Below are 68,185 nucleotides of genomic sequence, written 5' to 3' on the forward strand. Positions count from 1 at the left end.
CCTCCCATTGCGCACCGTCCCATTTTCACCCCGTCGGTAATTCCCGTAAGGGACGGTGTCATATATACGTTGGTAATTATCGACGATTATACGAGCGATTAATCCGTGTTCCTCTCATGTCCGTTACAACGCCCAAAAGTGGATAGTTTTTCTGCCTAGTTAGTGTCTCATCGTCGCGTTTCCATAAAGTTGTTGGCTTGCTTTCGAGTTTCCGGTGCCTGCGGGTATGCAATACGTACGTACGTCTATGCTTACAGCTATAAGTAATTCCCAAATTACAGCAACTCTTTTACGCTTCGTTACCCTGGTCCGCGCGTTCGATCGCGTCGTGGACCATTTGCCTTTGTTCCAGCTCCACGTTCGTTCTCAGATCACCTCAGATTGTTAGGTTCGTGTGTATAAAAATAATATGCAACGTTACACTCTCAGACGACTCACAGTTCTCTAGTTCAAACTTGCAGTTGAGCCATCCAATCACGTTTGTTCATTAATTTTGTTATGCTTTTCTTATTGGACACCGATAGTGGAGAGCCATTTACGTCCGGTTACTTCTTATTTCATACGCAAAGTCATCACTTTTTTGGTTAGTGTGTTTAGATTATTTGATTCTGTTAACTTATACGTTTTAAGAATTACATTTTTTTTGTCGCATTTCTCCCCCTAAGAACTAGTTATTGTGTTTTGTTTGTGTGTTGCTGTTGCTTCCTTCTTTCTCCGAACGCACCCGCTCGCTTTCTTATTCGGCTCAGCGTTTTCGCGTCACTCTTAAATTTTTATTTAAATTCAAAATTTTACATGCCATCATTTCGCCACCAGGACAGGTTGTTATCGAATTAAGCGATCTTATCAGTGCAGTGATGTGGTAATAATATTCGTACATATTTACACGTAAATTTTTACGAAAAATAAAGTAAATAACAATTGGTGAGTAATTGAGGACAAGGAAGAGTGCGCAAACAAATAATAAATTATGGAAATCGCTTCATGAGTTCCGTAACAAAATTCGTATATATTTATATTACAAGCAAATAGTTAATGGGAAAAGCATAAAATGCTAACAAGGTAGAAAGAATCTGATAAATAAAAAAAAGTAAAGGCAAGATAAAGTTTTAAATTAAAACTTCAAAAATTGATAGTCGTTCAACTGAGTCATAGAACAATACAAAATAATTAAAGGAAATATCAAAACAAAAATAAGATACTAACGATGAACAGAAAAAAATAAATATTGAAAACTACCGACAGTTTTCCATAACTTTAGCCTCTGTCTTACGTTTGGTTTATGGTGTAATTCTTCACTTTCCACTTTTTTCCCGCGTATGGTAGCTCTCCTCTCTCTTATTTTTCGCTGGTCGTCTTTGGTGGAAGACTGAACGATCTCTTCTAATGTTTTTTTATTTTGTTATTATGTATGTTGATGTTTTGCTGCGCTTAACCCAATAAGGTTGGCTTTAATTGATGATACGCCTAGTGGATGTGGTAAAATTTTAACACAAACACACGCTTCCTACTGATACCGACCGGAAAGATATACATACGCTTTATACGAGAGAGGGCTCATGGTTTGTTTCATGTTTTGTTTTCCAGACTTGTTCAGTCTTTCAGTGTTTGTGGCGTGTAACACAATGCCACGATGTGTTTATAAATCCCCGCATGGGGTACCAATTTATTCCTGACTTTGTATAAGAAGCTTGTACCAACTGTAGGATTCCCTCTTTATTGAACCATTAACTTGATACATCGATAAAAGTGGTAAATGGTATGTTTTGGGGGGGTATTGAATGGAAAAAATGGTGATTAAAACGGCTCGAACATCACATTCGGTCACTTCCGTACGTAGATTTAGCGGAAGCTACAAGCTAGGTGTAACATTAAAATGATGGTTGTCCTTTTCATACTATTTTTTGTTTAGTTTTTCTTGGACGTAATGTTTTATTGATTTTCCTCTCCAACAATATTCCACAAATCGGTTTAAATCCATTGTTTTGCGAACCGAGCAGCTTGTTTAGGGGTAGTTAAGTTTGTCTACTTTCTTAATATGTTTCCAGTTGCTTGTTTGAGATTTTAGTCTTTTATAAGTGTTTTATACTTCTTCCTACCGAAAACTTGTATACATGAATTACTCATCCAAAAAAATACTAGAGTGTAATATGTTGATTATAAGGCGTTTCGCAATACAACAGAAGGAGAGTAGCTGCGGTTAGTCTTTTTTTATCTGAGTGCCGTTTATGTTTGTGTGTGTGTGTATATTTGTATGTATTGTGTCTTCTGGTTATTTGTACAGACGCTGATATTGACGCCCATACTCGATAGGAGATTCATTCCTTAAACATCGACGATTAAGGTTAATAATTGATATACGTTTTTATTTCCACTTTTGACAAACATTGTGTTTACGTTTAAGCAGCTTCTCACAGCACGTATTTCTTAAATCCATTTCTAGATACGGTTCTGATCTGGAGTTCTGATTTCTTGTTTGTTTCATTTCATTGCGTTAACACTGAGTTTCCTTACCACTGGTGCAATTTCATTGTTACTGTTTAACGTTTCCTTTCTCACTGGCCAGTATATATATTTCGAAGCCAACATACATTTTCGATCGGAGAGCAGAAATGGGACTTTTATAAGGCTTTTTTTACGATAAGATGATGCCTTTCGATAACGTGACGAGAGGTTGACAGACGAAACGTGTAACATTACATTTAATCAATACTCCAATACCGCTCTACGAGAACGAGGAACAAACATGAAGTGTGGCTAAACGATTTTAGGATTTTAACTACACAGCAACTTATCGGGGGGGAGGGTATGCATTTTGCATACAATAATTGTTACTTTCTGTGTCGAAAACGTGTTTGTTCTAGTTCAAGCGGCTCCTTCGGGTAATATTTTAAGAGTAGAGCATGATAACCCAAAACAACTGATACCTTCGTTTTGAAAATCGTACACCTTGTAGCTGCTGAAAATCTAGAGAATATTCTTTCCAACACCCTTCCTCTTATCTTTTCCATGACAATATTGGGACGTAAGGTTTGGCAATCCAATAAATCACCGGGAGATATGCATCTTCTTCAGCCTATCAGGTTTACTACCCTTCAGTAGTGTCTGTCTTATTATGTTCGCGGAAGTTAACTAGGGTAGGGCCCAGCGATCTCATCACGGCCGCTACTGACCCGCTATAACCTCCATCCGCTCCCCTGGGCCATGTGAGCGGTGGCTAAGTGAAGAGGGGATTTAATGGTTCTTCTCCAGCCGGTGGGTGTGTTCATAATTCGGTGCGTACTAACACTAACGTAATTGGCGAATGATCACTTCAGTGCTTCAGTGGATTTTCGGTGCGCTGCGGTCATTGATTGTGCGGTTCCGTTTGAGAGTGGCACCCCGTTTGATCTGATCCATCAGCGACTCGTGGCAGACACGTGGGTCCGGCTGCAATGAGCAGGGATTTGAAAAAAAAACACACACACAAAAGAAAGGAAATTAGTACATAATATCGAGTGTATTAACGCGGGACAGCATTCCGATAAAGCACATAACGAGCGCGCGCGGCAGCATGTGGAAGCATTATAGCCAAATATATGTGATAAAGAGGGTACTGAACGGATGTGATAAAAACATTAGCACAGATTCATCGTCGGCAATTTAAATGGGGAGGTAAGTTCAACAAAACACGAAGTAAAACGATAAACAACGCTGCGTATGTTGTATTTGCTGCTTGCTTCAAGCGAGTCGAAAGTGAGTGAAATCTTAATACGTGGTGAAGTAATTCCTATCTTTGGTGAAATGTACATCTCTTGCTTATTTGAATTAAAAGGATTTACAGCATTTACTAGTATTTACCACTAAAGCCTCGCTGGTAACAAAACATTGTTTATTGCATTCCATATTTCAGAAATGAAACGCTATATTCAATTATGAAATTTCAAAGAAAATAAACGATTGTGATCTCACCATTTACTGCTTGTGCCTAAAGGTATGCAATAAGCATGGCAAGTTTATGGCATCCATATGCCATAACTGTGCATTGTCTATTGCATATTTTTCGGCACAAACGAAACATGTCTACGATTGTAGGTAGCGTTCCGATTTGGTAATGTGGTGCGTTATGATAAATAAAAGGTGTGTTTTATTCACAACTAAGTGTGAAAAATTGATAAAATATCTCAACATGTTCACAGCGAAGTTCGCCTTTAGAATTAAACAATGGGAAATGCTGTAACACAAATTAAAGATTGAACTAGAGCCAGGTATGTAGACTTAAACTAAAATCAATAGGAGAACATTTAAGAAACGTGAGAAAATATATGCTAACAAAACTATGGAAAGGCATAAACATGTCGCAAAAGGAATGAAAACTGTGAACATTTATTTGTTATCTTTCAAGCAACATTACAGTGCGGGTCTAGTATGTTTTCATTCTTAGGCAAACGTTTGCAGTTTCAAGTGAAGAAGGAAAATATATCTATTTTATTTACGCCTGTTGGTTCAGTAAATCATAGTTGGGAAGGTAACACATTCAAGAAGTTTTTCTGTGCATATTTCCAAACTAGAATTGAATTTGAAACATTTATGTACCCGTCCGCGCACGAAGATGATATAATTTAGTCGATGAGAGAAAAGAAAGAAAGAAAGAACAAGTTGGAACCGTAAGGTCCAATGAAAAGGAATTAGAAAATTAGAACGAGCGAAAAAACAATCGGAGCGTTAAATATGTTTAAATATGTTCGAAACAACAACCCGAATTGAGCATCGTTTTTAGAGCAGCGTGTTAGTTCGGTAATAAAAACAGAAACAAACCACACGTATTCAGTCGAAAATGAGCGTTCGTTTCGCCACCGGATTGTATCCAAACTTGCGAAAGGCCAGTGGAATATGTCTCCACCAAAGGGAAACTTTATTGGGTGAATTGTTGTGTAGTAGTAGAAAAAATAAATTCAAACAATGTTTGTGTAACTCGGTTAGGTGAATCAACAAAACAGAGCAAAGGTAAGAAAAAAAACACGAACGTGTGGTTTACGAACGTATATATGATTAGATGGGAAGCTTTTAAACGAGGGGGAGCTATAACTGCAGCCACGCTATCTCACCTCTCAGAACAACATCACTTCTTTGACTAATTACCCACCCAAAGCGGGTTTAAAAATGAAACTGCTGGCTATAGTAACGGTCACCGTTGTCTTGCTACCGGTTTGCACAATCGGCCGATCCAAAGAAATAAAAGAAAAGAGAAACCAATAAGAATGTGTAACGACAAAAGTTTGTTGTTTCCTCGTACAGAAAAAGAAACTCATGTTGCAACAATGTGGAAAAATAAAACTGAGACACAAAAACCGAAGGCAAGTTGCGTTCCGTATCTCCACCCAAAGTCAACACTACCCTCGGTAAGTCCCCATCATCAGACGAAGAGTTGCAACGCTATTGTTCAAAATTAAACATGCTTACCAGTGCCTTGCTGTTGATCAAATTTCTGACCGCGAATGCTTTGCCGGAGAGCCGCTGTTCCGCCAGCCGTGCGTTGAGATTCTCTAGAAAACCGGCACTCGTTTTGGCCAGCACGTTGTGCGTTGAACCGGAACCGCCTTGTGCTCCTCCGCCGACAGCGCTATTGCTGCTGCCAGCCGAACCGTTATTGTTGCGAAGGTGATGATCTGAAATGGATAGTTGAAGAAATGGAATATTGATTATGAAAAAGTACTGGAGAAACAAACGGGTGGAAAAATAGTTAATTGAGTAAAAAGCACATGCTGCGTAAAATAGTAAATCTTTTCAAGGCGTCAAAACACAACACGGCTTGTCACGAACTACAAAAAAATCGAAGCGTCACATCTGAAACAGTTTTCTCATTGTAACAGTTAAGAGAAAGTTCATGATGTGTCGTACATAAATTTGATACCACACAATGCTTCTTATGAGTTTGGATTTTGGTGAACACACGGTATAACACAAAATAAATCACTTTGCATAACTGTAGGGTCACAAGTATTCCGATATTTAAAAATACGAAAGCCTAATCCTCGGTATCGAAGTCTTAGCCTGTAAACATCATTAAACCTATTATCGTTTCGCCACTTTTTTACCTGATGATTTTAAGCTTAAGCTTGCGCCATAATGTCTAATAAATCTTTGGTATACGCACAGTGAAAAAACAAATTTTAAATTTTAAACATGCCCCAAACTGATTCCCTCTATTGTTTCGAAAGCAAGTGGAAACAAAAATAAGAACACCCGGTTGACAGAAATTGACATTGTTGCTGGTACTATGTAGTTCCAGCAAGAGTCCCAGCAATCTGCCATGGAAAAACTTGCTGGTACTACATGACAGCTGCAAAAAATTTGAATTTTTGCCAACCCGGCATACTTCTACAACATTGTACGTTTGCATTTTCTAAAAACGGAAAAATTAATACGAAACAGACCACAAAAAAAAAACAAACAGCAACATGTAAGAAACAAAAACGAAAAAATTCACACTTGAACGAAGCGCACACAAGCGTCGCAACGGAGAGGAAAATAAAACCAAACAAAACGCCAAAGGACAAGGATGGGAAATAAGTTATTACTTGTCCGATTGGGGGTACTAGTGCCACTGCTGGCGCTACCGCTACCAGCGTCATCAACACCGTGACGAGTGCCTTTGCCGAAGGACGAGGGCGAATAGCTGCTGGCACCACTAGCCGAGGCACCGGCAGTCTGGCTTGCCTGGACGGAGCTGGCGAAGGGATTCGTCGAGACGTAAATGTTTTGCGTCGGGTAGCCACTACCACTACTACTATTGCTGGCTCCACCACTCGGTGGGAGTACGTGACCGTACGACGGGAGCTGCTGCGAATGCTGTTGTTTCTGCTGCGCTTGCTGCTGTTGTTGTTGGTAATAATATTGTGAAGATTGCTGCTGAGGCTGCTGTTGATACTGTTGTTGCTGCTGCTGATACTGACTCTGATAGTACTGCTGGTGGTGTTGCTGCTGCTGCTGCTGCTGATAGTGTGCTGAATGCTGCGAAAGGGACTGATTGGACGCGGAATACATAAGATTTTTACCCTCTCGAGGCGGATGCTGGGGCGGTTGTTGTTGCTGCTGCTGCTGCGAGTGATAGTATTGTTGCTGCTGCTGTTGCTGCTGATTATTGTTGTACGCTCGCGGATCGTGCACCGGAGTGGATCGCTGGTAGATCAGCTCGTTGCCCGATGGTGCCGTGGTGTAGACGTAATTATTCGCCGCCTGTTGCTGATGCAGCTGATTGGGATGTTGTTGATAGGCCGCTGCTGATGACTGCTGAGCCGGAGGGGGTGGTTTATTCGGAGCAATTTTAGCGTTCAGCTGGGCCAGAAAACTACTGTTCGGTTTCTGGGGTCCTAAAAGGAGTAGAATGTGGTATGGTGATTAGGTGTGAGCAATTCCCTGACGGCCGATTCGATAAAAGATTCCATTACCTGGACTTGAGGTACGGAAGCTGGACATACTTGCGAGTTGTTTCGGTTGTGCGTAGATGCCTCCAGGTTGTTGGAGGTTCGTTTTCGGAGATCGATTTGACAGCTGTTCCCCGCGGACCGGTTAGAATAATCCCATGCAGAAGAAAGAAGTTAAAAACAACAAATATTTAGAACCCGAAATAGTGCAATTGTCTATAATTAAAGTATGGCAGCAGTGAGGATGATAATGATGCGAAACGAAAATAAAAGTATAAAGAAAGGTACCGATTTGTTATTATCAGTCGCGTGGAATGAATTTGGGGTGCTTGGATGATGATGATGATGTTGTTGTTGCGATGGAGGGCAATGTGCCTGCTGCGTGGCAGCGGCTGATGACGATGCTGTGCTACTATGATCGGAATGATGCTTCGAGGGCAACGTGCCGTACAGATTAGTGTATTGCTGGTGAGAGATGAGTGACAGGAGAAAGGAAAATTACATTAAATGGAAGTGATAACGGTAGCAAGAGATCAATGAAAGAAAAAAAATGGCACAACTGCTTGCGCCATTCGATTCGTGATTGAAGGTTAAATTATTCCCCTACCGTAGGTGATCCTTGGGTAGAGGGTGGATTGCTTTGCTGCTGAGCCCGCCTTAGCACACCAGGGCTGGCTGGAGTGTGCCTTATTTCGTTCAGTGCCTTCACCGTACCCGCAACATTTCCTGAAACTACGAAGATGACACAACATGGAAAGAGAGAAACATGGCCCAGTGGCCAAGAGCCCAATGTTAGAAAAGGCGGTTATTTATCGATTTTCGCTTGGGGTCAGCATTTACATGCGAGTGAGTGCTCTACGACTGCAGTGATGTACCAGGGATGAGGGTTCAATCAACTAGTTATGTTTTTAAACCTTTGCGGGAATTTTCCGAGCAAATTGATGTTTTTTTGTTGTAAATCAACGAATAATCTAACTTGATTTAACAAGTTAACTGCCATGGCTATCATTCTTGATAGCCAGGTGAGTTTTAAAATATTGTTTCATCAAAAATAAATATATAATGACACATAAAAGCTGAAGCGATTCCAAAGCTTCATTCTGAAGTCAGCCGTTTATGAATTTTCTTTATAAAAACATTTGAATAAAAAATGCACTAATAATAGAGTGGCAGTCACAGTGCATCATTTTAGTACAACAGGTCGACTACCTGTATCCATGGTTTGGCATTGTGGCATAGTTCACTACTATAAAAGCAATGAATGAATTATACAATAGATTGAAACTGTGATGCCAAGAAACAATTTTCAAAACGTTTAGAAAAGGTCTAATTATAGTCTGAACCATTTTGTTTTTTGTTTGGCAAGGTACATCACTGATGCGACCCAAACGAACTAATACCAGATCTTTAATTGATCGTTTTTTACTAGTGCATCAACGAGCCTCATGCAATGCTAATGAATGTATGGTTGACCGATGATGCAACAGAAAATTGTTATATGTTCTAAATCCAAACCAACAAAACAAGCGAAACTGCTAGACAACGTCCGCTATTGGGATTGACATGAAGGAATAGGAGATGTACAATTAATGTAAATCCAAGTGCAGAATGCACGGTGATAGCAAAATTCATAATGAATAAACATTTCTGAACGGGTGAGTTGTAGTATACTGCCCCCTAGGATTCGCTTGTTTCGTTCGTACGATTTAGTAAACTTAGGTATGTATAGTGAAGTAAACGTGAAACGCACTACTAGGTGAACTTCCAGCGGCAGAATCTAATAGATAAGCAGGTGGTGGAGGTAAACTTTCTGATGAGGTGTAAGCTAGGCTTTGCTGGGCAAGATTTGTGATGGTTGTGGTGGAGTTCTGTGGAAAAGAAAAGAAGAAAAAAAAACACAAAAAAGGACGGGACAGAACGGAACGCGGGAACCGGAAACCAAGGAACGGAACGGCATATCCAAAAAAAAAAGAAAAAAAAAGAAAGAGAAAAAAAGAACAACGGTGAGTCGCTTCTGAGACGTTCGCTTGGTCGCACTGTACCTACAGTTCCTACGCTAGGACTAGGCGTTACGCTTGAGCTGCGCCGCACCGGCGGAGGCGGCTTGACGGTGTTGATCGAGGCGCGCCGCGTAACCCGTGTCGGTCCTGTAAGGAGTGATACAAGTAGTAAATTAGTATATTCATTACATTCCGCATCGTGGACAACAAAAAAGTGAAAGATTGAAAGAGAACGTATAGAAAGAAGAACACATCCAAAAGGGGAAAAATTTTGGCTTATGTTCATGAAAACCGTAAAATTGTGGAGGTTTATATAGCTACTCTTCAATTCTATTTTGCTAAATAATTAAGAAAATATCAATTTCTCCCCATTTGGATATGAGATTTATAAAGTTCAAGCTCACTTGTGAACGTTTATAGTTTCATGAAGTAAATAAATCTTCTAAAGCAATATAACAATTCCGGCGTATGATGGACATGAATGATGTATGATTGTAATATTTAGTTTTCTATTTAGCGATATTTTTTATGATACACACACAGACGCACACACACATGAAAAATCAGAACGTATTTGAACAAACGGAAATGTGTTCTGTGGTGATTTGGTGATTCGTTTCGAGGGTGAAAAAAGCAAACAACGAACAAGTGATGACAACATGGTGATGGGTAAACACATACACAGCACATAACGATGGTACAACACATAGACAATGCTATTTAAAAATAAGTAGATAGATCTGTTTTTGGCATTTAATTTCGATTGCAACAGAGCGGCGATGGCTAGAATGCGTACCAAACTAAGGAGGGATGAAGAAGAGCAAACTTGTAAAAGATGGCAACAGCATCGACTAAACACCGTAGCTGCAAAATAATACCGCACGGATCAAGTAGATCGCGCTGTTTCGCGATGGGACGAAAATCAGGTTAATGAAGATGAGATAACATGGGAAAGGTTGAATATGCATCAGTGGGAGGAGTGGGAAAATGAGGTGAAAAGGTAAAATGAACAAACAAACAAACAAACAAACAAACAAACAAACCAGATAACGATGCAGGTCTCGGGGTGATGGCGGGTTTATTGCGATTGATACGATCGTCGTACGGTGCCGCCGGGTGGTTGCCGACGGCGGAACTGGCGTGGACATTGGACGGCAAATCGTTCGTTTCGCCACCATTCGGGACATAATGGTGGTGGTTGTGGTGCTGGTGGGCAGGCGATGAGTTGGCAGTGGCAGGCAGCGAAAGGGACGGTGTGGGCGAGCGGGATGTGGCGGCGTTGGTAATGCCAAAAAAGGACGTCATCGAGGCGGGTGATGCGGGCCTTGATGTGGTCGAGCGGAACGAGCTGAGGCGCTGGTTCGAGCCACCGTGCTCTCCACCGTTGTTGATCGCCGATCCGTTCAGCTGCATCAATCCACTACCGGTCAGCAAATCATCCGGGGCGGTATTGAGACTGTTGCGGCTCGTGTCCTTGCACCGCAGAACGACCACCTCGCTTCGGTTCTGACTGTAGTAGTTCTCCATCATAAAGGATGGATTCTCAAAACCAGTCGTCGCAATCCCATCCAGACCTTGGGTGGATCCAGCGGATGTGCCGACGGATCCCAGCATCCCGAACGCATGCTGATGCTGATGGTACGGATTGTACTGGCCCGTACCGACACCGTACTCGCCATCGAGTGCACTGTGGTTGCTGTACTTTGCCGCCAGGTTTGTCATCGACCCGTTCGTTTCTTCAACCGAGCCGGACTGGTTGTTGCTCAGATACTCGTCCAGATTGCTGTTGCTGGACGAGATCGACGAGGGTAGTCTATTCTGCTGTGGCGGCGGCTGCTGCTGTAGGCCATCTTCCGCGTCCAAGATGCCGGCCGATCCGGATCCGTGGCGCAATGGCGCACTGTGATTATTATTCACTCCGTTTGCTACGATCATTTCCGGATCGGAGGAGCCGAGTCCGTTCGCGCACCGTTGGTGCGGGTGCTGATGACGGTGGCCGAGCAGGGCACTTTCATGCTCTCTTTGAAAGAGATCTAGTTCACCAATCAGATTGTTTAGTTCTTCGATCGTTTGCTTGTCGATGCAGTCTAGGAATTTTGATATTCGATTTTTTTTTTCGTTTTCATGTGCGATAATGAACGCAAAGTACAACAATGTTGGGCGCAGGCAGCAAACAATCAAATATTTGAGGCATTTTGCGTTTTGCCATTATTTATTTTTTTTTAAGTTTGTTTTTGCAACAGCAATAATTAGCAGCATTAGAGTGGCAGCAGCACGCAATCAATGGTGATATGGTGAGACGGTGGTGGGTGCAACCAAACGTGTTCGATTGATTCATTTTTTTTCACATAAATTATAGCATTTATGTGCAGTAGTATATTTTTTTTCATAAGTTGCAAACAAGACATATTTTTGGTACATTTGTTGGTGCAGTTTGCATTCGGCGGCGCGCGTGTATATTATGCAACGTACAGTGAGAGCAGGAGCAGGAGCACATTAACATAGCAGAGAGTGTAGTGTACATATTTTGGAAAAGGATTTTACAAAATAAAAGAAACGAAAAATACAATAGAACACATAAAAAACAAAATACAACGGAAACACGTGGAAAACAGTGAGAGAGGTGAGAGGAAGCAAGTGAGAGTGTGATGAAGAGGTAAAGTGAAGAAAAACAGAATATTGAAGCAGGCACACGAGTGCACAAAACGACATCTAGCGAAAATCACATATTCAGGCAAAGACGATAAAAGTCTAACGTTGCAGTACAAGAAGTTATAAAATGAAGCGAATTTTTTGCAAATAAATCAATGTAATAAACATGCTGTTCACATTAAATGATCTTGTTCTTTTGCATCTGTAACAGAATTTTAATATGCATTTTAAATGTGTGTATATTGCTAATTATTTGACTTTACCATTATTTGATGATGTTTTGCTATCTTTTGCTTGAGGTGGTTAAGAGTAAACTACATGCAAACGAACATTCATTACTTTTAAATTATTCATTATCTAAAATGCAAATCAAATGTCCTATGAAATGCTTCAATCTTTTCAAACTGGATCAGGATTAGAAAATGTGTTGGCTGGCTCCCGACATAATGGCAAAGAGTTCTTTTCATCACCATGCCAAGGAGTTTGCTTGAGAGGTTAGGGATCACTAAGTAGAAAGATAGAGAAATAGAGAGCGGCGGAAAGAGGAAAAGACAGAGCAAAAGAGAAAAGACAAAGAAAGTAGATCTTCCATCGACGGGCTTACCTGCATCGCGATCCAGGAGCAACTGGCCGGCGGATTTGTAGATTTCCTCGTTCGTCCGTCGTCCATATAGGGCGTTCGGGTCGTTGCTGCGGGCTGCCGGTGACGTCGGAACACTGAGTTGCTGCTGGTGCTGCTGCTGAAGTAGCGCCGGTGTCGCCGTCTGATTATTGTTGATCTGCTGCTCGAACATGGACGTTTTCTCTAGAACTGAACCGGTACGTTTGAGTATATCTTTGTCTTTATCGATCACCCCCTTCGTGCCACCCGCCGAAGCCGGGGAGCTGCTGCTAGTAGTAGTAGTGGTAGTAGTAGTAGTAGTGGTGGAGTTGATGGAGATGGTGCTAGTAGTGCTGTTGATGATGGTGCTGTTATTGGATGCAACCGTACTGGAGCTTTGGGGAGGAGATGGTGGCTTGTTAGTGGACTGGCTACTGGCCGCGGCACTGGCGGCCGTGGTGGTAGTGGTGTTGTTGGTGATGGTGTTGCTGGATGTTAAATTTGCGGACGCGGAGGTGCTGGTGTTATAATGCTCATCGTTGTCGTCGATCGTGATGGTATGGTTGGAGGAAGAGTCTATATTACTTTCGGTTGGCGTCGTCCCACCGGCCGCCGGATCGCAGGATAGTGTGCCACCCACGGCCCCGGCTATCGAGGACGACGGTGTGGAGCTGCGGTACCCGAGCATATGCGCACCACCGCCACTGTAGTTCGGCGTTCCCGGCGATCCCGTCTGCGGGGTGTTCTGGGGCGTTTGCGTACTGCACGCGGACGCATCCGGCGAGCTGATGGGATTGGTGGCATTCGAATCGGGTGAAATCAGAGACGATGCGGACGACAGGACGGGCGAGTTCGGTTGCTGCTGCTGCTGGTGGTGTGTCTGGTAGACTTGGGAATGCGATAACAGCGACGTACCCGACGTCGACGAAGACTGCTGTTGTTGCTGGTGCTGATTGGGGAAACCAGCGTTACTGTGCTGTCCACCATTGCTACTGCCGCCGGCGGTGTTGTTGTTAATGCTGTTGTTGTTGTTGCTGTTAGTGTTTTTAGAAGCAGCCATCGAAGCCAATTCCGTCATGTTGACGTAGGTGGGCTGGAGTTGTGGGTGTTCTGTAAATGTTGGTTTACGTGTGGTTCGATATTAGTACTGGGCATTGGTTTTTGTATTTTGGACAGGACTTGGAGTGTGTTAAAACAAATCAAAACAGACCCTATGCATGTGCGTTTAATTATGCTGCCAGAAATTTGACAGGGGTGACTAATATTTGCAGTAAATTTAAACAAATTAACAAATTAAAAAGACCGGTTTCGAATCTTATAATTCGTTAATGAAGCTTAAAAATATCCAATCGAAGTTTATCGATTTTGCACCAAGGTTTAACAATGCCCTGATGGGTTTAAAAAATTTAAAAATATATGTATTTTTCCCAAGATTAAGGGTGCACTCAATTTATTTAAACATAAAAAGACTGTAAACTGATCACTTTATCATCATCACAGACGTTTCATCTTCGTTTTTGTTATTATCGATAAGCTGAGTTAAAAAAACGAAGAAGTTTTCTGGACTTGAGTCGGGATTTACAAAATAATGTAACATGTACAGTTCAATTGAGACATTGGCGTTTTTACCTCAGGAAGATCCTACTTTGCTACGTTTAAGACGTAATGTATATTCAGAAGAATTAATATGATGATTCTATAGAAAAATTTAAATGTCTATAAACACTGGACGTGCACACGATGGTGCAAGAAAACAGAATTTAATTTACATTCATTTCTTTACCAAGAGCTTACGAAATTAAACCCACATACATGCTTGCTGCTGGCTCATAATTGGACCGACAAAAATCTAGGCTAATTCTGTTAGTCCACCAAAGGATCTAAGGAAAAGTTCCAGTCCCATACCTTTGGTAATGTGCGGTGGAATCGGTGACGGACATTGCCGTGGGACATTCGGATTGGCATTCTTAACGGACGTAGTCGAAAGTGGCCGCTCGAGTGAAGAACAGCGCTATTGGAGGAGAAACAAAAGGGAAAGGAAACGAAATTAGTTATAGTCCTTTGCTAATGAGCTCGATTTTACGATCATTGCAAATGCGTACCACTGGAAGCGGCGGCCGACAGGCAACGTTGGCCGGAGATTTCTGCGTTTCGGCGATCGTTTCCGGGCTCTGGAAGGTGTAGACGGTGAGGGCGGGCCGTTGGTGGCCCTTCTCGTAGGCGGACGAAATCGTGTGCGGACGGTCGGTGGTGGACGTTGCATCCTGGGTGTGCGGTGGCCACGTCGAGACGGCGTGCGATTGACTAGCTAGGGTGGACGCCTGCGAAAGGGAAATGGTGGGACGCCCGCGTTCGTGTGGCGGGGGCGTTTCCTTATCAGTTGTGGGTTTCACACTTCGCGTACGGTGCTTTCTCTCTCTCCCCGACCGATAGTATGGTTGCCAATTTACATTAATACAAAACAACACAGTAATCTACGGACTGCTGCTGCATCGCGTCACTAGCCAAAGCAGCACACAACTTCCAACGCTAATCACTCAAAACACAAAAAAAACTAAAACCGTTACAAGTTGTGCTCCTTTGGCACCGGGGATTAGGCGAGCAAGTGCAGCCGATGGCAAGTGAAAAGTAAATAAACGAAATATGAAACATGAATGTAGACTACTTGATGGAAAACAAAAAAAAATTACAAAAAAACAACACGTTAAACTTAAACCAAAGGTGTTTATAACCTGTGAAGTTAAAGCTGGTGAAGAGCAAAAGCCGCTATCGCTCGATTCGCCTGGTTTCAAACGTATCGCCGGAGAGTACTAAAAGTAAGTGGAACGGAAAAGAGAACAGAAAACACAAAATATAAATGAAAAACAAACGAATAAGATAAGTCAACGGTGTGGGAAAGGTGAAAGGGAAGGCTAGGTAGTCATAGGAAGGGGGTTAGAAGTAACGTATTGCGGAATGAGGAATTGTGAGGCTGGGAGAAAAAATACCCGCGGCTTAAAGTCGTGGCAATGGAGAAAAGATCAATGATAAGGAAGCAAAAAATAAAACTATCTCGCTAATGCTAAAGGAGGGAAAAACAACCATAGACAAATTTAATACAAAATATCATGCATCCTGAAGGGCACAATGCAAACACACAGCGCGAGCGAGCAAATCGTCACCACTTTCAGCCGGTTAGGGACATTGCAAAAAGGGACTAGCGATTGTGCGAGCGTCGTCGTCAGCCTTCCTTTTCCCATTACCTGCGATAGTGATCGCTGGAACTGGTGATGCCCGGGGGACCCGCTGCTACTGCTGTTGATCGAGCTGATCGAGCAGACGGAGCTCTTGCGCGAGCCGAGCGAGTTCGAGCAGCCTCCCTGGGAGTTAGAGCCTCCCGGTGAGTCCGGGTAGAGGCTGATGTTCGCCTTCGACTCGAGGATTAGTTCCTCCGACGCTTGGGGCAGCTGAGCGGGATCCTTCGTGACGATCGCTATCAATTGCATGGCCTCCTGCAATAGAAATTCAAAGAAGACGATGGTTAGCAACAGATTCCCAAACTCCAACTATCGATATACGCGGAACGGAGTACGTTACCTGTAGGTGGCTCAGCTCGGACATCACCTCGCACTCCTCGTGCACCACCGGCTGCAGCATGTTGACGAAGGTGCAGTATCGTGACCGCTCCTCGACCATGATCGCCCGCAGCGACTTGCGCTCCACCTCCTCCAGCTCGCAGCGTCGGAGCGTGACGTCCTGCATCGACGACTCGACCAGCACGTGCAGGTTGTCCGCCTGGCCCTTCTTGGCCTTCTTCTGCAGCCGGAGCGTGTCGCTCGAGCGCTTCTTCAGCTCCGCCCGGCACCGCTTGTACTCTTTGGCGTGGTCCTTGTCGATCACGGTCACCTGCTTGCGCCAGTCCTCGAGCCGCTCCTGCAGCGGCACGATCAGGCAGTCCATGAACGCGCTGGTGAACGTTTTCATCCGGCTCTCGACCGCCTTATGCCGCAGGCAGACGCGCGTCAGTGCGGTGCCGATTTCTTTGGTCGCTCCTACAAGAAAGATAAAACACATTTGGTGTCATTAGCGACTCATAGAAGAAATGGCCGAAACAGAAACTCCCATTATGCTGAAGGCTAGATCTATTCACACTCCTCCGGCTCTACTAAGAAACAACGAAATGAGTAAAACATCCCGTATGCATGACGCCATTAGGGTAGCTGAGTAGGTTTTGCTGTCCAATCCAAACAAGGTAAAGAAGCTAATCAAAACGTGATAATTGCTGTCTGTACTATCTACCAAATTGGTTGACGCCCCCGCTAGAAGATTGGAACGGATATCCCAAGTCCGAAAAAGGAACGTTACATCGATCATGCACGATCGAACGAGGGCTCTCCTTCTTCCAACAGTAGAATGGACTAGACCGGACTAACGGTGATCGGTTTACGTCAACATCGAACAGCACGTGCCTTACAAAAACCTTCAAGTGCAGTTGCATCGAACACAAACCGTCGAGGTGCGGACCCGGCTTATCACGGAAACCACAGTTTGTGTAATCTGCCGCGTTCAACGATCGGCCCCCGTGCATGTCAGCAAACCGCAAACATCGTCACCACCAAAGCTAACGGAACAGGCTGGGTGCGTCGTAGAAATCGTTAAGGTTTCGCTCCCTTACTGTCCCCCGCCCGCTTTGCAACGTCACGATCTCCAGCCATGGACCGGGCTCTGAATTGAAGTCAATGCAAGGTGAAGGGAGCTTCCGACACCAATTCGAGGCAACAACACAAATCACCAGTTGTTTAGGCAAGGCGATAACCGGGCAGTTTATTGACAAATTTTGATGGCCCTTCCCTTCAACCATTCCTTCCTTCCTTGGAGCGCGCCAAGACACACAAACTAATCGCCCGGTCCTAACCTTTCACTCATTTACACATGAATCGATCGGTTTGATACCGGCTTCCGTGGTGCTTCCACCGATTATCGCTGCTTCTAAGGCATAGACAATTTTAAACTATGCAGATGGTGATGGTGATTGAAACTTTCTCGATTCGTCCTGCTGCTAGTTTTATAGAGAAGTTCTGTTGCTCGACCCGTAGGAATGGGAGGTTTTGAAGTGTTTTGAATTCAATCAAAGGAAGATTTTTATTGATGCTAACGTTTTAAGATTTATTTTGTGAATCATTCACGCAGATAAAATGAATATTAAATATTTCCAACGAAGCAATCACCAGAAAAAGTCTTTAGAGCAGTAGAAGAATACAACGATAGTTGGCGTTCCAAGAGATTCACTTCGTGAATAAATAAATTCATCAGAAAGTGGGAAAATACAACTACTTCAAAACATGAGGGAAAAAAGTAACGGTTATAATAAAAGTCAAACCCCAAAAACATTTCAATTGGACTTGCCAAACCTCGAATAGCACAAAAGAACAGAGATCAGAAAGAAAACCAAAGCATAAACAACTTAATATTATCGATTCTTCAAAAATGTTCATATTTGTGATTAAATTTCATACATAACAAATTACATTTGAACTTCCGTTAAGAGATTAAATTTTCTTTTTAACACTTTTTATTTTAAAAATATTTGTATTTGAACAACTCGGATCAAATCTTCCAGAAGTATTCAAATCTACCAGAAGTCAGCCTGCAAATAAGAGAAAAGATTCTCAAGGATTCTTCTTTCCTTAAATCGCGAACGCGTTACCTGATATCAGCATGAAACAGTTTGTTAAATCCAAACTGTAAAGAGCAATTAGATTGAGAATCACTGCAGCAAGTTCACTCAATGTTTACGTGGTGTTTCCATTTCCTAAAGTATTCTTTTGGCGGACGAAGAAAAAAGCTGGCAGTTACCGCCGTAATGCTGATTGCGTGCATTACGACTGACGGAATTAATGAAGTGCCTTCCTTTCCCGTGATAATTAAAGCTCGACCAGAAGTACGTTCGCCACGGTACGCCATAAACCACGGTCGTGGGAGAGAAAAAAAGGAAAGGAAATCAAATTAAGAAACCTTAACCCGTTTCGTTTATGATTTTGGTGTTTTGTTTTGTTTGTTCATTTTGCCTAAAATATTGCCCTCACAATCCACTGAACCAGATAACAGTATCTACAAACATAAATACAGCCCTTCTTTTCACTACTACTTCGTGCGTGTTTATGCACAAAATGATCAATAGATCGCGCAGCACTCGAAACAAGCATGGAAAACATGGGCTTTCCACTCGAACACCATGAAGCAGCAATTAGTCAACTAGGTTGGAAGCCCTTCACGGCCAATCAGTTTCGGCTCAATTCAGTCAGTCAGTCAGTCAGTGAGTTAGTTGGTCATCACAGTCGGTTCGTTGGGCATAATAGCCGGTCAATTGATCAATCGGTGGTGGTTTTCGGACGAAGAAAAACATTAACGGTTTGCAGAAAACCCATTTGGCCAGCGGGTGTGGCGTTATTGTTTTTAACGGGATGTGAAGCATTTCCTTTCCCCGAGTCTTGCTCTATTAACTGATTTACTTGATTTTCCACTTAGTCGTTTACGGCCACGCAAAACTGAAACGAACGCAAACCGAACACGTTGGCAAGCGAGTGGCGGTCGTTTCTTATTACTTCTTTGCGGTAATGTTTATGTATTCGTTAACCCAACTTTTCTGTGCTGAAGAGGTTTGTTTTTATTTGGTTTGTTTGTAAGCATCTGTTTAAGTTTTTGATGTGAATAAACTCGAACGAAGCTGTTATTTGCCAACCAGGAATTACTTCAGCGAGCAGCGAGTGGAAAGCGGTATGGAAATGGACAGTCCAATCGTGGTGGATCATCATCAACAGATGTAAGTTGCACGTTGCACGGGGTCATCCATCCAGTAAGTACCCATTTTTGTCCGCCGAGTTGAGGTTGAAGAAACTGTATGCGTGTGGAATAATTTTACGCACGCAATATTTCCGTGTGTACTAGCGCAATGCTGTCATTTAAACATGAAAGAAAGCCATTTTTATGAAATAAACACGACGGTGATAACGGGAATCCATGTGTTTACATCCACGTTCCAGAGCTTTGCTATTCTGAACTAAAAAAATACTTCATTCGTTTTTCTGGATTGATGTTAGGTCATGATTTTAACTTCTTCCTCACAGTATTATTCTAATTTTACTGAGTTTTATCAGTACACAAAATTTACAGAGTAAATGCAGATTTACACTTACTTATTCAGCTAAAACTAACCACGATAGTAACGTTTGCATTAAGAAAATAAAAAAAATTTCATCGGTGATAAGCACAAAAAAGTTAACCACGCTAATTTATTGAAGTAAATTTTATTGTAAAATTACATCTTTTAAGTCATTTAAAACAATGTTCGGACTGCCAATAAATCGGCCTTACGGTCCTTGGCCGAAACTTTAGCCATAGCTGACAAAACCAATCATGTAACGATGTTTTTCAGTTGTGAGGCATTCATGATCAAATGCTACTCCGTTTGGACTATAAAATGTTGGGATAGGTCCTACCTATTCAATTGTTTTTTATTTATTTATTTTTAGTTTTTTAAGTGTTGTAAATGTTTTTTTTTCGATTGGTTGTAGTTGAGAGGCATAAGGAGGAATAGCAGTGTGGGATATTTCAATTATATTTGACCCGTTCAACTCCCCCGATTCTCTTTGCGCATGAATTATTGTGGCCAGTTATGTCCAAACCACTAAATCGTACTCTTTATGAAGTTTTCTGATAAAGTTACCTAATTCCGGAAGACACTGCACACTTTACACTTTTCCATACGACTTTGTGCATACAGCCACGATATGGCGGTCTATGGGAGTTAAGGGACCCCGAAACATTTTAAATATACTGAAACAAGCATCAAAAGTAATATAAAGTACGAAGGTTTTTACCACTTGTTGCAGTCTGGCTTTAAATAATCTTTGGTCATGTGGATGTTTTAACAGTTGTCAAACATGTTTAAAATTTAAAAGAAATGCTACTCTTTATTTTGCTTTCAACAGAAAGTTACTAGCGTTTTCCGTTTTTGCATGAAAAGTCGTTAAAATTTGTCTATTTTTTTAATGAAAACATTATCGAGTTAACATAATTGAAATTATTCATCTCTACCACGTGTGTACAATTCAAACCAGACAAATACAGAATTCATAGATTATTTTACACATAATTCAAACTAAACCAATTCATGAATGTTGTTATGTCTGTTGTAATGGGCCAGTCCATACGTCTTCGTGGTTAATCCTAGTGAACGGTAGCACGTGTTTATTTTGCTGCCCGTCCACAAATAGGCGATCGGACGTTCTGCACAAAGTAGCCCAACTAAAACCCGGATAAACTAGTGATCCCCCCGGTTGGAGCGGACGCTCGTAAACCTTTGGCCACGGCTAGCGCGACACGTCTTACGAAAAACACTTGTTCGTGCAGAACACGACCACGAGAAAACGGGAGGACATTAGGCTATGCACCGCGCACGGCCCGACATACAACATATGTTTGCGGACCCCCCGGACCGCAGTGTTCCTCGGGCTAAAAATACACATTTTCATCTTGCATGTGGTATCCGCCGGCGTGAAGTTCTCGCACGCTGTTTTGGCGACCACCGCACGGCCAGCGATTGTCGAAAAAAAAAAAACACAACCAGAACACGAAAACGGTGCGCGGTCGTCCGCGCGGAACAAATAAACAACGGACACATCACGACGCATACATCAGCTGCCCATCAATGTGCTATAAAGGAGGGTGGGGGGAGGTGGATAGGCTGTCGATAAAGCATGTTGGTGTTCTCGATTTTATGCTATTAGCCTTTAAAATCCCAATTTTTCCATGGACTGCCGTTGTGGATGGCTGGAAAGTCGTAAAAGATATCACGTTTCCTACACCAGCACACAAGCTCACAACAACATCCAATGTACACTAGTAGGATCGGTAAAAGCGAAGGGCGCTCGAGAATGAACAACCAGCAAATCAGAAACTAACGCACAACAGCACAACCGCACCATTAATCCGCAATGCAGTCGCCTCGAATACGCAGCAGTTTGAAGAAGTAAGAAGCCGTCGTGAAATGGAAACTCAAGCCGGCTTCCATCTCGTCCCATGTCCACACACACTCCCGACACACAGCACAAGACGCTGACCAGAGTTTTGATGCTTGTTTGTTTCCGCCCATCAAATGTGCGAAGCGTTTTAAAGTGACCCAATTGTTTTGAATATCCAAGTCGTGCTCTAATAGACTCAACCGCTCATAAATATTGGCCTTTAATAAAAAACAAAACGAAAATCCTCGGGATTAATTTGAATTAATGAAACATATTCATAAACCGTTGTAGGAAGCTTTACGATACAATAACGAATCGAGATGTTTACGTTCTAACGTTTTCTAACTTTTGTAATCCTAACCAAGGGAATTAGATCTATTTTTTATCTGAGATTAGCTCCGACCAAAAGCATTTCGAACTATGTCATATCGGTCACTGTTAAATAAAAAAATATACTAAACTTTTACGACCATTAGTAAACATTTCTAAATTTATATCATCAAAAGAGCGATTGTTGCACTTTTATATATTGTTAATTTGAGACAACTGAAATAAAAAACTATCATTCAAATTATTCTTTTTCCCTCCACTGGAGAACGCATTTAAAACTCGCTAACAAACATTTCAACTTTTTAAATTTAATTCCCTCCCCTGTGGGCTCTTTAAATTAATGATCGAATTGGGATAATTATTTCGCCATGGTAGAGAGATAAAAACGTCCACTGGTCATAACACAGCTGCTAGTGACACACGCTCCCTGTGTCCCTCCCACCCGAGTGTGGCATCTTTATTTCCCTCCCCCCTCGACATTTCGCTTACCTCGAGAGTTGGTGGCAGCATCGGCGATTTTTTGGAATGCATCCAAATAGGCCGCCAACGCCTGAATTGCAGCCCTGAAATTGGAAGCGAGAAAAAAGAGTTGGTAAATAAAAAAAAAAACCACGGTTCAGTTAAATTATGCTAAATTTATGACCACCTTGAACACAAACACGAACGTACACATTCCGCCACCCGTAGAGAAATTTGCACGAAGGAGGATGAAAATATGAATGAGGCACCATAGAAGAAAAAGGAAGAAAACTTTGCAAAAGTAGAGCAGTCCAACGGAATTGGCTTCAATCTATGGGAATTGGAACTGAATCGAGATGATGCAACGAAAGTGCATATAAAATGGCAATGGAGCGAACAATGGAAAACTCTATTAGCCCGGGAGTGGGAAATTGGAGCGGGTGCGATCGTCTTTTTTTATTGCTTTGGAAATATGGTGTGCGAAATTATGCCTTGTGTAAAACGATGGCTCCGAAATTGGCACAAGTTTATAAAAATGTCTAAGTGAAGTGCATCCAAAGGTGTTTCGGTTTATCTCGTTGGGTAACCTTTGCGGAAAACAAAACTACATGAGAATGTAATAGCTAATCGTTTTGTTACGAACAAAACACAAAAGTAAGAGATTCCGTCATCGCCTTTTTGTTGTAAAGATTTTAAATCAACCGTCAAGCTGTTAATTAGTTGGCTATCTCTTTCCGGCTAAAATATAAAATTCGCCAATCCAAGTACGCTTTATGTTGTTTGGTGGGATGATAGTCGATTACATCATAAGACAATTATTTCTCCTTTTTTATCTTCCCCGTGGGAGCCTCGTGAAACATTACGTGACGGAGCATGTTGTTTGTGCATCGCAGAACCGAATCGATGGTTAACATAATTTGAACGACAAAGTTTTGGCGCACAATCAAATCGGAAGATTTACTACCAATTTCCTTCCCAGTTGGTACTCCACTTGAATCTATCGATCAAACAAGGCATCATAAATTATGCTTCAAATTAGAGAAAAGCATTACCAGCACAAAAGCGATGTCACACAAACACAAAACAAGACCAGCGGGCATGTAATAAGCAAATGAAAAAGTGTACACAAACAGAACAAAACAAAAAGGGCAAACCTACCTTAAACAAGCGTGTAGCTTTGTTGCTTTGGCGATGAAGTCCTCCCACAGTGGGCTCGAGTTCTGCAAAGAAAGGGGAAATAAAACAATGACATATTTTCATTAGTCAAGGAGAAAAACGACAGGATTTCTTTATCACAGCAGAACAAATCTTTTGCATGTTGCCCGTGAAGTTGTTTATTGTATGCAGCTTATGCTGGCTTGTTTGAATCCAGGCGCGCTAGTGATGGTGTTAATGTTTCGTTCGTTTCGTTGAGTCGTGTATGATGACCGAACGGCCACTAGTCATCAGTCATCCCCGAGCTGAGGGGCTTTGCTGTGACGAGCCAGCACACGAGAAGCAACGACAAACCGCTTTTCATGCAAATGGTTCTAAAAGAAGGCAAGGCGGACGATAGACAGACACCAGAACACAGGCATATGCTGCTGCCAGCGCTCGTTTGTTCGATGCTGGATGACGAAACGTCATCGGATGGAAGTTGGACAGACGGACGAGAGCCGGCATCGCATCGCTTCGTTTGTACAAAGAAGTTCTCTTGATTGTAAGAAAGAAAAACAAAACTACCCAGCTTAAATTATGTACGACTACAAAGTACCTCTCCCTCGTAAAATACTACTGCACAGCAGCAACAACGGACTGCTATTGATGCCCACTGCTTGATTCCTCCTACCGTAAACCCCAAACTGTCAGCAGCGACATAAGAAAATAAGAGAGAGAGAGTCACAAGGCGATGCTATAAATGCGCAATGTGTGCGCTTTTCGGAGGGACCCGCCTCCGCCATTTGGAGTCATTTGTGAGTGAAAAGATTTATTCACCGCACACCATCGGCCTCATCGTCGGCGCAACTTGTTGAAATGCCACCAAGGGTTGCCCTAATATGGAGGCCTGCCTTCGGGAGGGAAAAATTATTGAAAAGTGGTTTATAAATCTTCCTATTGAGCAATCGAGTACAGATGTTACGGATGCATTTCACAAGCGCATAATGGAGAACGCAATCGAGAGGTTTCGAATCGAATCGAATTATACGATGAAAAGTTCGGTTGGTGAAATTTAATCCGCTGTGGAAGTCTTTACTACTATCGAACTTTTGGGTTGCAATCATGCAAACTTTATCGATTCCATTTTATTCCATAATCGTATTAAACGGAGACAAACTTTTCATCCAACAAAAACCCATTGGCGATTTGTTATATTAAAGATGCAATTTCTCGGAATTGCAGCTATTTCCTGGGCATTGCTTGTGCAATCCAATCTGCTGGATAGCACACCTCTTGGAGCTGTTGTCTAAATAATGCCGGTAAGATAAAAACAATACTCCATCGAAGGTAGCAGAAGAAAACAGATAAATACTGAGATAAAACTGGCATGGCTGTCGGTCGTGTTCGGAAAAGTGTTCCTGACCAACACACCACTATACGGTGGAAAACCTCGCTCGAACAAAAAGGCGACCAAAAACACCAGCGGAAAACTTAATCAAGATAAATGAGCGAACGAATTTCGTAACCATTTTTCCCAGTGCAGTTTTGTCTTCACCAACAACAAAACCATCGCCTTCCCGGGAAAAGCCAAATTTCACTCGTCTGTCTTTTAAGCGTTTTGGAAACTATCGGTGTTTTCTGCTGGCCGCTTCTTCAGAGCACCCAAAACAGCTGCTCTCGAAAGCGGATGGGCCTCGAGGTGGTGGGTGCGTTTGAGGGGAGGTGCTACACAACAGAGCACCGTTTGGGGAAGGGCAAGTTAATCGAATACGTGATGCTGTTTAGTTTGAGCGAAGAAGGGGAAAAAACAGCGGGTGTGAAGCTAAAGACACGCGCCGTCTTGGAGGCGTCTTAGCGGAACCATCTCGGCTGTCGACAAACCATTCGGGCCTTCGAGAGTGCGGAGGTCGCTCCGAGCGCCGTACACAATAGTTAAGAAAGAAGAGGGCAAATCCTCCGTATGTTCAGCGAACTACAGCACCGCAAGAGACCGCACGAGGGAAGAAGAAAACTACCGAACTGAAATGCATCCAAGGGATAATGTAAACAAAATGTCGACCGAAAGTTGCCGGAAACGGGGGCGGCGAGGGAAGACAAAGGCGAAGGCAGGCGTCGGTGGAAAGTCTTTTTCTGGGTCTAGCGTGCAGCTCCAGTTGTTCTGCTTGCATAACGAATTGCAGGGCAATGGCGATGATGCCGAGCCTGTAATTGAGCTGCCGCGAAGTTCGCAACTTGAGGCGAGAAATCGTTACGCCAAGGTGGATAAGAGAGGCGCAAGGAATGCGTTGGAGTGGCCATTCCGGGCCACGGCGTATGACGGAAGTGGACTGTGCAGCCGTTGAGTGTTATATGTTAAACAGTTTGCCTGATAATGCAGGGCCTGCTCGCCAAGAAGTGGCCCGTAGAAGGAACATTTCTAGAGAGCTCTGAAGCTGATAAGTTTTGAATTTAAAAATAGAACACTGTAAGATATTGATTTGAACCTTGCTCTCACAAATAAAACTATATGATATTCTCGGCTATGTAACACTTGTATCATACACGTTGGTGCAACGTCGGACATTTCAAATCATTAATCAAATAAAAAGTTTGTTGAATCCCTTTCATTTTCCGCATTTAATTTGTGGTGTTAATGAAGACATTAAACGAATGTTTTTGAAATAATCAAACATGAAACTGAATTTTACAGAGTTTAAACAGGTGAGTTTACTTTCATACATACAGTTTGTGTAAAGAAAATAGGTCAAAAAAGATACGATAAAGTTATTATAGTTCAACTAATGCTCGTGTGCTTGTCCTTAAAAATGATGTTGTCTTCGACCAGATGAAATTTACTTATATTGAGTTTTTTTGCGTTTCAAAGGAATTATATTTATCGTTATAACTATTATTCAAAACATTAAAATCGTCGGGAAAACGTCGTAATATTAACACTCACTTAATAATTAGGGCATCCAGGCAATTTTTTCATTTTTTATGTGCTTCGCCAAAATGAAAAAAAAAGTTGCTAAAAATAAATAAACATTAAATCAGCCTGATAAAAATAGGCCAACTGTAATAAGTACCGTGATTGAAGACATCGTACATTGGAAACAAACTAACGTCGGAAACGTGACTCAAATAGTGGAGGTACCTAAGCGGGAAAGTGTGTTGCATTTTAATTAATAGCTCGCTCTACACCACTCTTGGTTTTGAATTATTCATTACAACAGGTTTTAATTTCTACGCTGGAACATAATAACATGCACCCCGTGAGGTTCATGATTTGCATCCATTCCGAGGTTCGCACAGGTAGTTCCCAAAATGGGCATCACTTTATGACGAAACCATCGAATAATAAGAGGCATTTTTGATCCCAGCAAAGCCGATGGTGACTATGGGACACACCTCCACAGGAAATTAGTGGAATCTGCACGACGGAATGTTCGGAGAAGGATGCTTTTTCCAACGGTTATCTCCTAACGTTTGCTTCCTCATGCTGTCCCACCTTTTCCACGTGGAAAGCCTTGTTCTCTTTCCCGCAATGACGCTCCCTGGTGCAATGGTCTGATAAACAAACTAAACGTGCCGGCCAAAAGAAAAGAAAGAAATATTAAAAAAAAAAAACCTTCGAGGAAAAGGTAGGAAAAGCTGCTCAAATATAGGCTTTGGTCTGACCAACCTACCCCCGGTCGCCTAGACCAGCGCACACCAAGGCGAATGTCATTGACACCTTCCGTCTGCGCGCGGAAGAGGCAGAACGGAGAGAGAGAGACATAGAGGAGCGAGTGAAAGAAGAAGGGAAGGGGATGTTGGGGCGTAAATAAAGGTGCTCAAAGGCCGTTTTCCGGCGCGGTCGAGGCAGTTGCGTGCGTTACGCCACTGGGGCAGGATGCAGTCGGATTTCCCTGCGGCCTCTACCTCCACCACGGACCGCATGGCCACCGAAGCGTGGGGACACGTGTCTGCTAACTAACACCATCTATAGCACTCACTTCCCCCCGTCCTCCAAGTTGTTAGGCGGAAAAATTGAAGCATCTGTTGGCATCTTTTTTATCTCCTCACGAAAGCTTTTCCCCGCCCATTCGGTTTATTTTTCCTTCTTTCTCCTCGGTTCCTCGGATGCAATGCATGCACGGCCAAAGCCCTTGCCACCGATACGATTCTTTTCTTTTCCACAGGCCATCGTTTACTCGCGAGCCGTGAAGATAAACGTCGGGAGGGAAAAGCAAATAAACTGCGCTCGTTGCGCGGGAAACACGAACGTAAGCAAACAGTTGACGCTGCTCGGTTTGGAAAGCCTAGGTTAGTCTGCGCGCTGCTTTGGGTAGAGTTTCACGTGAAACTGTAGAAGCAAACATCCAAAAAAAACATTCCTGATTTAGAAATTTACGGAACACAAAATGAAACTTGTACAAAAAGGTACAGTTGATTTTTTTAAGGTTTTCAAATAGTATGTCATTTCAGAGCGGTTGAGAAATTTGACTTTTCGAAACATCGTAAAACAAACGAATCGGCCATGGCAAACAGGTTCCATTTTACAGCAGTGGTGTAAAATAATGTATTGTTCCGACCGAATTGTATCAAAGAGAAACGATTTCGAGTCCCAACAATTTCTACCGAACGCGAGAGATTTGGTGAAACTTTTCGCATTCGTAGCGGCTCAAGTTTCTTCTCCTTTTAATATTAGCATAATAAATGGATGGCTAGATAAGTGAACTCGTAAAGCAGTCCCAATTTCCCTCATCAGACATGCAAAAGAACAGGTTTTAATAGATAAAGGTTAAAAAAAAAGAACACAATGCTCTTAGCATGTTGAAAAACCGCCTCCAGTGGTTATCTGAACAACTTTTTGCGATCCCGGAACCACCTGATCGATATCTTGACGTGGACGATAAACGCCATTGCCTTGCTAACTCCCCGGGTGAGCTACAGCACCCACACAAAACATCGATTACACAATACTTCGAGAGCAGATGATCGTTTGTAGCGTCGTCATCTTTGCTGAACGAATTCTCACGGTCTTCACTATTGTGCTTGGCAAAAAAAAGAAGCACTTGCTTTCGATGTTGTTCGGGTGCAAAACTGTGTTCTTTATCGTTTTTACCTACGCACAGCACGCTGGGAAGATAATCGGGTTTGAACATCGCGCTATGTACAAACATTCCACACGCCAACCTTGTTCCCGCAGCCGTCTTTTTACTCGATCCGAAATTAAAACATGCCGGACAGAACAGCGATTCCCCACCAATATTAGAACCACGTTTGCTTGTTGTTGTTTTGCAAATGTTTGCACGCGGAAAAAAATTGAATAAATAAAACGGCTCCAAAGCCGCCCAAGTAGGCGCCGGTTTAGGATGAAGAAATTCTTAAGTGCAAAGTAAGCGAAACGTTTAAAAGGGGGAAAAAATAGAGAAAGAGAAATTCAATACACCGTACACAGAAGGAGCAATCATCACTGGATGTAATTGCGAGTAAAAGTGCGAGTAAAAGTGCGATAAATTGCGTCAATATTTGCCATGGAACTTTGGCGACTGCTAACAGCTGTTTACTTCTCTTATTTGTTATAGGCCAGAGAACTTCACTACAACCATATCTGAGAGGCCAATGAGGGCATTGGAATGTAAAAAAACACCGTTGGACTAGAAGGTAGCATTCGACTTTAGTGGACGACTTGGGAGTCACTTGGAGAGGAGACCTTGGAGTCCTCCAAAAGCGGAGCACGGTGGACGCAATAATGTCTTTCGGTCGATCACCGGCTACGAGACGACTTCGTGGTTCCCACTACCTTATCGGTGACATTACACACTCTATCGGAGCGCCTTGTTGTAGCGGTGTTCTTCCATCGGTTTCTTCCGGCCAGCGCCTCCGGAGTTCAATGGAGCACCGATACACCTATACCTTATCCATGTTGTCTACACGCGACGTTCCACGATAGAGCACACCCTCATGGGGAGGTGAATGCGATGTTGGACACCTTCGGTGCAGCTGATGTCGCATGTTACACCTTCGACGAACGGAGGGATTTCGAACATTGACTGATCGAACCCGGCTTCTACTATTCGCGAAAGACTGTTAGACGGTGGCATGCGGCCCATGAAGGTCAGATATGGGCAGGAACAAGTTTCCTTCGACCCGCATATCGACCCAATGTGTAACTGTCTCTGAGCGGTAACAAGGTTAATGGTGGACCATAACCATTAGAGTTCCCTCACTGCCCTCTGATTCGCTCATCGGTTGCAACTTCTTCAGAAATTCGCACAACCTCAATATTTGGGAACTGGACCATCACATTCCCGGTAAATCTTCGTCAGTTTGTTTCGCTGTCTAACAGACAAAGAAAAAAGTGAACGTCCAGAAATACGAGAACTTGGTGAGCGATAATTTGTTGACGCCCAGGTCACAAGACCTTTGAGGCGTCATCGAGAGTGCTATGACCACCTTTCCGGACAACTAATTGATTATTGACACAACACCTTGTCGAGTGATAGGAAAATGTCGGGATGTAGAAGTCCATCGATAGAAGTAATAGACGAAAGAACTTCAAATAACTTTGTTTAAGCGAATTTCATATTAACGCCATTTCATTGTGTGCGTTACTAAGCAAGAAAAGTTGACTAAATCTGTGGTAAGCAGTGTTGAGAACGGTGACGTTCATCGACATTCAATTGCTGACATTCATTCTGTTTGAAGCTCTACATTCGAATTTCGTTCATTCACTTGACCGTCACGTCAAAAAATGTCATTTGATACGACGACATTTTCTTGGTGAAATCCTATGACACTAATTTTTCAGGGATTCAAATGATCAAGTTAGCATACGAATATCCACCATTCAACATTCAGTAAAACCTGTCATACGATTGTTTTGGTCTAATTCTTTGTGCGTTTCCAGCGCTAGTGCTAAGGTTTTCTTTTTGAAATACAAAAATTTGTGTGTTGTGATTAACACGTTAACCTCGCAGCGGTAAAACGAAATGACGCAACGCATCGAGGAACTTTGCAATCAGGTAGGGGAGCAAACTTCCAACTTCCAACGCAAAACTGATCGTTTCTAGTTAGTAAATGATATTCCTATCGATAATAAAACCTTTGAAAATCGTTGTTTTTCACTAAAGAACATTTTTTCAACTAAAATATAAAAACATTTGTAGCGAATGTAGTTGATACCGGCGCGGATCTAAGTAAACAAACAAATTACAAACAAACGAGGAGATTTGTGAGGTTTATCTAACCGGTCAACTTTATCTAACCGGTTGCGAAACTCCCCGTTTGATATACACATTTCCCTAAGGTGACTAACATATTCTCCTATATGATTGCAATATTGTCACTACCGGTTGAAATTATGCCCTGTGCTTTTGAAATGTTCTCTATACGTATTGAAACATCTATATGTTAGCAATCGAATAATTTAACATTTGAAACAACATAAAAGAGATAAACGCGTACAGCAACCTAGAGAACATCGTTCGTTCAATTTCAGGATGAAATTTGTCTTTGTTCCTTTTAATTTTAACCTCTTTTTCGTAATTTTCTTGCATTACTTGTCTCCAAGGGACATTCGAGCCGTAGATGAAATTTTCGGCATGAGATTTCAGGACGGCACGCACCCCGCGGCGAACAATTTGCTGCTTCATCGAAACGATATTTAGTTGATTAGCTTTCTATTTACCAGCGTGCTGTAGAGGAGATGGAAAAGGCACCAACAAAACCCTACCCCATCTCTTCAGCAAACCCCTTGTCTATCTTTCTTTTCTCTCCTCTTCCTACCCTAAATATGTTTGTTTATCTTCTTTTGGGGGCGAATTGTGCAACAAAATTAGGTTATGTTTGCTACTCGATATACTACGCTATATCCGCACGCGCGTAAGTAGCTCCTCGCTCAAGACTTTTGGTGCGTATTTGCCCCAGCGGATCGATGCTTTGGCTATGTTTAGTTTTGCCAACGGGGAGACTGTGGGTGTGGGGTTTTTCTTGGTGGTCAAGAGATGGTGGTGGGTCGATGGGATTGAGATGGATGAGTTGGTTAGGATTCTTTCGCTGCTCCGGCTGACTCACACACGTTGTGAAAATAAATGTACTTCGCTAATGCGAGCGCACCTCGATCCGGGAGGGTTCGCATCAAAGAAAGGAAGGAGAAGGTTGATGCCTCTTCTGTAGAACCAATTCGATCGCGGTGTGTGATGAGCATCTCGAAACCTTCGGGTGCGGGAAATCGGTGCGAAAACAAACTTATCGCACAAATAATTCACCATCAAACACCCGGGGGTCTGCCCTGGGGTTCGATGAGAATGTGTTAATTAGTTTGCCGAGCGAGCGGCCGCCTTTATTACCGCGTGCGTACTCTGCTGGCGGCACGATTTAGTTAGTGGTTCTTGTGCGTGCCCCCACACCCCCCAACCACCAGTACACAGTCCCTTGCGTAAGCGCCTTCTTCTTGCGTGTTTTCTCCTCCTTGCCGATGGATCAAAGGAAGGCACTGGTGCGCGAAAATTCGTGAGCTAATGGGCAACAAAACATTCGATACGGTTGCGAGAAGAAACCGATTGGGGCCGTTGGGCGGTGGTTCGGAAAGCGGTAGGTAAGGTTTTGGGGAGTTCGCGGATGACAGCCATCTCCGGATGTGTTGCGGTTATCGTGTGTTAACTATAGCAACAGTTGGCTAATTGAGACCCGGCGGAGTGGTGGTGTGTTGAAACTAGCGCATTTCAAATTTGACACATTGCCGATCACACACTGAACGACGTTGTTGCCTACCAGTGTGAGACCAAAACAAAGGCAAATACAAAACAGTTGACAAAATGTTTACATTGGAGACTCAAGAAGGCATAGCGTTGGACACAATTTCGCTACAATGATATAATTTTCAAATACTGTATTTGGCAATCAAGAAATCATATTTCATGTGAAGTATGATACAAATAACATTGAAAAAATAATTTCAAATTCACTGCCATGGCTATCATTTTTGACATCCAAAATGTTGTTACACCAAAAATAAATAAAAAATAAAGCATTAATGCTAGAATAATAAAAAAAATATTTTCAGAAGATTATTTCCGACCGTTTTTGCTTTTCACCGAGCTAGCGGAATGATGAAGAAATGCATTAAAAACCAAAAACGTCCAAAAATAGTCATCAAATATACAAAAAAGTTACAGTACGGCAAAATTATAGCGTTTTAAAAATAGGGGTCAAAATGACCTCTGAAAAGCATTCTAGGGATAGTCAAGTTGGTTCTCGGAACTAGTCGAACAGAAAAATCTGAAATGTTTGTTTTAGATGTAGCTTTGGATTTTAAGAAAAGTTTTATGTTTTTGTAATAATATTCAGTCATATAATATTTTTGAATAAATATTGCAGCTAAGCCACTGGCTTTCAAAAACCAAGCATGAATTGAGCTCCTATTTTTGAAGCAAGCTTTTTGTAATTTGCAAGCAAGCTTTTTGTAAAATGGCAGTCAATTTGTTTAATATTAGCAAAAGCGACACCCAAACTTCAACAAAAATATATTTGAAGAAGTAACTAGAGAATGGAAACTGGTATGGAAAACGATGTAAATTTTCCGTTACATTTACACCGAAAACGCCACCGTTATTTGTACAAACTTAATATCTGCGGTACATCCATTTTATGTTTGTGCAAAATAAATTGCGTACTGTTTTCGCTCATTGTTTTAACGTAAAAGTGCGTCAAATTAATCTGCCAGCACTGGCTCGGCGTTTTTCCCGCCGGCCATTAACCGGGGGGCTTACTGGTGAAAAATACTCGTCGTAAATAAATTATTTGATAACCCCGCCGGCCGGTTCGTCCGTGGTTAATGTTCAACGAACCCCGGTGCGTTCGTTCTCTGCCCTTATGCGATAGACATGAAACTTTGAGCTTCGTTGAAAAAAAATGAATGAAATCCCTCTTAGACGGTTATGTTGGCTCAACAAAACCCCTCGCAAGTTCCTCCTCCCTCAATGTCTAGAGGGCCCCCACGCTACCCTGGAGGGCTTTCCCCGGCGTGCTAGCTAATAAGCTTCTTTTGCTCATCACCTTCATTCGCCTTTATGAAATTTAAACGCCAGCTCGACAAACCTTCCCCACGCCTTCCGCCAACCACCGGAAGGACGAAGTTCTGAGTAAAGGGAGTGCTGTGTTCTGCCGGTTTCATATCTACATAATTATTAGACCATTTCCATGCGGCAGGCAAGCAACGAGCCGAAGCGTGGCATGACCGCAAAATCGAGGCACACTGTATGTGTGTGTGTGTGTGTGGGGTGGCCACCCGGACACATATACCTATTGAAGACAAAAGAGACAAAATGTCACGCGCGTCTGGAGGCCCGAGTAACAAAAATACGCATGTTGCACTATCAAAAGAGCGTTTTTCATGGTATCATCAGAGTACTGATGGAACCCGCGAAATATGTAGGTCGCGTGACAAAAACGGCGTGACGCGATGTTTTTTATACAATGCGCGGTGTTTTAATGGAGGCGATGTTTTCAATATTTTGTCATCACATACAAAGGAAAATTCCCGAGTCGTAATTAAATAATAAAAGAACATTTTTTATTCAAATATATTTATAAACCACGTTACAAACCGCTTATTCGCCAGGAGCCGCCTTTACTGCAAAAATCAGTCATCTCCGCACGTAACTTGCATTCCACCGTGTGAAGACACCGCGGTTGGGCTTCTGGTGCCGCTGCTGCTTGCGTTGAACTTTGGAAGAGAAAATGCATAAAAATTAGCACAGTTTTGGATTCTTTCTGATTATCATTTATCTCAAAAACGTTTACTTACCGAATATAAACGAAAACTGCCGCTCTATTACTATTTTCTTCACATTTTTGGTGAACAGCAATTTCACTCTGCAAGCGGTGGCAAAATCAAAACAACTCTGCTGACAGCAGGCAAAACTGCCCAAGGCTCATAGAGCGGTAGGTTGGTTTACTTTGGCTTGTTGACATTTGGTTCAAATTCATAATTAATTGTCAAAATAATATTTTATTATTTCTTCATTGCTTGGTAATTATGAGCAGTGTTTGAAGTGATCATTGATATCAAACTGAACACATTGATTTTATTTTGCGCAATATTTGGATCTGGTTCACTTATCTTGCTTTCAGTCACTTAAAAAAGTGTCTTTTAAGTCTCCACTACACTTCTACGACTGAAAAAAATAGCTCGATAGAAGACCCATGTTTTTGACATAATATTTTGTTTCTTTACATTATGAATCATAATGAATCATGCTATGAGAAATGTATAGCGATTGTTTTGGGTTTTTCGCATTCGCAGTAATCAATAAACAATAATTTCGACCAGCCGGACACAAAGAACATCATAGCGTTACGTTAACGATAGGTGGCTGTGCGAGAGATCGTTCTGACTCTCGCAACTGCTCAAGATAAAACAAGTGCAGTGCCAATTTTCAACCTATTGATCGAGTATATACGCTGAAGCAAGAAGTTCAAGAACTTCCTGCGAAGTTTAATTTCGCCTGAGAAGCGCGAGAGAAAGTCCCTTAATGCGTTTAACGCAGCAATGCATAGAAAATACTGGCAGTTACGAAAACTGATTTCATTGGTATTTAATATAACTCATTTTTTAAGTGCCTTCATCGTAGTCATGGTTAAGTTTTGATATGAATCAATTTTCCGATTCAACTTCAGGGTTTTTATGGTTTGAAAAGTTTAACGACATTTATCAAACCTACCCTGTTTAATGCGCCTTGGTCCGAACCTTTCCGTGTTGCAGTTCTATCTGCATGTATGGGTCCATCAGGGGTGGGATGAGGAAATTCCTCCTGATGCATCGCTTCGTCGCGGTGTTTTGTTCGCGATGTTGTGCTACCGCTTGCAAGTATAGACTCGCGGAGAGGAGCACTGGGGTAGCACTTTCATCGCCCGGGCGTTTTGTATGGAAATTGTTGCTCCTAAACTCGCCGTCGCGCAACTTTGTTCGTCGGGGCCCGACGAACAAAGTTGCGCGACGGCGGGTTTAGGTGCAACTTTTTCCATACAAAACGCCCGGGCGATGAAAGTGCTACCCCAGTGCTCCTCTCCGCGAGTCTATACTTGCAAGCGGTAGCACAACATCGCGAACAAAACACCGCGACGAAGCGATGCATCAGGAGGAATTTCCCCATCCCACCCCTGATGGACCCATACTTGCAGATAGAACTGCAACACGGACAGGTTCGGACCAAGGCGTGTTAAACAGGGTAGGTTTGGTAAATGACGTTAAACATTTCAAACCATAAAAATCCTGAAGTTGAATCGGAGAATTGATTCATATCAAAATTTAACCATGGCTACGATGAAGGCTCTTAAAAAATGAGTTATATTAAATACCAGTGAAATCAGTTTTCTTAACTGTCAGTACTTTCTATGTATTGCTGCGTTAAACGCAGTAAGGGACTTTCTCTCGCGCATCTCAGGCGAAATCAAATTTCGCAGGAAGTTCTTGAACTTCTTGCTTCAGTAAATATACTCGATCAATAGGTTGAAAATTGGCACTGCACTTGTTTTATCTTGAGCAGTTGCGAGAGTAAGAACGATCGCTCGCACAGCCGCCTATCGACAACGTAACGCTATGATGTTCTTTGTGTACGGCTTAATTGATTACAGCGAATGCGAAAAACCAAAACAATCGCTATACATCACTCATACCATGATTCATCTTGATTCATAATGTAAAGAAACAAAATATTAAGTCAAAAACATGGGTATTCTACCGAGCTATTACTTTCATTCGTAGAAGTGTGGTGGAGAATTGAAAAACACTTTTTTGAGTGACTGAAAGTGAAATAAGTGAACCAGATTCAAATATTGAGCATCAAAAAGAATCAATGTGTTCAGTTTTATATCAATCATCACTTCAAACACTGCTCATAATTACCAAGCGATGAAGAAAAAATAAAATATTATTTTGACAATCATTTATGAATTTGAACCAAATGTCAACAATCCAAAGTAACCCAACCTACAGCTTTATAGGCCTTGGGCAGTTTTGCCTGTTGTCAACAGAGTTGTTTTGATTTTGCCACCGCTTGCAGAGTGAAATTGCAGTTCACCAAAAATGTGAAGAAAAGAGTAATATAACGGCAGTTTTCGTTAATATTCGGTAAGTAAACGTTATTGAGATGAATTATAATCAGAAAGAATCCAAACTATGCTAATTTTTGTTCATTTTCTCTTCCAAAGTTCAACGCGAGCAGCAGCGGCACCAGAAGCTCAACCGCGGTGTCATCGATGGAATTAAAGTTTGGTGCAAGGAGATGGCTGATTTTTGCGGTCCCAAGCTTGCGGCTCCAAGTGAACAAACGGTTTGTAAAGTGCTTAAATATATTTGAATAAAAAATGTTCGTTTAATATAAAATTACGACTTGGGAATTTTCCTTTGTATATGATGACAATATGTATATTAAAAACATCGCCTCCATTAAAACATCGCGCATTGTATAAAAAACATCGCGTCACGTCGTTTTTGTCACGCAACCTACATATTTCGCAGGTTCCATCAGGAGCCCGATGATACCATGAAAAACGCCCCTTTCATAGCGCAACATGGATATTCTTGTTACTCGGGGGGGCTAACCCGACGAACAAAGTTGCGCGACGGCGAGTTTAGGAGCAACAATTTCCATACAAAACGCCCGGGCGATGAAAGTGCTACCCCAGTGCTCCTCTCCGCGAGTCTATACTTGCAAGCGGTAGCACAACATCGCGAACAAAACACCGCGACGAAGCGATGCATCAGGAGGAATTTCCTCATCCCACCCCTGATGGACCCATACATGCAGATAGAACTGCAACACGGAAAGGTTCGGACCAAGGCGCATTAAACAGGGTAGGTTTGGTAAATGTCGTTAAACTTTTCAAACCATAAAAACCCTGAAGTTGAATCGGAAAATTGATTCATATCAAAACTTAACCATGACTACGATGAAGGCACTTAAAAAATGAGTTATATTAAATACCAATGAAATCAGTTTTCGTAACTGCCAGTATTTTCTATGCATTGCTGCGTTAAACGCATTAAGGGACTTTCTCTCGCGCTTCTCAGGCGAAATTAAACTTCGCAGGAAGTTCTTGAACTTCTTGCTTCAGCGTATATACTCGATTAATAGGTTGAAAATTAGCACTGCACTTGTTTTATCTTGAGCAGTTGCGAGAGTCAGAACGATCTCTCGCACAGCCACCTATCGTTAACGTAACGCTATGATGTTCTTTGTGTCCGGCTGGTCAAAATTATTGTTTATTGATTACTGCGAATGCGAAAAACCCAAAACAATCGCTATACATTTCTCATAGCATGATTCATTATGATTCATAATGTAAAGAAACAAAATATTATGTCAAAAACATGGGTCTTCTATCGAGCTATTTTTTTCAGTCGTAGAAGTGTAGTGGAGACTTAAAAGACACTTTTTTAAGTGACTGAAAGCAAGATAAGTGAACCAGATCCAAATATTGCGCAAAATAAAATCAATGTGTTCAGTTTGATATCAATGATCACTTCAAACACTGCTCATAATTACCAAGCAATGAAGAAATAATAAAATATTATTTTGACAATTAATTATGAATTTGAACCAAATGTCAACAAGCCAAAGTAAACCAACCTACCGCTCTATGAGCCTTGGGCAGTTTTGCCTGCTGTCAGCAGAGTTGTTTTGATTTTGCCACCGCTTGCAGAGTGAAATTGCTGTTCACCAAAAATGTGAAGAAAATAGTAATAGAGCGGCAGTTTTCGTTTATATTCGGTAAGTAAACGTTTTTGAGATAAATGATAATCAGAAAGAATCCAAAACTGTGCTAATTTTTATGCATTTTCTCTTCCAAAGTTCAACGCAAGCAGCAGCGGCACCAGAAGCCCAACCGCGGTGTCTTCACACGGTGGAATGCAAGTTACGTGCGGAGATGACTGATTTTTGCAGTAAAGGCGGCTCCTGGCGAATAAGCGGTTTGTAACGTGGTTTATAAATATATTTGAATAAAAAATGTTCTTTTATTATTTAATTACGACTCGGGAATTTTCCTTTGTATGTGATGACAAAATATTGAAAACATCGCCTCCATTAAAACACCGCGCATTGTATAAAAAACATCGCGTCACGCCGTTTTTGTCACGCGACCTACATATTTCGCGGGTTCCATCAGTACTCTGATGATACCATGAAAAACACTCTTTTGATAGTGCAACATGCGTATTTTTGTTACTCGGGAAGCTTTCGCACGGGATACACCAACCAACCAGGAACCAGCAGGGATCTGGCAGTAGCAGGACACGCCACCAACACACATATCGTCCTTCCCAGCTAATTTCCTCCTCATGGGGAGTGTTTAAACATAGCCGCGTTCATCCAATAAGCCGCGCTAAGTGGTTGAAGTGGAGCACACACTGTCGCGACTCACCAACCCTGGGCTGGGGCAAGGGGAGCCAGGGTAAGGGGATCGTCGGCAAAATGGCAAATTGGTGACATGCAGCAAATGGGGGAGAACTGAACCGTGTGTCTACCGTAGAATGGGGCAAAGCTAACGCGATTTACGGGAGGGTAAGTGTAAATCGTCTACCTCGCTTGTGATTGCCTGGCGATGATAGCGGGAACGTTGTCGTTGATAGGAAAATTTAAATCCAATGTAACCCGCTAGAACTTGTTAGCCCCCCCAACATGGAACGAAAGCCTCCAAAAGGGGAGCCTGCTGCCACAGTACCGCCATAAGGGCTTTGGAGGAGGACTTAAGTATTTACACGCACGCAATCAGGCACACTGGAGATATAAATTGAATTGAAGGGAGAAGTGAAAAATGAGTTAGCTACAGTGTGCTTCAGGAAATTTTCTTTAAAATAACGAATGGTTTAACTAATAACGAATGGTTTAACTCAACTCGAATTAAATTTACTTTAAAATTTACTAAAACTTTAAATAACGAATGGTTTAAATCAACTCGAATGATAGACGGAACTAAGTAAAAAATATATTCTAATTTTAACTCCAAACTCAGGAATAACAGGTTTATTTGGCCTATAATAGTAAAACACAATTTTTTTCAACAAACAACCATTTAAGGGTGATAAACCGATTATAGACAGAACTCGTTTCAAAGTTAGTGCAAACTAAAAATAATATGGATTTAACGCCAAACAATTATCACCCGATCTGTTACTAATGTTCTGGAGAAAAGGATCCGCAAGAAAAAAAAAAGGTAATTTAAATATATTAATTTCGTTGCTAACGAACAGATTGTCCAGTACGATGAATAAAATCTCATAATAAATGCTGAAAATGTTAATTCAAAGTGATTGAAAACTTGACACCCACTGTAACAGAAACACCGGAATGTAGAAAGGAAGTGAAACGCATGATCAATGTGTCTGCACACGTTATTATGCAACGGACTATGTAATCCATGCTTCCGTTCCTTTATCTAAAGCAGGGGTCGGCAAAGTCCGGCCCGCCAACTGATTTTATCCGGCCCGTAAGAAAATTTTAGTGGTTCATACAAAAAACGATTTCAATTTTTATCAGATTTATCAGTTTTGTTTTCTTGCCAAAAATGAAGATTAAAATTGGTCAACGAGGTGTTCCTGCTATATGTTGGGATCCAAAACAAAAATTCAACAAAAACAAGTATGAAAATGTTTAAAAAAGTTTAATGCTAAAATTTCAAATATTTTATCTTTTACTACTTTTTATACAACTTTACAATTTAGAAAGATGATATTCCATTAAAAAGATTACTACTTTGAAAATATTCACTCATCGTTTAAGGTATCCGGCCCGCGGTTTCAGCTTCCTTTTAATCATCCGGCCCTTTAGGGAAATGTATGCCGACCCCTGATCTAAAGCGAAGCGAGGGGGAAAATATTCTACCACGTTTCGTTGCGTGAGGCAAATGGGTCGTTTTTTCTTGCTTCTCTATGCCTGCCAGGACATTATTACACCGACGCACACAATACCACCTAATTGTCCATACTGTCGCAAAGGTGTTCCTGCTTCCTGGTGCAACCAAGTGGAATCGAATCTGGAGCAGCTGGGATGGCTAGGGTGGCCTATCTTGGTTGGGATGGGTTGCATGCTGCATGTGCACACCACCGTATTTCAACCTAGAAAACGACAGCTAGTGTCCAAGACTAGTGTCCCAAGGGAAGCCAGACGATCGGCAGAGCGATTGCGGGCAATGGTGCTCAAATGTGCGGAATTGGACGCCTACCCAACCCATGCGCAATCTCGGATCGTACCAGAAACGGTCAGATTTTAAGCGTCGATACACCGAACGAAGCAAAAACGTCCACCGCGGAAGAGGAGCTGGCAATTCGCCACAATTATGATAAATTGACCGCTGGCGACATGTCGTTCGTTAAAGGATTTTATAGAATTAAACAACGGCACATGCGAGCGGCCCTTTTTACCCTCGAGTACTGAAGCGGTAACAAAGTCGTGGGAGCATTGGGCCGGTCGTGTTCAACGAGCTATTAAGCGCCATATTCCAAGACGTCGCCCGGGCTAGAGCAAAGGTGGTAGCAGCTATAAATGTACCGTCTGTACCGGCAAACTAAGTGCTCGCCGTACGGATTTTAATTTTATTCACTCGCCCGGAAGACGATGGAGCCAATTCGGTTCATTGAGCCACTTGAGTTTTATGTCTTGCATAAGAAACTAAGCAAAAATACGCAGAAGTGTCCTCTACGAAGCGGAGAATAAATATATGCAAATTTTTATCACATGCGTACACGAACGCAGATTTCATAACACACTTGCTTGGTATTGCATAAGCCCCCGATTATCCACCCACTTTGACGCAGTCTATCATTGGTAAAAATAAAATTAAAGCTATCATCGTCCTACTTCACGCTCATCATCCAAGGGCAACGTCACGAAGCAATAAAATCTCATTTATGAACTTTCAAGTGCAAAGGTGCCATCAACATAAAAATACAAACCGCAACCGATTGGCCCCGCCGAGAATGTCGGTGTGCAAATAAAGGCAATATATAAAAAAACACACACACACACAACAACCCGTCACAATCGAGAGACCTCCCAAAGCGAAAACACTGCTTCGTAGGTCAACCGTGAATTTGGAACAGAAACGCCCGGGGAGGGAAGGCGTAACAATTTAAACCCAAATATTTCTTTATGCTAAACGAGTCCGAACCTCACCGTCACCCGTGGGGTCCCCGTCCGGGTGGCCATCACGCGCGCACATACATACACACACTCCCCCCTTGAACACCAGCAAGTAGGAGCCCCGTTTCGAAATTAGTTTCGGAAGTCGGACGCCGGAAAAGTGGACAGAGATTTTTTAGTTTTTCCTCCGCCTCTTCGGTGGACCACCCGATGGGCGGGGGGGTTGGACTAAAACAAAAAGAAAGTGCCCAAAAGAGGCCACACTGTCATTTCCTGACCAACCGAACCGTCGGCAGCTAATTTGAAGTTTTCAGCTACGACGTGCGTTCCCTCCCGGAGAGGAAAAGGTCAGGGACAGTAAATGAAAAAAAAAACATAGAGAAAAAGTGATAGAAAAACCCCTTTCCATGTTGGGGTCCCGGGGGCATTTTCCCCTTGCCAGCATAGAACAGGTTCGCCGTTTCCGCCGCGTTCGTTTTACAGCCACCAGCAGCCGTTACGCCAATCATAAGCTTCCGGTCCCGGTCCCTGGAGGTTCCGAGGCGGAGGGTTCCGTGTTCCAGTTTTGGGCTCTGGCACCAGCCCTATCAGCGCCTTACTTCCTCCCTCCTACGAGCCCTTCATGCCTCTCCCGATAACGTAATCTACTGCGCTCGTTGATGTGTGATGTGGCTTTTAAAAGGAAGTTCTACTTAAAATAATGGTTGTAAAATGAAGATTGGCCTTCCGAGAGGGTTTTGGTGGTGGACATTAAGCACGATACGATTTAGATGGTGGAGAAATTTAGCTTTAAGAAAACATGACACTTAAATACTAGAACTACCGCGATTTTAGCGCTTGAAACTTTATTGCGATTTATGTTCAATATTAAAATGAAAATTTTATTTTTGAATACTTTAAAATTAACATTCCATTTGATTTGTGAAAGTCATGCATTAACATTTGGTAGAAGTGTTCAACCTTAAGAAATAAATTTGATTGAAAAAGTACCTGACCAGTCAAAATTACTGGTACGGTAGTTCTCTAGTGTTAAAGAGAGTGAGAACGAGAAAAGAAAGTAAACATTGCACAAAACAAAATTGCTGTACATTCTAACTTAAACATACAATGAACAGTACTTGAACTTCTGTTAAAAAACACACACATTGTTGAACACCATTGCACTCTTGAAGATCAACTAAACAAGAATGCACCAAACAAACCAAGTGGAAGAGAAAACCGAAACACTAGCCCAGCACCTCGACCTTGCTGCTTCTCGCGGCGGGCGTATGAAGCAATCGCCAGCCTCGCCCGGTCCAATTGGCTGCGAGCGGAAATTAATTATTTCCTGTGTGATTCTCCCATATGCAGCAGTTAAAAACAGATGCCCGGGAAGGGCGCAACGGCGTGAAAGTCCGAGAATAGGCCAACGGAAAGAAGTAGCTAATGCTACCGCTGGAACATGAGAGCAACAAAGAAGCTCCTTGTGAGTGTGTGTGTGCTTGGTTATAATAAATGTAATTAAGTAGGAAACAATTTCTAGTTCTTTTTCTTCTGCAAACTCGGCGCCGAAGCGGAGTGGGTTGGTAGGAATAGAAAATAAAACACCAGAAGCGTGTTAGATGGAGCTGAATATTACCAGACGCACCGAAAAACTTGAGTAACCATCGGTTTTATGCTCTCGATCGATGTCTAACTAGATGGATGTATATAATACGCAATTGTTGAGCTTGAGCTCGTTCAATTCAATATCTAAGAGAGCTATAACACATTTTCCGGTAACCGTACTAGTAACATATCATTTGAATAAGTTACAATAAACAAAATTATAAAAAATTTAATTTTATATTACACTTCATTAACATGTTGACTGCTCCGTGTCACCCAAAAAGCGGATGACAGCAACAATGCTCATCAGCTCTTTACACTAACATAGCAGTGGACTTATGTAGTAGCAGGCAATAAAAATAGCTAAAATGTATACTTTGGGTACAGCCTACTTTTTGCTTAGTTTTCAAAAACAGAAAACCAACGACTTTCGCTTTTTGGGTGACACGGCCAAGTTAAACATTTTGACAAATAAAAATCTAAAATTTATAAATCTTACTTTGGCAATTTGACATTGAAATTGAACTATCGTGATTAATTAGTATTTTTAACGATCCCTAAATGTATCCTTTTATTCCAAGATCAAATCAAAGGCAGATTGGTTGGCGACAGTTGGTTGAAAAAGTGTTTAAAAACTTACTTGCATACTTGTGGGAGGATCTTCACAAAATCGTAGTTGGAAATTTTTGATCACAGTGTCCATGGTTTCGCGGATAGAAACTTCTCTTCTATGTGAAATCATGGGATTTGAATCCGCCATCATGCGCAGTCTTCCTCCAGAACATATTCCCAACGCCTCAATTCCTTGCTCTGTTGATGAACCTAATTTGCAGTTTTACCCAACTTTCCTGGATCCTAGTAAGAAGTAAACAAAATTTCAACCAACTGTCAAAAATATTCCCACCTCTTTTCCATTGATCTTGGTTTATTCTATTCTCTTGTTATGTTTACTAGGATGCGATAATTGTGTAGAGTTTATTTATGAAATGTCCTGAATCAAACTTCGAGCTCAATTAATGCTATGATAAGTATTTGTTGTTACAAAGAAAATTCGTTTGTGTTATTGATTTCATTAGTTATTGCTATTACCAAATCCATTACAAATTATACGCTCGACGCGTACATCACTTCTAAAAATAAATAGCACAAGCAGATTCAAATAAAGTCATCAATTCGAGGGTTAATAAAGAGATACCAGTTCGTGCGCTCTTCCACCATTCGGTGAATCGACAAGAAGTGACGACTGCTTACGCACGACGACACAGCATTGCACTCCATTACGAAAAGTGTTATTGCGACTTGTTATTCCGCGACCACAGATAGACACGGAGCCATATGAACTCTTCGTCCAATCGAACCGTGAAGGAGGGTCCTGCTCCATTCTCCTTGCGACGGCAAGCGTAGAAGTAGTAGTAGTAGTAGCAGTAGTAGTAGACGGCAGCCATTCCGAATCCGAAGAACACTCCGAAAAATAAAAGTTGCTTTGGTTCGAGAGGCCGGTTCGGTTCGCTCTTCTAACCTATCTCGATGAATAATTCAATCACTTCGAAAGCATTATTGCTCCAATCGAACTCGCGCGCCTTTTTCCCTCCGTTACCCCCGGCGTCACAGCAACCTTTACTTCCGTTCCCGGTCGGAAGAACCCATGGTGAACGGTAACGGGGCGGGGGAGGACAGGGGGAGGTGGTTAGCAAACGTCGTCGCATTTTATTTCTCACCCATTTAGGTAGGTGGTAACAACCTGCCCACCACCCCCAACACTCTGTCATTCTTCAGCTTCCCGCGGCCCATAATTATGGGTAAGTATGGTGTGCCCTGTGCCTGGGGCAGCAGTTGGGGGGTCGGTGGTTCCGTTGCGTAAAGCACAGGAAGACCGGCTAAGGCAAACCCCAACAACGCGCCGAGGTTCGTTACACCCGCGCACAGTAAACATACTCAACCGTGGCACGGTGCGTTGTCGTCGTCGTTCGATGTCATTCGCTGTGAGAAATATGTTTATTTTTTTCTATTCTTCTACCACCGTTTTGCCGGTTCCTCCGTGATTTCTGTCGCGAGAGGAAAGGTGATTTGCATATATTTTCCTTCGTCGCGGGGTTCGCTTTCAACAAAATTGAAAGCGATGCGAGCCTACTCATTCGGAGCAATTTAGCATCCTGCGCGGGCCATACTTTTTTGCAAAATCGGCTGTGGGCGGCAAACCAACACACTCGCACGCTCACTCACACAATGTTCGTTTAACCAGACCAGGACTGTAGCTAAATATTATGCTGGAGAACAATTTAGTTATCAACGCCCACACGCGTGGTCAGTGTAGCAATGGCCGATGTACATGAATGAAAACTGGTTGAATGGTGTGAGTTGATACGTTCCGGTAAGGGGCTACAAATATGGTTAAAAACCTGATTAGAAAACTAATGATATTTGAAAATGTTTTTGTTTGATGGGATTCATTGAAAACTAAATGCAGTGTATATTTCTGTTCAGCACCAATTTTATATCAGCACAAGTTTTTTTTTTGGGCTGCCTATGGCGCATCGGTACCGAGAGGAAACACCACGCCGCAGTTGTGGGATCGAATCTCGAGTCTTGGCACCCTTCCGGTATTACGAACGGTTGACCACCGATCTTGAAAATACCGTCTTTCGGTCACAGAAACTCTCTTCGGAGAGAGGCCTTGTTCCACTAGGGGATGTCGTGCCACATAAAAAAAGTAGATAATTTTTCAATAAAAACTTTGACTGGCAAACGTACATTGGAAAATATATGCACAGAAATATGTAAAAATAACATTTATAATTGTTGGTCATACATGGAATGTTCGATTTCAACGTTATCGTCCACTTAAAAACATATGAAAATAATAACACATTCTCCACTGTCGACTGTCATACATCAAATAATTAAATTGCAAATGTTTCATTGCACTTCAGACGTAACGAACGATGGAGGAATTAATTAAAATATTGCAAATTTAATAAATTTTGTAAGAAAGTTTTCAACAATTAGTTTGAAGTAAAATTTTCATGTGCCACTTGACGCACATAAAATGTTTTATATTGAATTCAAAATAACAAATCAAAGTGAGGACATCGAAACAAGTTTAATGTGACCCACAATCCACAAAATTTGATAAACATACTAGATGCGTACACTAGTAACATAACTTATCAATCCTTGGCATCAGAATGCTACCGTCCTCCGATGGACGAATTTACGAAGGTCGACATCGACCTCCGCTCGGCGTCGTACACACACAACTGACCATAAACCATGGTTGTATTTTGTTTCTCTTTCCCGGTTGTGTTTGGGGTACTTTATTTTCGCGGCCACCACACAACCCGAAAGGACATCGCACCAAGTGACCGGCGACGGCTCGGGAGCATGGCGTAGGGTGGCGCACCACGCGTGGTCGGAAGTGTGTTACGTGAATCCATGAAAGAAAACCACTTTCTGCTCCCCGAACAGAGAGATCACGTTATTACTGCCCCAAACCCACCCGTTGGTGGCCAGCCAACGCACTTCTTTCGTCCCACACGCAAACGGGCGAAGAGGAGGTGGAGGAAAATGGACCGAAGCCCGACAGCAAACGCAGGATTATGTCGACACCCACTGGAGAAGGACGTTTTCAATTTTTTAGCTTAAATTTGTTGTTGAAATTTTTCACGCCGTTGAGTTTCGCTTGCCAAAAACTGAACGCCGCGCACGGGTGGGTTGGAAGCTGTTGAAAATCGAGAAAATTTTGTCTCCCCAAACCGTGAGACCGTGTTTCCTGCAGTGGTCAATTCATCCGCACGCCGCGATGCGTGTGTTTTCTTAAAGTTCAACGACGGCACAACGTCTTGAGACACCCTTACCGGCAACGGCTACTGGGCAATCAATTCATCGGCCACTCTTCTTGGGCTGGTCGGCGTAAAAAAAACATGCGTTGGCTATAATGAAGTAATTTATTTTTATGTCTGTTTGAACTGCGGTTTCAGTTTTATATTTTTCGCTCGGCCGCGAATTAGCACAAGGCACGACGACGATATCGCCACACCGTATTGGCAATTTTAAACCGAAACAGATCGGTCAAATAAATCTTATGGCACTACACATTTGACAAATGGATTTCGGGTCGATGGTAAATAAATAAAAAAGGACTTAGACCTTTAGAGCACTTGGGAGAGGAAGGAAGGAAGTAAAGAAGAATATAGCGTTTTACTTTTTCAATATTTCCAGCCATTATGATTTACAGGAATGGAAAGATTAATGGATTAAATAAAAAATGAGTTTTGAAGAGGTTTGGCCCGCCGCAGTTTTTTATTAAGTAAAGGCCAAAAATATTGGAATTGAGCCTTGCCCCCAAGATTCACTTAATCTTTGGTTATTCGAATTTCAGTATATTGATAAATTTACAAACTTTCTTCATTTGTTTAGATTCGTCCAATTGAGTTAAATCAACATGAATTACATCCGATGGTCTTGTACGACAAATTCGACATGTTTCTTACTAAAATATAAAAACTTAATTATGATCTAAAACAAAACAAACGAAAAACGTTTCTCCATCAATCAAAAGAAACGACGATATGGCACGCGCGGTTAGTTAATTTATCTAAGTCTCCGGAGATTCCGACGAATCGTGGAATGGATTTTCGAGGGATGAACTACATTTTAACCCACTTTCACTCACATCATCTATAAAATACGCTGTTCTGACCCAAAAACAAAACAAAAATTTGTAAATGCAAAACAACTCACACTCCACTCGCGTAAAATTCACGATCTGAAGATCGCGCGAAGCTTAGGATCGTGTGCTGGTTGAACATAAAATCCGATTAGAGTGACACCAAACGAGACCGAAAACCCGCGTCCACGGCGCCAAGGCGCCTCCCGAAAATGGTCACAACGTCGTGGGAGGAAGAGGAGGTGCCGGTTCATCAGCGCAGAAACTGGCCACTTTGGGCCACCTCCTACACGCATTAGCATCAGGCCATTGGAGGGTTATATGTCTGCTTCCTTTTACCTTTTTCCACTGGACTGACATCTACCGGTGGTTCGTCTGTTCACTCGAACGTGAGATGGCAGGTGTCACGACAAGCTGCCATAATAAAAAGTGTCCATAAATCGATGACACTGGGAAGAGCCAATGTTTGGTAGGAAAAATAAACCCCTCCATCAACATCATCATCACAAAGCAAGAAGTGGATAACTCGCGCAAGAGCTTTCGACAAAGAAACGCTACCACCAACCAAGCAAGACCTGGTTCGATCGATTGGTGTGAAGGTATTGGAACGGCTTAATAAATCTGGGGACTTCATTCTCCCGTCGGTGCTGCCGAATTTGGAGTGCCACTTAGCAGCAAAAGCCACTCCAAGCGAAGGCGGAATGAGAGCTACTCTACTGCGGCCTGCGAAATCAGCAAGAAAATGTTTTCGGATCGCTCTCGATCGGGTCCTTCTGGCAATCAGATTTGTTTGACAAAAAGCTGACAGAAGGTAATTTATTAGCATAACGACAGTGAGATTTTGAAGTTTGAAATTTAGCGTAGGAATGTTCATCCTTGAAAGTGTTTAGAACTTCTATATTGATTGCCAACCAAAACAGGGATATTTATGATAGTCCACAAAGTACGGTATTCTCTAATAGGTTTTTTGTTTTTAAAGTACATTACTTAATTTTAAGAGTATTTTTTTAACCGTTCTTCTCAACAATGACACCAGTTAAAAAAGTTCATAAATCAATAAATAGCGCTCGCTGGAATTATGTCATCTGCGTGAGCGGAAACTTACTTCACAGAAAAGATAAGAAGTGAAACAAATGAGAATAAATATTTACCCCGCGAGCTGCAAAGAGGGGTTGACTAATTTGCAGCTTTCGAAAGAACGGCACAGCATATGGTAAGCAAAACAGATAAGCCACGTGCACTTGAAGATAGGTTTGTCTCGCATGACGAATACTGCAAGGACCGATGGAGTTTGCTAACAAACAAAATAATCATCATATTTACGCTACATCCGGTTGTTTGGACGCACAGTAAACGTCTGGGAGAAATTATGAATTAAAAACAATAAACAAAATTGTAAAATAGTTTCGAAGATTTTTGTGAATTCGACGATGAATTTAATAATCTATCCACCATCTTTAGTAATTACCAAAAGGCCGGATATTTCTTTTACGTAAAGCAAAAAGGTAAACCGGGGGGATCACTGCCCGAAGTAAACATGTTCAAAATGTGTTGCCGTTATGCATTCAGCTTACTCTGGAATTTCCGCGAACATAAGCGTAAAAATACCACCGATTGAAAAGCAAGCTCATAATGGCACGCGAAATGATACGCGTGTGCCTCGGACCCATTTAATCTTTCATTTGTTTTCTTCTCCCATCCAAACAAACAAATGCAACGTCAGCGGATGCGAGGGCATCAACAGCGACGGCGATCGTATCGCGCTATAAATATGCTCCCACACGGCCGTCCTTCCGCCAATATTATGCAACGGCAGAACGCACAGTTGGTGTGTTGTAGCTGATGCTGCCGTCTGTGATGACGATGTTGTGCGTGGTTCATCAAGCTAAATTACCGCAATCGTGTGGCGCGCGAATGGGCGGCGTGTGGTTCCACTCCCATCGAATTCAACCACCACGAGAGCCGGATTTTACTCCACGCCTGAGTGGAAATGAAGAGCGAGGAAGGAAAAGCAACTAAACCTCGAACGAAGAAGATATGCGCTGGGTTGTTCAGTGTGATCGACATCGATCACGCACAACCCACGGGCCACCGATCCCCGCTGGGAGGGGGGTGGGGGCAGCGAACGAGGCTGTATCCGCCTCCCAATCCAACCCAACACACAACAGCTGCAACAGCAGCAACAGTAGACGAAAAACGGACAGCAAATGCGAATGCGAGCAGCAAGTGTTACAACACAACAGTGAACCAAATCTCCCAAAATCATTCCAATGACGACGAGACGTAAGGGAGGTGGGGTCCAGAGGAAGAAGGAGCGAACGGAAATGGAGGCAGCGGAAACGGCAATCGCAACAAGATGCAGATGCATCGCATTAACGAGGCCGGTTGCATTTCCCAACTGTGAAGCTTTTCATACAGGGTTGTCGCCCAACAGAAGATGAGCGATGTAAATTTGTTTTTGGCAATTTTATTTTGGGTGTTCAACTAAAAAAATGGCGAAATGGACAATAGGTTTTTACTAAATTAATCAAAATTATTTTAAAAATAAAAAGACAACCAGGAAATGGAATGCATCAAAACAAAAGAAAGGATTGTTAGACATGATTTATAAATAACAAATGCATATGAATGTAGGAAATAAATACGAAGCTTCTTAAAGAACAAATTCAGACACGGCATTGCCATGTTTATGGAGCACTTGCTTTTAACAGAACAGCTAAAAACCTCACAGTTTACAAACATTCAAGTCTTTAAAACGATCCAAATATTTGAACTAATTGATGTAGAATTCAAACATCAAGTGATTTAAAATCGGGAAGTTATTGTCGTCATACTATTTCTATTTATACAAACAGAAACATTACATCATAGTTGTAATTTTCTAGTAAATGTAACATGAATATAAAAAATTAGTGTGCTTTAAATTATCAAATCTTTTTTATACATTCTTTAAAGCATGGTGCTACATTTCACTTTATGGATAAATGCTTTTACAATAACTACAAACGTTTGCAAACGAATTTCGTTTCGAACGAATCACATGGCCCAAATATTTCCTACATTTGATTTCGAATACTTAACATCAGATGGGATAGCATTATATATGAAGTAAAAAATGAATAAATAATAAATAAATAGTTACAAATGTAAACCCTGTTGCTTCCAAACCAATTCTTTCTCAATCGACAGATAGAAAGAGGGAACACAACCACGCGCTGTTAAAAGAACATGAAGAGCTTAGCAATAAGCAACACATCGATAGAAATTGCTTCTTTTCATCTTGTTCCAAACCAGACGTTGCTTTTGCGCTCGGGGTGGTGTTTTCCAACCGTCCCGTTCAATGTTCAGATTGTTGCTTTTCGATCTGGTCTGTTTAGCTTTACCGACACAGAGGCGGATGATGGTCTATCCCGTTCGTTTACTTTTTTGTTGTTTCTCTTTCCATCCTTCTCGTTTACTCCTTTTTACTATAACACATCGCCGTCAGCTGCATTCGAGCATAGAAGAAAAAAAAGATTCACGATGCACTCGGGTGTTATGCATCAGGCCCCTTTTCCTGGACCAGTTGCAACCTGCTCGGTATACTCAAGTAAAACCACACACACATCTATACGCGCGTGGTTGGATAGCGCTCAAGATCGAGCAGCAGAACGAGAGATAGGTTGAAGTCGGCTCGCGACCGAATTTCGCGAAGGATTCTTCCGTGCACCGTTAGGTTGCAGCAGTAATCTTCATCTCGCTGGCTCGCGATCAAGATGAAGGGGGGACAGAATTGAAGAGAAACGACAACAAACTTCGCGCAACAGAGCGCCATCACGATGGAGCTGAATGAATGAAGGAGATTTTCGTACCATCTTGCGGTTCCCTTTTCTTCGTTAGTCCTGAGACATCGGGTTTTATTTTTCATTTAACTGTTCCTCTGCCACTTGCCAGCCATCATCAGCAGCGTCATCAACAAACGGGAATCTCTCTCCTCTGTAGGACGCGATGAAGAAATGGCTGCTGCAAGAATCAGCCATCGAAAAAATGGGAAAAATAAATGCAACCGGAAATTGGAGGCCGCGCACGTTGCATCAACCGGGCACAAGATGAACGTTGGATGAAAACAAGTTTTCTTGCCGTTCTCGTAGAGAAAGAAACAACAAAAATAAGCTGCCAGAACCAGCTGCACTTCTCTACTGTTACGGTAATTCCCGGTATAAGTTTCTTCTCGAGCTGTTTAGCGCTTGGTTTACCGATGAGTGTTCGGTCACATTCCTCGCAACTTTAATCGTTTCCGAAGATTGATCGGATGAATAATCCAACTTGCTACATTTCCTTACGGAACCAAGTGTGGTAAGGATAGATATTGGCGTATCCATATGGAATATTTTTCAAATTTTGGTCACTACAAAAATGCACAATTTACTCTTTTTAAATACTTTTTTATATAAGTCTTAGTGTAATCCATCATCTTCATCTTTACATTCATATAAAATAACCAAAATTACTGGTCACCATATGACAAAATTAAAATCAGGAGACAAAACCATATGAACACGAGACAAAAGTAGTTGTGTTAAAGGCAAACCCAGATGCCTTAGAGATAAAAGTTGAAACTCTATTTCAATCATGGATGGGAGGTTAGAGACAAAGATTTAGATTGTAGTTTTGGTTCAGTATGCCAACACAGAGTGTGTTTCCTGTTATGGTTTATAGAGTTTGATCACTTTCATTTCACAAACATATAAAACAGCTTCTAAGTTTATTCATCGAAAGTATGTAACAGATCGCGCTCCATCAAGCAACATTCGAGTGTGAAGCTCTCCCTTTTCCCACCCAAATCAAACCTCACCCTCCCACTCACACTACCTTGATTAATTTCGAGCCTCTATGAAAGGTGTAAAAATAACAATTACAGTTTCGAGTTACTCAAGAACGCGGAGGTTGCGCAAAGTGGGTGGCAGCGAGAGGCGTGGAAAGCAGACACCTTTTGATCGAACCGAAGCACGGAAGATCTTACGTTTCTACGAGTTTCACGGTTTAATCACCTTGGGGTGGAAAGGAACCCTAAGCACACATACACTCACACACACATTCCACCCAGCGGAAATACGCTTAACGTGCCAGGCGCTTGAACTCGGCCCACTTTGCCGATTCAAGCGTTGGTGTCTGAGGAGAACCGGCTGAAGTGAGCATCATGCCCCACTGTGAATGGGCCGATTGTCGGGTTTAATGTTTTAAAAATAATTCTATGCTGGCACGTCCGGTCACATCACAATCGAGTGCGAGTCATGCTGCTGCGTCATGCAGCGGGGTTTCCGCAGCACCCACAGACGATACATATTGATCCAAAGAATTGGATTGGTTTTTCGGACGGGTATTCGAGGAGAAAATGCAAACAAGAAAATAGTAAAGTGGCTAATAAGGTGAGCTGCACAACAATTGATAATTAGTAAAAATAATTCGGAAACGGAAATAAGCCTTTTTCCATTCAAAAATGGCATAATGAATAAATTAGAAAAAAGTCATTACAATTCAAAAATAACAACATAAACAACACAGAAAAACATGAGTATAATAAAATGGCCAACGGTAATTGACGCGCATTAAAACGAATCCAACGCCGTAGACTTCAAAAATTTCACCATTCCAAGCAGAAAGGAAGGAAAACCTGACGGACGGACGCATTGATTGGATTTAACATTTATTACCCTTAACCGTAACCCACCGCCACGACAAGTGGCGAATGAAAAGGTCCCAGAAGCCCCGATTCTCCTCCGACCCAAGCAACATCGCGCGTACGTGCCAACTCCGGTTGATTTATGTGATCACCGCATCGCTAACCCGGGCCGGAAGACCGATCGTCCGATTGGAGCGTTAGTTTTCCACCCGCTCTGAAGGCAAATCATCCCCCATTGCAGCCCAGTGAAGTGTGTACACACATTTGCGTGTGCCTCCTGTCACTGCTCGCGCACCGGGGGGAGCATAAATTTCCCCATGCCATTCAGCCATTCGCGACATGATCGATCGGACGCCAAATGTTCGATCCGACGATGATCGGAGCGGACACAGAACGAAAGTCGTGGGGCGGATGGATATCGCGGGATCACCAGCATTTAACGGTCGTCCCCGCCATCATTTGCCGATGGAAACCTACACAGCGCGATGCGGATGTTTATTTATGTGCAATGCGCGCACACACGTTCGAACGAATTCGATAATCACGTGCGTGAAAACCCTTGTCAAACAGAAGAGAGCATCGGGCTGGGAACGGCGATTGATTGATGGATCGAACTCAAATGTCACGCAATAATCGCGACGCGCGGGGAGGTTTGTGCTGCTGTTCGGGAGCATAGATTTTCTTATGCTGCTATTTGGTCTACTCCTTCGAGGTAACACACACCACCCTCCCTACCCACTCGTTTGTTTCCCGGGTGGAGAGATGGATTGATTTGTCAGCTTTTTCTTCTCGCCTAGCAGCGCGATGGCAGCAACATTGTGTCTTTGAGCCTTCCATCTAGGCTTTGTGACTATTGAAAACGTGTGAGTAATATGATTTCGATACGCTTGAACGATCTTCTCCACTTCCAACACCGGCGAACGAACGATCGATTTCAATAGGCGTTGTGTAACATATTTCATCGAATTATTCACACCATTATAGGCGTGTCAAAATATGGATCCCGTCAGGCATTCTGATACCCTTTTGAATAAAAAGCAACCCTGGCCGACAAAAGAAACGGATCAAGGAAAAGCGCGGATAAAAAGCATTCAGTTTTAAAAAACATTAGCTTCTTTCTCATGGTGTCATGATATGCATGGTGCCACGAATGGAAAATAAACTTCACCAAAACCATCGGAATTGACCCATTTCCTGGCGTCGCCCCAAGGGTCTGCCCAGTGGGCTATAAACATTTTTACGATTTTGACACAAATTCCCTCTTCCTTCCTACGAGACCGGAAGCCACGTGAAACACATGTGGAGTGGACAATATGGGGATTATTTGGTCGTTCGATTTGTCACGTAAATGAGCAGCAAAATAGTCAAATAACTTTGGAGAAGTTTTCTTATATTATCCAAGCAACACAATAGCCAGATGTACGGGACATAAATTACATAGAAATATTATTTGCGTGAAACGGTTTTTAGTTTCTTTCCGATAAGAAATTCATTTTTATCGTTTATAATCATACGATAAAGAGTGCATACATTTGCTAAAATATTTTGAAATTGTTTTACATTGATCTCAAACTTTGATAACACGAGATTACGAGATAAACCCTCTATTGGAATTACAAAAACAAAAACGCCGGAAATCAATCGAGCCATACTGAAAATGCGTAAATTCCAATCAACCGCCAAAGCATTCCCCAAAAACAACGCAGGGTTGAACTAATCATCCGCAGAGGAAAACAAAATGTCCACAGCTGACACTTTCGAATTTTCTTTTTTTCCGCTCGCTGGTGATTTGGCGGGCAGAACAAGAACAACACTGGGTACTTCCCGGTAAACGGGCAGCCCAGCCACCATTCTCTTCTCGGTTTGGCGTTGTTTGAGTTTTAAGAATTTATGACAGATCGTGCCGTTGCCATCTTGGGCGGAGATTAAAAATAAAAATTACTTTTATCTCATTTCCTCTGGACCCACCGTGAAGGAGCATGTAGAGCAAAAGTGCGGATAGGAGAAGGAGGGAGACAGCAAGACGGGATGTGTGAAGGGTTTCAAGGGGTTCACAAGGAAACCGTCTCTGCAGAGCACGTCGCTGCGTTTTCGTTCCATTTCCTGATGGCGCTAAAGGGACTCGAAGGATTGCTAAGGGGAAGAAAAAGGGAGGGGAAAGAGAGCACAAAATATACGGCATGCCTTTAGGAAGAACGCATTCACAATCCGGTCGACGAGTCCGGTCGAACTGAAAATACGGTCAAAAAGTTCAACCACTTAGAGAAGCGTGGAAAGTGTATGGTAAAAGGCGAAGAATAAAGCGAAGACGGCAACGGCAAGGCAAAATCATATCGTTGTTGGATGAACGATCTAAGTTCTGCGAGAAGAAGAAATCATTTTGCGCAAGGCAAGAAATAGAAACAAACAAAAATACAAACAAAGTAAAATATTCGAAACAACAGCGACAGCATCACGGACAAATACCGGTACGTGACATAACCCCAAAAAACGTCTCCTCTGTGACCCGCTGAAAGAGGGACGTGAGTAAACTCGAATGTGGAAAACTAACGGGGCAATCGCAACAAAGCTCCCGGGGAGCATTGAGAAACTTTAGTTGCTTATTTGCCGGAAACTAAATCCCAAATTTTATTCACGTCTGTGCGCACCACCTCGGGTCCACAGTGGCCATGTGCAAATTTCTAGTTGGAAACTTGAAGGGACGTAGAGGAAAAAAGGCGATAAATGGGTAACCTAAAACAGGAGATGAAAATTGGTACGATTTTCCTACCTTCATGTCGTTGACGATGTGCTGGAACAGGGTGCCGATGGTGGCGACCCCCGCATCGGTTCCGCTGCGATCCATCCCGATGTCCATCTTGCAAATATGTTCGGCCTTATTTAATTTGTTTTCCTGTTTTTTTTACTTTGTTCGCTTCCTTGCTTCACTTCCGCAACCGTAACCGGATTCGTGTTATCCTTTTGGCAAACTCCAACGGATCCGGCCGCGAATACTTCTCCTCTGACCCTCGGGATAGTAGGTAGATTTATAGCCTCGAGGCAATATTATTATTTTTCCGTCCTTCCTTTTTTTGCCTCCCCCGGCGAGAGGCACGTGAGCGGAAAGGAAGAGCAAAAGCACAAACTGGACGGCAGGATGCGGAGAGTTGGCTTTGGACGAAGTGGTTCCGCGCGCCGGGTTTCGAGGACGTAAAGCCGATCGTTTTATTTTTCGCTTTGCCGACTTTCGACCGACCGGAAGAGGATCGGTAAAAGCTGAGCTGAAAAACGCAACTGCTCGTACAGAACTTTCCTCGGAATGGTACACACAAACGCACACACACACACGTCGATGGTTTCCTTCGATTCACCTTGCACGATTTCCGGCAAACGTGTGTTTCCTCCTTTGGCTGGTGGTGGCGGGTATGTTTTAGGATACCATTGCAGCAAGGTTTTTCTGATCCTTACTCAAAATGGCACCCCCACCAAGACACACGACCGCATGTAGTAGCACACGCACGAACACCTACACACGCACACACACACTCCCGAAGGACGAAAATCGATTTTCCACGGAATTTGGCCAGCAAACGGCCGGTCGCTTTCAGGATACCGGCGTCATCGTGCACTACTTGCACACTGACACACACACACATACACAAGTAGAACGCTGTTGGGCAGCTGTTGCCGGTTGCTGGTCACACGTTACACAACACCAACCTACCTACACACGAGAACCGAAACACGTAACGAGCACGTGACGAAAAGGAACTTCTTCTACAACACCGCGAACAGAAGACCAAAAAAAGAAGCACTGCGCCTTTTACTCCGATGTTTTTCTTTTTTCTTCTATCGCTTTTTGTTTTGCTTCCGGGGTCACCGCACGCCGCTACTGCTCATCTGCCCCTTTGGCGCACCAGGAACGCATTATGGCCCCCGGGAGCATTAATCCGATTCCGACCGGAAATGTATCGTACACATCCGGCGCCGCAACCGACCGGGGGGAGGAAGTCGCGGAAAACGTACCCAACACGCAACCGGCCAAGGATGTTTTCATGAGTGTGCGCGGGGGGCACACTACCTCTTTTCGGGTCACGTTTACTATTTTTTCGTTTCGTGTTTTGTTTTTCTTCTCTGGGAATGGGCAGGTCGTGAAGAAACTGGTTTCTCGGGGGGTTTCCACGAGGGATTATTTCCTACATGAATTACTTTTTCCAAACTTCACTTTTCACATTGGATGCCTTTCGATGCACTTTTCAAAGTTGAACGACTAAAATAGGGAGAAGAGAAATAATATTTTTACTCTATACGGTGAAATTGAGTGTCGAAATTTGATGAAATATTTGAACAAATTTAAAAAAAAATAGAAATTATACTTTTAATCCGACTACGACCATAATTAGGTTTAAATCCTTGCATAAATTGTTTCAGATCACCTAAAAAGCTTAGTTTCCCTAATCGTGTTTATGCTAGTACAGTGCATATGTTCCAATGAATAAAAGATTGATTTCGAATCGACTTTGTGGTTATGGCTCGATGGCGTTAAGGCATCGTGGATACAATAGTATGAATAAAGACGTTTACAGGTTCAAATCCCCCGATGGGACACTTTTTAATTTATCAATCAGGCTGAGTGTTGTAGTCTTATAAAGACAATTCGTTTACGTAAAAGAAAAAATAATGGAGAAAGAACATTTATCTTTAATCCAATCACCACATCAGCCACTAGCGCTTCCATTTCAATTCCCATTTTGCTTGTTATTTTGCGAAATCCAGACGAATTACATGCCGGAATAATCGATTGATCGTTCGTTCGATCGATGCTGAAGGTTGCGTGGCTTTGCGGCAAACCATGAGAACCACCGGGAGGGTGGCCACACGATGTGAAATGTTCGTTTCTATTCCGTTGAATGGAGGGATGTGTATATCGTGGTGGTAGGCACACGATAATCGCTAGCTGCCGGCGTAGAACGCATGGAATTTGGAGCACGGTTCGATTCCATGGACACACATCATCTCTCAATCTGATGACTACACGAGGAAGGTGCCTCGTTTGGAGGTAAGAAGCTCGGACGCATTCAACGGTTGGTGGAGGGGAGGGTGTATTCCGTGGCTCGCGGGCTTGATGTCATGTCACCGCTGTCATTTCTGGCTTCGCGAAGGGATGGTGGCACCGGGTAGGTGGGCGGTGGTATCGATGTCAGCTGGATTAGCAGGAATTTGATGACATCTCCACATACACACACACACACACACACATACGCTTGTGAGTATTGAGCACGAAAAATCCGCTAGAACGAGCAAAAGAAAGAAAAAAACGAAGGGATTACTTTTACGGTTAAATCACATGGCATTCTCACACACATACGTAAAGATAAGGTTATAAGAGGAGCGGCCCTTGACAAAAAAAAGCGAGGAAAAAGAGTAAGATGCAAAAAAAAGTCAACTCCAACCCATAACAGTTCACCAATGTCTAGGCGGAAAATGCATAACACGTCGGGCGCAACCTAATCCATTTTCGTGCCACTCTGTCCATGCCGTGGCCCATCCCCGCGCGTGTGTCCCTCCGCAAGGGTTTTCTGATTCGGTCGCTATTTTTGGACACTCCAAACCGTCCCTTTTAAGTCCTAAGAACGCTCCAAACGCTGGCCGCTTGTGGAAGACACCGCTTTAGCGAAGACACCGGCCGAGTGCGACTGGAGTTATTTTTATTTTCCGATCAATTTGTCCAATTTGTGACTGAAGAAAGCGTAACGTTGGAAGACGATGGTGCGTTTTCCACGTGATAGTGTCGATGGAAATGGGGAAAATGTCGTGTTAACCCGGGGCACCGGATTTTACGCAACAAACAGAAGGCCGTTCTCGATGAGTTTCGTTGGAAAAGAGGAGAAAAACGGATTACTTCACGATGACATTAGACTGATGGATCCTAATTGCAATGAGAATGTGGAGTTGATTAAACGTAAAACTCGTTTTATTCTTTTTTGAGAACATAGAAAGTAACATAGAAAAATAAAAATCAAGTAAAGACACAATGAGGTAAAAAATGCATCATCAATTGTAGTTAAATTATGCACACCCAAATTGAGCAAATGTTTAACACGAATATCTTTACATGAAACAAGAAATTAAATCAAATGGTTAAGACTTAAGCCAGAGACAAAACAAACAGTGACTTTAAAAAGGCCGTTAAATGTTTTGCATACCGCCTCAGCACCAACCAAAAATACTATTGCGATTGTTCCGCCAGATGTCCCACCGGGAAAGCGTGCAATGGCCAGTTTTTCTCCCGCTCCTCGCATATATCAAGTGACAGACGGCCGTAAACATGGCTAAATTATTGAACGACCCTTCGGCCGGCCCGTACTCTGGCATTCTACACTACTGGGCGACGGCATCGTTAATGACTTCGTTTTCCCTTTCGTGGGTGTGGCAAGATTTCCTTTCGTTGCCGTGAAGGCAGGCAAGACTGCGAGGAGGGCATTCTTTACCCATTTCAACCGAAGTCAGCTGCAATAGCAAATGGACGAAACCAGTGGACGAACCCCGAGGAGCCATTAAGGTATCCACCTTTGGATCGGAGGAATCAATCGCAGGCAGCACCCCGGGCACATTAATGCGATGGAACGAAAACAACACGAAGCTATCCGATCGTCCCATCCTGCCCTACCGAGGCGAGAAAACTCATTTTCCACCACTAAACGGTGTGGTTTATTTTCTTATCCCAGGGGGATGGATGAACGAGAAGCGAAAAATAGAAATCAAGCAGTAGAAAAAGGGGATGGTAAAGGTTGGGCATGAATGAATTTTCCTAACCACATCACGATTCGATCGTTCCCACTCGTTTCCAAAAAGGAAATTGAAAATAAATCCTCCGAAAACATTGAACTACTATACATTTCCTTTCGGATTCAGCTATGGTTACCTGCGCATAATGACTTTTTTGCAATTTTAACACCCAAAGTACACCTTCGTTAAGATTACATATAAGAAATGTTTTCCTAGTAAAATATTTCATGAAGAAAGTACGTGAAAGGTTTTTAAAAAAACAATCTAAAAGTCTGAACCACTAACACAATTTTAGTACATAACCAGCAACAATTGACTAAAAGTCACTTATATTCCACAACCATTGATTTGAACATAGTTGAGGTTAAGAGACGTCGAACCACTCCTCAAAATATACGAAACGTTTAAAACGTGCAGTTGCAAGCATCGTACAAACCATCAACAAAATGATCAACGTACACAAAACTAGCTGCGATTGGATTGCAACAGAGAAAAGGGAGAAGGTGCATTTATTGCACCACGCCAACATTGCAATGGAAGGGATAGAGATGCAATTCGAGACTGTGGTTACAAACAGACAAAAAGAGCACGCCAACTACTTGCAGAAGGCGAAAAGGGCAGAGGCAAAACAACACACAAACAAACACACAAAACATAGCACCAGATAACAGGTTAATTTGTGGTAAATGTCAATTGCATCTATTGGAGTGTGCAAAAGCAACAGAAAAAGATACAAGACTACAATCGAGGGTCTTTGAAACTGGTCCACTTAATTAAAGTATTCAGTCTGATTTGAACGATAAAGCGTTTCAGAACAGATCACACAATTACGATAATTTGTAGTTTGATGCAACCATTATAAAGAAAGAAATAAACATCATCTTAGATAATCAAAAACATAAAAACTTTCATAAATCTTTGACTTCAAGTGAAATGTTCAGATTGTTTCCCACGTTTTGTTGATAAAACAGTTATGCTTGGAACCATCTCAAAGGTTTTCATTTTTAAATCATCACAATGTTTTGTAACACTTTTGTGATTTGAATCAAAGATAACAGAGATGCAGCTAAGACACGTGGATTCTCTATCTGGGGTTCGAAATTTTCCTTAGAAATCAAAACTCTGTGGAGATAAGAATAGTAAAAGAAACACTAATAAAATTCAAATTTCTGATCACAAAAAAGTTAGAAACAGATTCCAATCTGCGTGAATATTGTGCAGTATGATTTAAATCTCTTAAAATAGATATTATTCCCAATCACTAGTTTGAAAAGAGACTGGCGTTGAAGTTTAATATATTGTGGTTAATGTTTCCTGAAAAAACTGTGCAAAGATAGGGAAAACCAAATTATAAGCACTTTCTCTTTTTTAAAGAAATCTGCGTGAAGTTTCATCAGATTTAGTTGTGTCGGCACAAGAGATACACGTCCCCAGTCCCGGACGTGCAGTTTGCATTAATTCGAAACGACACACCATCGGTATGCACATGACATCACACACCAAAAATCAGCCAGATGGAAAGAAAAAAAAAGTATACTGAACGCGATCATTAGCGGGAGCGTCGCTCGAGCGCAAAACGATCGATGACTGCAACCGATCGACTTGGTGAAACCTTACTCCGCGTTTTAACATCCCATTGCCACAAGACGACTTCTTCGAACAGGATTGCGTCATTGCGATCGACCGCGTTCTCGATCGATCACGGAGTCACAACGGAAGGCGATCGCGACGTTTAGCAGTTCAGTCAGGGCAAGAAAAACGGAATCGATTCATCGATCGAACAAGAAGACAAATTCCTTTCCGTTTCTCGATCACACAGTTTACCCGACGCAAGATATCGTGCTGGCTTGACAAGATCGATCAAGGGGCGAGATCGATACACGTACGCACAGAGACAACAGACACACTGTTGCTGGTACAATCGGTCTGCTCTCATTACTTATGTTAAACGCTGAAGGTTACCATAGCTGGAAACGAGTGGAACCTGAGCCTACGAGAATCCGTATGAATGTTCGCTGAAGCTTGGTGTAAGATGATTCGAAAAATAAGAAACGATCAAACATCACCCACAAAGAAGGTGGTCTCCACAACCGACAACACCACCGGTTCTTCCGCTGTCCCAAAGCTTCAGGAGTTCCAAAATACGACCGAAAAACGTGCGGCGAGTTCAGATTACAAAATTAAAAGAGCGGCTCGGGTGGCGACCGATCTTAGTTGCCTTTCCGTCAGAATGAAGCCGTCGTGAGGGAGCAGGGTGGGCCACTTTTCGGGCGGTAGTTGCGATTAGAGGCGGTAAATTTATTGCTACAAAAGGGAAAAATGAAGAAAAGATGGCGCAGCAAAGGAACGTCTTGTAAGGTGTACGAAATTGAGCGCAAGGTTTTGGGCGCCCGGTAGGCTTCTCGCAAATAAAGCACACACAAAAAGGCGGTGGTGTACCAATGGTCATAAACGAACGACGACCTTTGCATGCAAAGTGAGTCGTTAGTGTTCGGTGCGACTCGTAATCGAAACCGTTGTGAATTTTAAACGTTAGCTACGTTTCGTGAGATTATTTTAAGCGACCACCACACCACTGCTCCAATTCTACGAACTATGCATCTTACCTTTAAAAAAACCTGGAGAATAGTTCCTTAAATTATATTTTTTAAATTCCCACTACAGGGTAGCTTGGGGTGATATATAATAGCGGCTTATATTACCTTTTCAACTTTCGTCTTTTGGCTACCGATATAATCTTTATCAAAGTAATTAATTTCCATTGTATGAAACCATGTGTTAAAACCTAAATTTTCTGATAAGAGATCAATTTTGAATGTGGAAATACCAATAAAACCAGCGGCTCAACAAAACGGCCGCCGACAAAAACTAAATGAACATTTGACACTGTTGTCCAAACGTAAAATATTTGATCCAAATCAAAAACTAATGCTATGTGCATTGAATAGGAAACGCAGTTGAACATTGCTTCTAACTGTAAAAGTATTCTACAAGACATGCATTCATCTCCCAAAAGTGGTTAAAAGTGGTAGAGTACTAAATTAAATTTTCAATTTCATTTTTCTGTGATGCCTTCTGAATACTTCGGTATTCTTTCCTTGGCAACAAATTAAAAGCAATAGAAATGAAACGCATAATAAAGTTAAGATAACTTGCATATTACAAGGGGTTTCATCCAGTAAACTTATCTTTTCGACACATTTACCGACGAAAAATAAAATTACAATGGCCAACCGATGGCTCGCTAAGATTGATATCCTTGCGTTAAGTAATATCTGAACATTGTGAAGCAAAGATGAGAAAAAATTTATTCAAATTCACCAAAAAAAAAATTTCGCACCCTGTATTACAAGAATACAGTACATGGCTGTTGTGATTGTAATAAGTTATCCTTAGGGACAATTAGTCTATTTATTATTTGATTAAAAACAAGTCATAGTATTTATAAACAAGTTTTATCAAATACGATTGTATTAAAAATATTCTAAGAACGCATGACAGTCAAAATGTTTACAAACCGTGATACTTATTTATAAGAACTTGAGTATTTTGTGGAACTAAATCTTCAGTACACCCCAACTTCAGTATGATATTAAGTATTCCCCAATTGTCCCTAAAAGTCGAGTTTCTTATAAATGGTTACCTATTTTTCAACCAGCGAACTTTTGAGTGCCAGTTAGGACCCATTAAACCTACTCCGGTTTTATCAGCGATCATTTATTCAACCCGGTTTACAGCCACGGATTTGCCAATTCAAACAAAAAAAAAACAGACTCGCAAGTCATTTTAACACCAATGGAAACCTGCTATCCAATCCAATCCAGGAGACCCAACCACCTGCCTGCCTGTCTCTCTTGCCATCTCTTTATTCATAGCACAATCAACTTAGCCCAAGGCGTCACGGAAGTAACGCCAAAGTCATGCAGTTAGCTCCCCACCACCACACCACATCCACCACCCAATCCCGACTTCAATGGGATGCTGAAACCGAAAACCTGCCACCCGAAGCAAAGAAGGATAGGAGGAGGAAAAGGATTCCATCCACCGCAAAGCGATCTCAATGTTCGACTCAGGTTTTGCGCGTTGCGCCGTTCCGATGGCGCAAACGCTCGTCGCCGTTTAGGGGTTTTGATATGGTATGATATTTCGCGAAAGGTTTTATTTTTGTTTGTTTCCTCCTTTTTCTTTCTTGTTTCGAGAATGCTAACGGAACACACCATCATCTCGACCCTTTTTTGTCCCTTTATTTACGCACGTAGGCAAAGCAATTGGCAGCGCAGCTCTACGCCGGCGTCTTTCCGACACCTTATGCAGGCCACATTTCCGTGTGTCTAAGGTTTTCTGCCTCGTTCCTCGCGGCTGCTGGAACGATCAAGTAACGCGACCCCTCGGTTCGGCTAGTGTTGCTTTATGTTTTCTTCCCTTATTTACCTTCGCTCTGTCGAAGTGGTCTGTCTGCAGCGTTCGGCTCGAAGCGCGGCCCATAGAGAGTGGGCTCTTGTACCAACCTCTTTGCGTGGCCTTGTGGCTTCGCCGAGATTACCTCCGCGTTTCAGATTTATATTTGCATAGAACCCAACCCGAGCCAAAGAGGGATTGACTTATTTTTCTCTGCAGCGCACACTGTTTTTGATTACTGCATTTAATCCTGCACCGACACCACCACCGGAGAGATCCGCTGGGAACCGTTTCCTCGTTTTCTTCCGCGAACTAGATCCAGCCGGCACAGAGTCAGCCATTGCGAGGGATTTATTTCGTTTCGTACATGTTTTTTTTCTCCATTCTTTTTCTTTCCCACTTTTCATGATCCTTTGCCTTCTCGGCTTAGGTTTGGAACTGCAATCTCCCTTCCGAAGATATTCCGTGCGGCTGGGCTTTCACCTGCCACCCAAACCCACACTCACACATACATATACACAATCGTAAGCACACCGGAGAAATGAGAACTCCAATTGATGTCACGTTCCCATCTTCCCCACCCGTCTGCTCCTTCCTTTCCTGGAGGTCCATTTCACCCGTTTTTTCGCAAAGCCATCTAGCCGCCTTTTTAAATCCATCGCCCTTTTTCCCGGCGTTTTCACTGCGCCGTTTCGGACGGATCACAATCTCGTCTTCAATTACACAGTCGTCGTCCACAGTTGGCTCGGCTCACGCGGTTCCGGGTGTTTCATCACCCAACCCCCTCCTGCTGCGCGCCACGTGAAAAATGCACTATAAAATGCAAAACTGCAACAACTGGGCGCATTGAGTTTAGGGGGCGGTAAGTGAAGGGGGATGGTTTGCTATAATGTCCGGCGATGCTATGGCATCTCACCATGGGGACAACACACGGCCTGAAAAGATTGCTAAATGATACGGAAATTTGCCGCCGGACGAGTCAGCGCCTCCATCATCGAGCGCGACCGAGAGACGCCGGAATGTCGAAATGGAAAAGAAAAGGAAAAAATAATGCTCCCTTCTCATTGGAGCTTCGTTGTGTTGTCTTTAGAGGTTGGTTTTGGCTCGACGGTTCAAGGGGTCAGGGAAAAATGGGCCGCTTGAAATCGGTCTCCAACGGGGTGAGAAGGTGCGATTTTTCCCGAGCACAATCGTGCGACGCTTTCACGCGCTTGGCGTTTACAAATATGCGGCGAAGGTACAGTTTAGCATTTCACTCACTTTCTGTTTGACCGATCGTGTAAAAACTGAAGTTATTGTTATTATCTCTTACCTAAAAATCTTAATACCGCTTTAGAAAGGAGAAAAAAGCTGTATCAATTTTCGCATCGCACGATTACACACAAGTTCGTGTTTCGTTAGTATGTTTAAATGTCACCATAAAAAAAAACAAAATGTTACCAAAACTATCTACTAAATGGACACCTGGCGATGTCTTCCACTTGGAAAATAAAAAAACAAATTCCGAGAAAACAGAAAACGAATCCAAAGCACAGCGTTCTTTTTCATCAAACAAATAAATACACCCCGCAGGGCTGTAGCAGCTTTGTTTCATCACCGAACAACAACAAAAATTATCATTCTATCCAAGAAAAACCACCTGAAAATCCTCGGCCTGAAAATATCTCTTTCGTCACCTGTTAAAACCAAGCGCTTTTGTACAAACGTCCTCCCATTTGCGTTGGTTTGGAAAAATGCAAACGGGAAAAATAGGAGCACAGTAAATGGCAACAACGGGACACTCGAGATACGCGAACACACACACACGTAAACAAACTGCGGATCTCCGACCGGAGTGGTTCGTTGTGATGGCGGAAAATGGAGCTAAATAATGATTAAAACATCACACGATGCGCGATAAATCCACGTGCACACCGAAACCCACCCCCACATCACCTTCCCTTATCGCCCTCACCTTTCCTCATGGTTTTTCCTGGCAATGATCGTCGGACGAGATCGTGGCGGTGATGTCGGTGAGCCGGTGGTCCAGATCCCCGCCGTTCGTGTCGGCCGAGTTAGTGTTTATTCGAGCGGGTCGGAAAAATATGAAACTTTGCAAGACATGGAACCGAAGCAAAAGACCAGACATACTGTTTTTCTTTTTCGGTTTATTTTTTTCCCTATTCTCGCAAGTGCTGGTAAAAGTTGCAACTAAAGGGAAAACTCTGTGTGGAGAGGAGAAAAAAAATGATTACAACAGAGACAGAGAATGGCTGGAGGGCAAGAAAAACCTGCCTGCCATAAATACACCGCCAGCAATCAGATTGGAACGGAATTGGCGGCTTGATTGCGGAACGCCGCACACCAATACACACGCGCAGACAAACCCTCACACGCTTGACATGGCATAAAAGTTTTCCCAACGGTTCGTCACATTCGCGGGATGCATTTTCCGCGCCGGTTCTCCATGGACCGAGAGGGGGTCACTTTGGCAACTCACTCACTTTTGCCTTTCCCTCCTCCCCGTGCCTTTCGCGGACACCGAAGGTCCGAATTTATTGACACCGTTTGGCCCCGAAAACTCTCGAACGGCTTGTCGGTGCCTTTCGAAGGAGGGGGTGGCTTTGGCAGACCAACATCAATCAATTTCAACCCGACGAAAACGGACAAACGGATGGAGTCGAAGGAGGTGTGTGGAAGCTTTAGCAACTTGTGAACGAACTTTTCTCGAGCAGCAAACTTTACCAATTTATTGCCCCAGCTATAAGTTTCTTTTCGGGTTTTGAAATGTACAAAATCTCGAAAACGAATATCCGACCGGCATGTGACCGATTGCTGTCATGTCACGTTTTAACTATTTTTTACGAAACAATTTCAGTGCAAAAAAATGCATTTCGCTCTGATTTATTCATAAAAAGACTGTAGCTTGAATTTCTAGATATTTTATATATATACATTTCAAACCTGCTTAAGGTTGGTATTAGAGCTTTGACACATCCAATTTTGTCATACAATATTGCATGGATTTTTTTTGGTTAAATCAAAATTATTTGATTTTTTCGGATCGTCGTATCCACTTTTGTCTGTCACCAAACCCCAAAAATAGTACTTTTATCTACAAAAACTAATTAAATTAATTTAACTTTCATATTATTTTGACAATCGAATGACAGATATAATCGCATGGCTAAATGCTAATAATCTCATGTGATGTGGAAGAATTATTTTAAATACCAAGATATTTTGAAAATATTGGCCAATTTGAAGGACGCCTAATCTTTTTTCTACTATGAATCTTCTTCGTTTTACCAATGCCGTGAGTGATCGATGGGCAATCATGTTCTCAATTCACCGTAGCCCCAACACACTGAGCACGGCGGTTTAACAGGACTCCGGTCCATAAAATCACCTCAAGCGAAGTCGTGCAG

General features: G+C 42.5%; 1 protein-coding gene across 1 annotated transcript; it reads right to left on the bottom strand.

Annotated features, from left to right (window-relative positions):
• Window positions 1-2,029: 2,029 nt before the first annotated feature.
• LOC131282088 (probable serine/threonine-protein kinase DDB_G0282963) lies at window positions 2,030-56,838 on the bottom strand. The gene is made up of 19 exons (XM_058311483.1): window positions 56,383-56,838; window positions 23,609-23,670; window positions 22,481-22,554; window positions 16,236-16,690; window positions 15,902-16,150; window positions 15,392-15,469; window positions 14,762-14,980; window positions 14,565-14,670; window positions 13,058-13,769; window positions 12,663-12,982; window positions 10,450-11,493; window positions 9,453-9,553; window positions 9,157-9,274; window positions 8,014-8,138; window positions 7,695-7,871; window positions 7,431-7,533; window positions 6,561-7,352; window positions 5,443-5,648; window positions 2,030-3,429 (listed from the first exon to the last, which is right to left on the bottom strand). The coding sequence occupies exons 1-19, from the start codon at window positions 56,467-56,469 to the stop codon at window positions 3,322-3,324; spliced, it is 5,136 nt and encodes a 1,711-aa protein (XP_058167466.1). The 5' UTR covers window positions 56,470-56,838; the 3' UTR covers window positions 2,030-3,321.
• Between the last annotated feature and the right edge of the window lie 11,347 nt (window positions 56,839-68,185).

Source organism: Anopheles ziemanni, chromosome 2 (assembly GCF_943734765.1).
Source record: "Anopheles ziemanni chromosome 2, idAnoZiCoDA_A2_x.2, whole genome shotgun sequence".
NCBI lineage: Eukaryota > Metazoa > Arthropoda > Insecta > Diptera > Culicidae > Anopheles > Anopheles ziemanni.

Bases quoted from the DNA above. Each gene is read 5' to 3' on its own strand.
- LOC131282088 (XM_058311483.1), bottom strand. From the start codon at position 56,469: ATGGACATCGGGATGGATCGCAGCGGAACCGATGCGGGGGTCGCCACC. The intron at 13,770-14,564 runs GTATGGGACTGG...CAACATTTACAG, and splicing joins TCCACCGCACATTACCAAAG to AACACCCACAACTCCAGCCC. The intron at 11,494-12,662 runs GTAAGCCCGTCG...CAAAATTCCTAG, and splicing joins GCTCCTGGATCGCGATGCAG to ACTGCATCGACAAGCAAACG.